Below are 53,148 nucleotides of genomic sequence, written 5' to 3' on the forward strand. Positions count from 1 at the left end.
AGAAGAAGAAGAAGAAGAAGAAGAAGAAGAAGAAGAAGAAGAAGAAGCATCGTACGAGTTTCGTCTCCCGGTGGACCAGCGCAAGAGATGAGAATCGTGAGTCTAGGCTGGCCCCTTGGAAGGCCAAGCCAGCCCAAACCGGGTGAGAGAAGTTGGCCGGGTTCTCTCCTCTCCGTCTCTCCTTTTCTCTTCTCTCCCGATTCGTCCATGTTGCTCTGCTCCATCCCCGCGCACCTCCGCTACCCATCGTGGTATTCTTATTTTGTCTGTGCTGTGTGCGCGCTGCTCCTTCGTAGGGCGAAAATGGTTCATGGCCGTTCCTAACCGCCGATTTCGCCGCGGATCCTGCCAGAAGGACCTCTGGCCCTCTCGGCTCCGCGTTCTTCCTCGCGCAGCTTTTCCTTCTCGATTAGCCTGTGCAAGTTGGAGGCGAGGTATTGTCGAGACCATCGTGAACGAAATTCGCTTAATCGATGCGCCCCGTATAATTACCATGTCATAAGGGAACGTTCCTCGCGTCGTTATTTTTCACTTTATGCGATATTCATCCGTTTCCTTGATCATTACCTTTTTCCTCGCTCATAATTACGAATGGATGAAAGTACCCGCTAAAACGCCTACTTAACTCGATTGCCCGGTCGCGAGCTTTGTCTCCTTCCAATGCTTTATTCGTTCCCTCGATCCTGTCACATCCACCCTTCGGCTCTCTCTCAACCATTCCGCGCACCGAGAGATAAAATCGTGATTCCATTAAAGAAAGACGCGACTCAAGATATTGTTCGATTGCGAAAATTAATTTTATCGCTTTCTGATACGCGATGCTTTTTGTACAGTTGAAAGCAGGAATATTCGAGTCGATATCCGCCTTATTTTCGACTCGATCCAACATTTGCATATGACAAAAGAGTTTCTAAATTTTATCTATAAGGTTCCTAATGTTTATATATAGCCAAATAAAGATAAGTTATCCCCCCATTCTTTGTATCTCGGGAGACACACTCTCCAACCCCTTTGATTCGGCGATGAACAAACTGGGCAGCGTTTTATTTACATTCCCACAATCGAACCCTGTATCCTCCACCTTCCTCCCATCGCCATCCTCATCCGCAATAATTATTTTCTTCCTTACCGAGGACTCCTCTACTTCCCCCTCGATCTGCATTTCTTCGTCCCTCTCGCGTCCCACCGTGAGCTCCACCTCCGCCAGGTTCGTTTCCCTTTACCTCATCCTCGAAATCGATTAACGTGTTTACTCGATCGAGACGCGACTCGAGGACGCGCGAACAACGACGTCTGATCGCGGTCTCGGAAAACAAAGAGGACTTTGTGCGCCGGTGATGAGACCGCGACGTCTGCCGTCTCTTTTCAACCCTTTTTATCCTCTTCCTCGGTGGACACAACGCCGCGGACCAATAAGAACGGCGCGGAGGAGGCAGAGCATCGTGGAGATAGGAAATTGGTATGTTGATCGTCGCGTTGAAACAGTGACGAAGAAGAAGAGCGGGTTTATTGTATGCTCCAGTCTCGAGTCGTTCCTAGTAGCCAACGACTTATTCGATTTCTTGGAAATCGTTGGACAGGGTCATTCGATTGCAGTAAATTCGCAAAAATAAGGAATGCTGTGATAAATAATCGTTCCCGAAGACTGTCACGACAAGTATTCTGGAATACTTGATAGAACTTTCAAGAAGTATCGACTTGCAATCGTTTAGGTCGAATGCCCTTATTTGTGTCTGTACGTTTGGACGCGTGTATCCGTGCCGACAGGAGCATAACTCGGTCGTTTTACGTTTCATTATTAGAAACTACCTCAGTTTTAATTTAGCCGAAACGAGCGGCACGATTCCGTATCGAATGAAGTATCTACGCGGATAGCGGGGCGACGTTCCAACTTTCTCGACCGGGATCCACTTTTCGTATCGAACTTTTTCCCTTTACGGGCCATTAGAATCGCTCGAAGTTCCAATAAAACTCGACGAGATTGCGCTCACGGTTCCGCAGACGGTCGAGAAACGAGCGAGTTCCGCAGGCTGGCATTCATTCCTATGGCCCGATACGAAATTAAAGATCCTCGACCGGTTCTACGAACGCCGGGCTCGGACATCATCGGATTTAAACGCTCCACGCGACGACACCGTCCGAAATTAAGATATCGGGCATATTCGTCCCTTAAGTGGCGTTCTTCGAGGTTCCAGCCCCGTGAACGAGCTTCCGATTAGCCCCGACAGACCGATTAATTCCAGCGATTCTTTGAAACGCCCGTGAATCGCCGATGTGAACAACCTTTCGTTCGACAACGTTCCGCAATCGACTGTGCTGCAACCATTGCGACACCTGCGCCGTGATAATCGTGAAATTTGATCTCCCACGGAATGCGATCCGATGGGGTAATAATTGCAAGCCAATCGATGCCAATTTCGACACCTGATAACATTTAACACGCTTGGGGGAAATTTGTAGTGCAATTTTGTTTTACTGGATCGTGCCGTCGTTACTTCGCGCTTTCTTTAATTGGTAAGATAAGATTTTGAATATTGTATCGGAATTTGAGTCTTTGAATAATTTTCATTACTTAGCTGTGGAACTATCATGAGTGGATTGGCGAGGTTCTCCCGATGAAAATGAGCCCAAACATGACACCATTTGGGGTACTTTTAACTAAACGTTATTCTAATCGCTTCTAAATATTTACGGTTACATATGGATCAAAATAATCGAAATTGAGCCATGTTTGGACAATCCGTTATTTTCGAAATTGTGATACCTCCAAGTGAAGAATGTTACTAAAGATTCGTTATAGAATAATATTATAAAAAAATCATTATTACTCTTCACGCCCGCCGTATACTTTATGGGATTATACCGGTGTTCGAATATTTAGTGGAGCGAAGATGATACCCTGCCCTTAACTCCTCTATAGACGAACAACTCCAACTCCGCACGAATTTAGACCGTGAAATAGAAAGTGGCCGAGGCGATGAATAATGCGTTTGGAAAATAACTGACCGAGCGAATCGAACACTTCAGTGATTCATGGTTAACAGGAGGCTGGCCATCCGACACCTTCTATTCTCGTTCTATCTAACGCTGTCTTTCGATTAATTATTTGTCGCATAAGTTTCGTACAGACACTTTCACTAACGAATACGAATAGATAATGTTTTAGTACACCCGTGCCCAGCCTTGTTTTGCTAATTTCACGACTTCGATTTATCGTCCATCATCCCCGTGGAGAGAACGATGAAAGCGCGGAACTTAGAAGTGCGCGTCGGTGGCGATCGCGCACAAAATGGACGCGCGTTTCGTTTCGCAACGTTTAATTATCGCCCCGATACAATAGCGGGCCTCGTAACAAACCGGCCACCAGGACGTGAAAGAAAAAGTATGCATCTCTATCATTAAAAACGAACTCCGTCCCGGGTGAGAATAAAAATACAAAGTGTGGAAGGCGAAAAAGGAAGCGAGAGAAAAAAGTGTAGGAAAGAGAGGAATGGAAGCGACGGAGCCGCGATACCTTAAAATGATCATCGCTTTAAAGGATCAGAGCCGAACGGTGGGGGAAGAATAGAGGAGATAAAAGAAGTAGTAGGTATATCCTTGATGAGCGATCGTTATCACGATGAAAATGCAGTCTCGGATCGATCCTCTGCAGTCGATTCCTCCCTGGCTTCTTTTATTAGACTGCCAATTTCGTGGCGCCTTCTCGCTCCCTCTTCCTCTTCTCCTGTCTCCTCCACCCTGGCACATCCATCTCACTCCCACCTCCCGATATCGTCTCTTCGTCTTCTGCTCTCTCGATTCACATCCAGTCCACGGTTTCGCCCTCTCCTCCGTTCCTTCGTCCCGCCGCCGCCGACTCCTTCGCCACGTCCTCGTTCTCCTACGCTTCATTTTTCTTTGCTCGCACGAAATCTCGCTGACTCTCGTTCCCTTCGCCAGAAATTCCTTCTCTAATCTCGCGGCCGCTTTCCGGCGTTTATCTCGCTCGTGACGTCACACGCCGCACATGTTCCGCCCGCGCGAAGAATAATTCGATTATATACGGAACGGAATCGTGAATTTCACAGGGAGCTTCTTTGTCGTTCCCCTCGATTTCGTTTTCTTCTTTCGCCGATTACACAGTTTTACTGGTGACCCCGATGGCCCCGACGCGACGCGTCCCGATACGTCCAGACGGTTTCGGTCGACGGAAAACCAGCCTGAATGGACCGCTTGAGGAACTGCTTGTCATTCACGAAAGCTACGACCCAGGATGAAAGACGAAAATTGCGGTTCGACCTTGTCGCGTTGGCAAGTTTCACTGATAACGGCTACGAGATTAGCAATCACAAAGTTTAATAATAAATCGGATGTGTTCTCGCATCAATTTAACGTAATCACAGCATGTCTCATTCGTATCCGTGTAAATCGTGTCGTTTTATCTTCCGTGCTTTTCATGACATGTTTATATCATATCAACCTCTCTCGTAGCGTCGATGTATCTTTAACTTAATTTTTAGAAGGTATCTAACGAGTGTCTGGCTCTCAAGTCGGGACGAGTTGGAACGTTACCCTTGATTACAATTTAATTAATATATAATCGTTTCCTAATTGTTTTCTCTGAAGCGTTCCCACAACAATTTCTTCCTTCTCGCAGCACCTAATCTATTTCAACCCGGGCACTCGAAAGAATTTCTGCAACCCAGGCTCTGGTTTTATATATATATATATATTCTTCTAAGGTCGAGAAGGGGCGGAGGATTTCAATTTTCCTGTCACCGAGCTTCGTTCCATCAATCTCGAGAACCGTGGCACCGAAGTGGAAAACGAACTCGATGACTTCCCGGTAGCAAAGCGTTTCTCTGAGTTACGAAGTCTTTTGTGAAGCTAGTTTCGACATTTTAAAAATATACCAGCGCTTGATCAAATGCTGCCGCCGCGATAAACATTCGCTGGAATACTTGATACGATCGATACAAGCTTCCAAGAACCATTTTGTTCGTTTATGACTCGTCACCCTTAAATACCAATATCCTAAACACAAAAGTCTGAATGTTTAATTTCCACAAGTAGGAATCCCCGTAGAATTTCAGCCATTTCAGCAATTCTCAATTTCTACAACTGGCCATGGAGCAAAAGAACAGTTTCATTTATCTCTCCGAAGGAAATTGAAAGGATCGACTGCCGCCAAATCAGAGATCCTTTCGCTCGCGCAGTTCAATCCAAAAAAGAAGGCCATCGAATATCCCAATCCCGCGAGCAATTTCCATTCGTCCCGATGATTTCCCTGCTCATCTCGGCGATCGAGTTAATGAGAATATAATCTTAGTTGTGCGTGGTCCCGCTCGTTCCGCGCTGGCAATACTCTAGTCATTTGGCGTTCTGTGTTTCCTCCTTTCCACCCAGTCTCTCTCTCACTCTCTCTCTCTCTCTTTCCGAGCTCGCATCCGGTCCTTCCTTCCGCCAATTACTCTCGTCTCGACATCGTCGCACGGAATTATTGTCGTCGGTATGACGGATAGGTCGACGAGATTTTTCCCTCGTCCTCGCGACGTCGGGGCCGTCCTCCATTTTTCTCATTTTCCGTGGACGGGGGTTGCAACGCCGAAAAACCCGTTTTCGTTTCCGACGAAATGCAGCGAGCATCCATCGCCCTCGGACGAACGTGATTTATGAATAGGGAAAATTTTATTTCCGGATGAAGGCTTCGGAGGTGACAACATCGTGCTATATTTGTTGACGTGGACAATCGTGAGATGGTTTCATCAGAAATTGCGATGTCTAAGCTCGGGATCCTGAAGTCGAGTCATCGCCTCGATAAAAGCTTCGAAGGTGGCAACTTCAATTTTCTTTTTTTATATGATTCGTTGTTGTAAAGTTTTAATACTGCATCGAGTAATTCCATCCTTTTTTGATAGCTAAATTCGCGATGGAAGTCATGGAGAATTTTGTAAATCAATGCCACGTGGCGCACAGACTCGCACCGCGTCTTTAATTAAGACGAGCTAATCGACTTTCTTGCCGAGAATGACGCACGCACGAGTCGACGACGCATCGACGCCACCGTCGAATTTTATTATTGTCGCCAATTGACATACAATTCGAAAGACGTTGCCGATTATTAAACGGTGCACCACAGTCGCACAATGGCCCACCGACGACCGCACAGGAAGGCTTCTATCACCGCTGATTTAGCTTCATTACGATTTTTATTAATAATTTCGCTAATTGCCGAGTTTGCCGAATTAATTGGCCGAGTCTGGGAACCGCGCCTCGTACGTTTCCTTCTTTCAACTGTGCGCTGATCATTGACGACAGAATTGCTTGGGCCAAAAAGCAATTATTCATGTATTACTCTGAATCTTAATGCTCGACTCCCCACAATTTTTAATTCGATCCTGTCAAGTCGACCTATCGTTACCCTAATGGGATCCCCAAGGCTCCTTACTTTTCTCTCAACGATACAAAATTGTTCCCCTGGAAATGATTAACGACTTCGCCTTTCACGAAGTAAATAAAAAGTATTCACGAAAATCTCGCTGATGAAACGGATCGAAATTGGATGCGAGTCCGTTGGAAAAATGTTTGACAAATCGATCTATCGTTAGTCACGGCTAGAGGACACTCGCGATTGGGCAGAGCTGCAACGGAAATCGATGGAATGCCGTTCTCCAGGTTGCACCGAAACTCGGCTGGTAACCCAGCCCGATCAACGCATCGATAAACCACGTCGCGGCGTTGGCTAAAATAAACTTTTATCATTTCTTTTTATTCGCACTAAATTAATCACCGCCGTCAGGGGAATATTTCACCGCAACGCGAGATGTTTTATTATAAGATAACGACGCACGAAACCGCGACTGGTCCGGGTGAATATTCCGAAATTAATTGATTTGATAAACGAGTCGCGACTATTGATATAGTGTTATTCGTTAAAACGCTCGAAGACGGGACCCAGAAATCGCGTGGAAATTTATGCGGGCAAACGAATGGAACAACTTCGAGATGGAACTCTCCACGACGACGTAAACAACTATTATTACACTTATTTGCAAAAATATGATCTAAAACACTCTCGAGAATCGCGATACACGTAACAGAAACTGATACACCGAGATTCCCAAAGTAAATGAAAATCTCACCAAGTGCATGTTCACCAAAACAGTTACGTTCCACGATAATCGATGAGTCACTCTCGCACCCACGTATAAAAATCCTCGACTCGACGATTACCAGAAGAGTATTTACCAAATTCCACGTTCCATGCTCTCGAGACGTCCTGGCGGGAAGGCCAGCGAAAAACAACAAGGAAATCGAGGGAATCGCGGCTAATCGCTGCGGAAGGAACCGTCGAGGTGTCGTCGGGGGTTGGAAGGGGTGGGTTGCCGATGGAACGTAATTCGATTTGCGAATTCCCAGCCCCCGAGGAGGAAAGCGGGGCGTCCCCGTACCCTCGGCCACGCTTGATGCCTCAACAAGTTGTATACATGTAATCTGACCCAGATCCTGGGGTCTAAGTGAGGTCTAACACGAGGGAGAAAAGGGAAAGAGGAGGGATGAGGCGGCGGTGGCAGCAGGAGGTGGGGGAAGGAGGTCCGGAGGGTTCCTCGGAAGCAGACAAACAAAATATAACAGCGCGAGTTACAAGGAAGGATCCCGAGGAGATGAAGGGTCTCCGAGTCGCTCCGTCTCTCTCGCACTGTCTCCTTCTCGATCCTCTGCGATCTCCTTCAAGAAGTCGGAGGAGAAGGAGGAGGGTGTACCCTCTTGAAGCATGAATGGATTACGAAGAGCCGTGTTCATTCATTCGCTCCTTAGCGGCCTAGAAACCCACAAAAAGTGTATCTCTCCCGGCGGCACCAGTGCCGTAGACTATCGTCGCCCTCTGGCTACCATCCTCGCGATCCTCACTCGTTTCAACCTGTTTGCGAATCGGTGAACGCACTCACCCCCTTCGAGAATGCGAATCACGGTACCGTTGAATCATTGGTCCCGTCTTCTCGATGAATGATTTCGTTGGGGACGAGTCACACTAACTGATGCACGGGAATGTTGTCTCGATCTTTTCAGGTCTCTGTTTGGAGAAACGTTCGCAATCTTTTTGAATTCGTCACATAGATGAATTCCCCATCTCGTTTGCACCGAAATCATTTTGAGGTTAAAAAAAATGGATAGATCGTTCCACGAATTAACGAGCGAGACCTGTCGAAATTGGAGGAGCAATCGATATGGAAATTACGATACCCGAGTGGGTGGGATCCCCGAGACGGTGACACGCGCGAGAACAGATGATAAAAAATGGACTGCAGGTCGAGACACGGCTGAAGCCCATTGACCCAGGTCGGTTTCCATCCGGAGACTGAAGTCGTGGGATTAGAATCCTGGCGCTTCGTCGATCCCAGCCGGTCCCTCGTTCGCTCGTCAATCTCTTCTACCTGAAAAAGAAGGGAAATGAAAAATACACGACGATATATTTGCACTATCGCCTCGTGTCTTGGGCTCACTACCGACCATAGGTTACCGAGCAGCGATTTATTGTTAGTGGGCTCGAGGCACACGATATAAAAGAAATGTTAATCCAAGCAGTAGAACAGCTGCTTACCAATGTATTTTGACTTGCATGAACTGTCTTCGGTATAATTATAATCGTAATTCGATATTAGAAAACGAAAGGGAATTCTTTCAAAATTGTCTCACTTTTCAGAATGAGAAGACTGAGAGGCTGCTTCGAAGAGTATCATTCTTGGAGGCGTTGAATCATTTCCGGTTGGTGCCGATTTCTCATGGATCTACAGACTCGACTTGGTTTGCAACACCATTGCTCATCCGTTTCTATGGTGAAATCAGCACAGTGACGTCATACCTGAAATTCACATATTTTATTAGTACATTTACTTGGACTGTACATTCGGAACGATCGACCAATTGCAATTGAATTTAATTGCAATTCCACTCGATCGATCAGTCTATTAAAAATGCAATCGATCGAATCTCAACCCTGCTCCATACACTCTCCGTTGATTAGTCGAATACCAGACCAGTGTAACGACACCGAATAAAGAGTAAAGAAACGATGAAAGAAGTAAGGAGACTAAAGCAGAACATCTTCTCCAGCGCTGAATTGGTTGGAAGATCTAACAGGCCGTCGTTAAGCAGAAAGGGAAGTCGAAGCCACGAGTTTGACCGACCTTTCTCAAACCTAGGGACCCATCGAGGAAGGCGAGCAAGGGTCTTTTAATGGAGACGAGAGGAACGAAGATGCAACGAGTGGAGTAGAAGTGGAAGGAAGAGAAGCGATTTTGCGGAGGGTCGTTTGCTTTTTGCCCGTCTGAGATGTCGCCGGCAAATGTGCGAAGAAGGCTCCTCTTCTCGCGCCGTTTTGCGCCTAATTGAAAGCGACAGTGACCCACTTATACCACCTATGCCACAGATTCTTTTTCTTCCCGCGACGGCCGTACGTGCTGGCTGTAAAAAGGCGACCGCGATGCCCCCGTCGACTATTATTCGTGGTATTCGTCGTCGACGAGCCTCGCTTCGTCGACTTTTTCGATTTTTTTTTTTACACCAGCATCTGTACTTCGAGTGTACTCGATAAACTCCAGAAACGACGAACGGGAACCATAACTCCGGGCCGCGGGAATTTGAGGAATTCGAGATGCCGGGAGAGTACTATATAAGCGATGCAGAAACTGCGGAGTACTTCTAAAGTGGAAGATCGACTGAAGAACCATATTGCGATTTCTATAGCTAGGTTCGATTAGCGTTCAATAACACACTTAAAATATTGGTATCAACTACCTTAGATGGGATACCTATATCCCCTTGATTAGCCCTTTGAGTCCCAGACGAAATTTTCATACGTATCCGAGAAATGGCAGACAATTTTAAGCAAAGATGCAGCGCAACTCGAGTTTGAACTACTCCATGTTCTGGAATCCAGACGACCCTCATTATCTCCCACTTTAAACTCATCCCGCCGATACTCGCAAGATCAGTCTACCGCTTCTCGGTAAAATCAATCATCCCGAGTGTTCAGTTTCTCGAAATTTACTTTGACAGGGCCCGTGTACCATTTTACAGCACGGCGATCGATGTCACACGCGATCGATCCTCCTCGAGGGCTCAAAAGATCGACAGGATTGGTTTCTTGCTACTTCTTCGAACCACGAAGTTCATGGTAAATTGCTGCGCTTACAGAATAGTTGGTAAATTTTTTTGAAATCTATTTATAACGTCTATTCGTCTACCACAAGCGCAGACTATTCTACCGCACGATTCCACTACAATAAATTGTTAAACAATCTCAAAGGATCGAACCTTTCCAACCTGAAATAACTCTTCGACATCGCGATCAACCGTTTCCCTTTGCTCGGTTCCAGTTTCACGGAATAAAAATCCAAAAATCTCGTTCAGTCCTCTCAGGGTGGAAAGTTTCGTGATCCAACGGATCGATGTATCCGCGTACACGTCTCTGGGTAATTACTATCGACCGGATAGGAAGAGCATCCCGAGAGGCCAGGATCCGCTGACTTATTATTTCTTAGTGATTTTCTGAATTGCTCTGGGCACGAACGCGAGCAATGTCTTCGTGACGTAAACGAGATAATGGCCTCCGCTCGCATACCCACGATGTAGACATAATGACGACGGCCTATAGGATTATAGTTCGACCAGTAACTCTCAACTCACCGCACTCTCCGGAGCCCGTTTCCACGGGGCAATTTCGCGCCAAGTTTGCCAAGAGATACACGAATTCAGATACGCGTCCAGCAGCAATTAGTCCGGCTAGCGAGATTCCGACTGCGATCAAATTGAATCGGGACTCGGCAATTACGGCAAATATAATAAGCGCGCTCGCGGCCGCTGGCCCCCGGAGCGTAATTACACCTGGGAACCTCTGTTCTTTTGTTATCTCAATTTTCAGTTACCGCTCCGATTGAACGATCGGATCGATTCCATCTAAACGATCGCGAAACGGTGTCAGAGTTGATGAGATCTTGAAAACGGGACTCGTAAGTCTCGCGAGCGTGAGATGTAATGGAATGTAGTTGAATTGGGGGATGAATCGTACTTGTTCGTGGGGGCCTGACGAAAGGTCGTGTTGACTTTTATTATATGCAAATGAGGGTTCGATTTTTACCAAGAGAGGATTCTGTTTGGGGCTGTTAACTGCACAAATCGATTAATTCCATCGATCGCATAAAAATGTGTAACATTGATGGCGATTATTTTCTGGCTATTGGAGAAAGTGTGGAGAGTAAAGAGTGGCCCTGGAGGGTGGCGCCGAAAGACACACGAACCCTGGAAAAAGATAAGTACCTGTTGGGGCACGGCTTTTCTCTTTGGTCCGCCATTAGAGCAATTTCAACGTCTCTTCCGAAGCCGCGGCGGCAAAAACGCCGGTGAGTCGTTGCGCTAGACTGAAGAATGATCGGAGAGGCGCCGAACCGCTTTCTCCCTCCCCGTTCCTCTCAAGACTTTCAATCTTTCACTCCTCTTTCTTCCTCCCCGTGGTTCACCGGACCAGGTATCCCTCTTCGTCGCCCACCTGGAAAACATACAGTGTCTCCTTCGGCTCGGAAGTTCTCGTCCTTCGTCCTCTCTTCCATCTTCTCGTGCTGCCTCCTTTCCTGGACCCACCATTCGTCCTCCCTCTCCTCGTTCAGGACTCGTTAGATTCACCCGGGGATTATGTTTCGTGCTATTATAGCTCTCTCCGGCGTGGAACACCCGCGCTTCGTTTCTTCGTCCTCCTCTGACATCATCCCGACTTCGACGTCCTCTTCGTCATCTCCATTGGCTCCCCTCGGCCTGCGCTCCCTCTCCGACAAGACGTCGTTTCTTCTGCCCACGAGGAGGCCCCGGCGGCGCTGATTGATAAAATAGTTGGCTCGTCAGCGCTGAGTGCCGAATAATTGGTTTGTCAGTCAAAGGTGATCGCGTGAAAGGATAATGCTTGTCAACGGGGCACGGTTAGTGCATCCCTTTTTCGTCGTCGAGGACGACAACGGCGACCGGAAAACTTGCCCGTCGCGGATTGGTTCGACGTGGTTAGACGGCTCGTCTAATTTAAGATGGAGGAGACTCCGGAGATCAAGAACTAACTGATCACCCCCAAACGGTTCCGCGTTCAAGGTTTCAACGAGAAACGATCCCGGCAATCGGGGTCGATCAATTATCCTCAAGATTTATTTACCAGGCGTCGCGTTTTGATCACACCCCCTGTAATGGCTCCGAATTCGTGTCATGAGCCGACGAACGTGGAGGGCGAGCGTTACACGTACGCTCGGTGACGGTGTGCGTTCACCGACGGAAGAAAAATTGAACGGGCGCCTCGGAGCGTGTTCCTGGAATTGAATCAAACAAGTGTTACCACCCTCTTCGAGTATAATATATCTTCTAACATTCTGCAGAGAGACCGAGACGGATAGCTCCTGGCCTGTTCCAGGATATACTTGATCCCACGTAGAGATCCACGTTCGTTTCGCGATTTTCTTTTTGGGTTCCGAGTTGCACGCCCCCCGAGACCGAAATTGATGTTTGTACTCCTAAAAATCGCCGAGATACGCTACCCGGTCCCTCCCACACCTCCCCGTCCTTCTTTGTGTGTCACCGCTACGGGGATGTTAAAAATGGTTCCACGAGAAGGCACGATACAGAGCGAACGAAGTTGAACGATGATGCATGGACTCGTCAGGAATTTTGACGAGATGTAGGCGTTGAGAGCGGGTTGGTCTTGGGTTTGTTTAACTTGTGTATCAGTGGTTGCTGATGGAACGTCGGGATACCTCATCCAAAGGATTTACCCCCGGAAGCCTCCGAAAATTCGAGAACCGCGACTTCGAATGTCCAGGTGCGAGTGTCCTTTCGGATATCCGTTTCAAAAGGATCCCAAGCCACCAAGCCCCAGGATCGCGGCACTCCAACAAAGCCGTATACCCTGACCTCAGCCTTATTCCTCTCGAGTCGATCGGAGTTTGAATTACCAGGGTCAATATACGGCCTCGATGCAACCTGTTGCGATAAACTTCCAGCGTGGCTCGGGGTCGACCCGTGAGGACCACGGTCACGGGGCAGGAATAAAGTCATCGGGCCAAGGGTTCCGCAATATGATGTCCCGGCGACGGAGGAATCGGTCGTGATGCAACCGAGAAGGAGACGGAGAAAAGGGGCTGCGGAAGGCGGACCGTTCGTTGGGGCAGATCAATGGGCTGCAACCTGTCGCAATAAAAGTCTCATGGCTACCTGGATAAACCGTAACAGCGAGCCACGGTGGCGGGGGTGGGTCCCGGACCAGGATGTTACGGATCGTCCCGTGGCATAATCAGGATGCTAGACGAGGGCTACCTGGGGCCTACGGGTGGTTCCTCGCGGCGAGAGATGGCGGGATGGGTCCGTCGAAAGGGGTTCGAGAGCAGAGGAGCCAGAAAAGAGAAGAACGAGAACGCGTGATGTCCGCAAGAAAGTGAGGCAAAAGGTGTCGCGATGGGCTCGACGCACGGGTCCACGGGCACGCGTTTCAAGCTCGATTGTGTCCCGAGAGGAGGGGGGGAAAAAAAGAGCCGAAGAAGGAACTCCCTAGCCGAGAAGGAGGAGGAAAAAAGGGCACCGAGTTGGAAGGGAAAAGAAAACGGAACGTGGTCGACCAAACGAACCCTCCCTCTTTCCCCCCATCCTCCCCCCACACCGCCCCTGGACTTTAATTCCTGCTATTATTGAAATACGTGGCCGCCACGTGCCACGGGACGGCTCTCTTCCTCCGATGCCGTTTCAAACCACGGGAAGGTTCAGTTCTGCGGACGAAAATCAGGATGCACAGGTGGAATGCCACTGAACCGAACCTCGGAGCTCTCGGGATCGTGTAGGAAGAGATTCGCGGATGGACGTGGGCCTTTGTTTCGTTCTTGGCTGGGTGTGCGTTAACGTATCGCAAGCTGGGTAAATTTGCCACCTTGTGTGCCATTCGTTGGCGATAATAGCAGAGAAAGCGAACGAGTAGCAATTTGTATGTGAGCTACAGTCAGAGTGTGAGTTCTTTCTGAATTTTTTAAATAAGTCCCTTGCTCGAAATAATTGCGAGGCTTTAATATCTTGGATTCCATCCCCGAGCAAAGAACGCGCGGCAATCTATTCAAAAATAGAACGTAATTGCAATGTTTGCCAATCCGTCGTTCCTTATCCTCGTCGCAGGATAATCCACACGGCAAACGGACCAGATGCATTAAAATTTCCGCCGTGTATTCGTCCTCTTTGTCGATAAGGAAAATGACGAGCATTATCACAGCACCTTTATCAACGCAAACACGAACGCTGCCGCAAACATTAGATTAGATTCACTCGTCGAGTAAGATTCAACGTCTCTCCTCGCGGCAAAAACTGGCGAAATGATCTCGATAATCGACTCGTTCCACGGGGCGACAAAAAAAATTCTATCGTCACGACGGCACCCGCTAATTACCGTAATCGTTAAAAGAAAGAAGCCACCTTGAACGGTTAACACCAGGGGGTGGGGGGGGGGAGGCGATTAAATCGCAGTACGAGTGCCTCCGTTGCGCTCGCTCGAGTGCAGCGCCAGATCGCTGATAAACGCGAGCTCGGTGTCATAATATTACAGTCATTATGGTAACATCGTTTTCCTCGCAGCCCAACCGGACACTTATGCATCGTGATCGGCAATCTCGTCTTGTATAAACTGCTCGCGAACATCATTATGCAAGACGGACGACAAAGTTGCGTCGTAACGCCTGCTCGCGGCGATCGATAACTTGGTAAATGTACTCGTTGCTGTGATAACGCGTTAAGCGCGTATAATTGCGTTTAATGTCGCTTGGTGACGTCACAAATCGTCAGCTGTCGATAAGGGAGCTCTACGTCCCGCGATGAGACGAAGAAGTTAACGAGGAATTACTTTATTTAATTGTTCGACTCAGGAATGTCTATACACGGGGATTCTCGATGTGACAAAAATGGTACGAAGCCATAGAAACACTCTCCAAGTTAATAACAGAAGATAGCGTCTTTTAGATTGTTGAGGACTTGGGAGAGCGGATCAAATTTTGCTCGCAGAGACTCCATTCTTCGAGAGAACCAGACGTGGATTACTTTCGTAATGAACGTCCGCGGATATCGTCGCAATCTTTGACGGGGCGTTATTATGGATACCGCCGACAGGATTCGTTAAAGGAATTCATTACGCGTGCTAAACATTGCGCCATTGTCCGGATGTGGAATCTCGTGAATAATACGCCGGTGACGCCATAAGCGACAGTTTATGATGTATCAGTTAATAGTCTTGTCCTAGAAGGGCACTTAACTCGGGTACTCGTAGTCGAGTGGCCGGCGCCGGTATATTTTATTCATGAATCACGAGGAACACCCCACGATTAGGCAGGATACTCGTGAAATCGGTTCCTCTCCTTGTAATCCGTAACGACGTGTTCATGCCGTCGTTTGCGAAACTTTCGCACGATTTCGCGCCACGGATCCTTCTTTTTCCGAACGTTCCGAGATGGACGATAAGATCGAATTTAAACGCCGAGAATTTCCGAGCTTCGTGGCGGGGGAATTTTTAAATTGACGGTAAAATTGGATTCTTTGCTGGTCATCCATTCGCAATTCCTGACGTGTTGGACTTGGTTGTGTTAACAGAAAAGTTGAACTTTCCGCAGCACCTGTAATTTCTATTACTTTGAGACAGAGGAAAACCTATTCCGCTCGAAGCACAACAAAAATTTGCACAGCGTCGTTTGTTTAATCACCAGTTACATGGCACTGTGTCTAGATTTAAATCATACGTTGCAACCGATAATTTGCTATTAACGTGACAGGGTATGATGTATGAGGTTATAAAGTAAGCATAAATAACAATGATTAAATATCCGCGGACAAGGCTTCCTCGTGCGTGTGCGGTTTAATTGTTGTGTGGCGAGCAATTGAATAGTTAACAAAAACCGTTACAACGTACCTGGGGGTAAGGTAAACATCCTGACGTTCCGCGCTATCGCTGTTACCGGTCGGTGCTGTTATTATCTCCACGATAACATGTAATGAATGCGAGAAAACGACCGCGCCATTATCGATAATTTCCCCTCGGATGTATCGTATACATAATGCCCCTTGCTTAGGCAGTTTTCTAATGTTCACGTCAAATGACCGGGCCTCCAGCTCGAAAATTAAATTGACGCGTGGGCAATTCTGGCGATCTTGAAAGCTCTAGCACCCTTGAAGATCTATAATAGTTCATTGCAAATTAATCGGACTGGAACTGCGTTCTCGAAAAGTATTACGTTCTGGAGAAGAGAACTAAAATATATATATATAAAGAGCATAGATTCCTTTTGCGAATTAAAAATTCTGAATCGTCTGCTCCTCTTTTTTCGAACATTGTTTCAAGTGTCTGAATGATGTACACATTCGAGGCCTCATTATGGTTATATTAATTTCCGTTGGAGATTGTTTTAAAATATGAAACACTTGGAGTACGGAGAAGTCGGCACGGTATACATGTTTCAATACGCTGTCGAGCGCAATTAGGGCCGCGATCTGAAATCCAAAACTGGTTCTTCATTCAATTAACTGCTACCCCGTTAATTGGATCACCACATTATTTCAACTCGAGATTTCTCGCAACAGCCGTGCACGCCCTCTTAAACGGTCGTACGCTTAATTTTATGACCACTTCGCTTCCGGGCTCGTTTAAAGAACGCATTTGCGCTGACGAAATTAATGTTAAACTCAAGGCGCTGGAAATTACGACTCCGATTTAAATCAATACGATCGTTCCCGGGGAAAGAATGTCTCGTGAAAACGATAGCGAGGGTTTTCAAAGCGACATAACGCAAATTAACAAGGAACCTTTTTAATTAAATCGAAAGAATTTCTTTGCTCCACTCGTCCAATGGAACGAACGCGATATAAATTTGACCTATCTTTGGCTTCGTAACGAAAGTAGACCTTGCCCACTTGACGATATAATTTTCATAATTACCGAAAAAGAAATAATAATGTTTGTATTTCTAAATTTGAACCGCTTATTATCATTAGTGCTAATGATACTGATTCTATTTCTCAATAGTTAATTGGACCATCTTCGCAAAGAAATTCCTTCCTTCCGATACGTTAATACGAGATCGACGGCAATTATTCGACGATCGATCCGCAGGATTTGTTCGTGGAAACGTGGAACCTCTCGAAGGACTTTCTAAAATCCTTCGCAAAGGAGGGGAAGGGTTGATAGGCTCCAAGTAGATGGAAGGGTTAGATGGGTAACGGTACTCTCGGTCGGGTACTCGGTTTCGGTTCACTCCCACGATACGGAACCGAGATTCTCGTTGTGAGTCGCAACCGGCGCCATTCAGAAAATAGAGAATACGCATAAAAGAAAAGTCGATGGATAGGAGGTGAACGCGAGCGCCAATAGATGTGAAACTCGAACTCGACGCTATGGAAGATCGAGCTCCATTCGACGAGTCGCTCATTTCCCAGACCGATTCGAGCAAGTTTCGTCCGGTATCCAGTTACCAGGATTCTGACATCAAGATGATTCACCGTTAACCCTCCTCCCCATAATGAACATTGAATAGAGCCGTATCTTGAGACAATTCGAGGGAGATAAGGGTCGACTAACTATCAGAAATTGTTTAACGCGAACTCGATCACGGAATCGTTACTCTTCGCTGAAGGCCTCATCCGGTTGACCTTATACAAAAATTTTGTGAACATGAAAGACTAGCAACCGCAAGGACCCAACCCCCGAATTGCAATTATTCCCTCGTTACCGAAGACTCCACTGATCAAAAATAAATAACCAAAGTCACGACATGGTACATGTCGAATGAATTCTAATTGCGGCAATTACATCGATAGAAAAAGTGCCCCGTCCTCGTAATCGCGGAGCTTGTCTCGATATTGATATTCTAATTGCACGAAGCACGACGCACCTCTGGCTCCGCGTTTGCTCGAGTTGACAGGCTTCGACACTTTAACGACCGGAAACGCGGCAGCGTTATTAGCCGTGTTTCCTCGTCTTCGAGGCCCCCCCCTCCGCGGTTCGACGCCGTGAAAGGTTCTACTAATCCTATATGAAAATTTTTCGACCGACGAGCGAGTCCTCCAACGGCGTTCGAGTCGGCCCGTCATTATAGACGGTGACTCAGAGAGCGAAACCAGTTTTCGTCTCTTATGCGGTTCCTTTTTTGCGCCACGCGGTATATGACGTTATACAGGGAGTTACCGATTGCAGCCGGGGACCCGATGGAATTCGACGGACGCGCGCGCAGCCGTTTTGTTCGTTTATTTATTTGCGTAAACGGGACAGGAACCTTTAAAGCACGCGAATCACGCGGGGCTTATTGAATTATTCGCTGGACTGGCCAGGGTCATACCAACGCCCAGTAATGCGATCGAGGGGCACCGTGTATCGCGGTCTGGGGGGGCCATATTGAATGGTTAACCATTTGAGTTCCCGCGGAAATTGTGTAATAGTTGTTACCTCGAGGAGTGAATTCGAGATGGCGTTGACTTTCTTTTTGAACTCATTATGTCAAATGATTTAACCCATTCAGACCTGGCGTTCACAATTGAGGACGCAACATTTAAAAAAGTATTTATATACTATCATTTCAATATGACTGGCACGATCGAGGAATAATATTTTTCACCGAGATACGGATTATCGAGATCGCCACGGGTTCCACTGGGGGGGAAAGCTGAATTCGTCTACTTCGATCGAATTGCTTTCACGCTGAACTTTCACTAGTCTCGAAAACCTCCCGTTTCCTTCTCCCATTGGCCCGAAGGAGACGGCTTCACTTTCACTGGCCGGAGAACCAGTCGACGGAGGGATTTTCGTGCGCGGCGGTCGTTTAAATCGCGGCGATGTCTTTATTAACGAACCGGCTGGAAAAGCAACGGCAGCCATACGGGGGCCCCGCCACGAACTGGAAATCTGAATCGACGCTGATTGGGGGATTCGCGGTCTTGTTTGCTTTTTGGATCGTCGAAAAATCCGCTGCGATGAATAGGCGTTCCGGGAACGTGTTCCGACTCTCGCGGCGTGCCCGGTACTCGTTTCGCAGAGGAAGAAAAATTGCAAGGTGAACGGAACCGCGTCGAAGAGAGATAATCGAAATCTAATGCACCCGTTAACGCGTGTATTTAATGCTAACGATCTATGGAAATATGAAAACATATGCTGAACGTACACAGAACATGTATGCAAAACGGAGTCCTAATACTATCATATTATTTTATGAAGTGTATTCTGCATACACGCATACGCATTTCGTTAACAATAGCCGTAATACCGGAACGCATTGTGTTGCCGTCAAAGACTCTAAAGCTCTCTTAAATTCCTCGTTTAGAGCGAGTCTCGTTTCCCAGCAAGAGCCACGAAAATCTTTTCTCTAGAACGAGGTTCGCATCGGGAAGAAAGTGCAGTCGATTGCATTCAACGTGGTAGACGCGTCCCACCCCCGTGCGACATAATTCCCTTATTCCCCTATTCCTCCATTCCGGTTTACTGGAATTCCAAAGATTCGCTGGTTTCACGTACCGAGGTTTCGCTACGAAATTCGATTTTTTTCGTTCCCTTTCCCCCGGCCTTTTTATACATTTTTCGTCCCGTTCCAGCGGCAGGTGCGAAACACGCCGTAAATTCAAACGCTTCCCCCCTCGAAACATTTCTGGCCCACCCTTGCCCCGTTCTTACGCAATATATCGTGTCGGAAATCTTTTCGGCGAAATTAAAGCTTTCCTACTCCTTGCGCCACAATTTTCCACCTACTCCGCACACTCGTCGGGATATGAGCCGTTCACTGCACTAATCGATTAACTCCATGTTTTTGAAAAATCTGAAATTTAAGCACTTGGTACAGTCGTAACTTTTGACGAAATTACAAAAATAAATATCACGACTAAATCTTTGATTACGCAGACTCCTGTAGTCTAAACGATATTTAATGTTAACAGAAATTTTCAACCCCAATCGTCTCACCTGTGAACGAGTTACTGGAGATCGAGGGAAGATCTTCAGAATCGGCCAGGTCTTCGTCGATGCTTCGCGTCCGTGCAGAAGGCACTAAGATTAGAGAGGCGTAGAGAGGGCTGGGACCTAAGAGAGTCTGGGAGGAAGACGAAGAACTGAGAGGGTGGATTCGGCGCCGAGGAACAACAAGAAGACGAGGGGGAGGTGGGCCAGCGTTAAAAAAGAGAAGTCGATGCACGAATCGAGATGCAATTTGATCCACGGCCAGGTTCGTCTTCTGCCACTACGGAACGACGGGGCTGAAGTTGGTAGTCCTCTCGAGCTCACTTGACGTGAATGAGGTGACAGGCATTGTTCCACATGTTCTCGTGTACTCGCTTCTCTTGCCCCCCCTTTGATCGCATGTATAATGCGTTCCCCGCGTGCACGCGGCACCTTTTTGAGATTTCTCCTCTTCTGCTTCTTCAGCTCGCAACCACTAGCGCCCCGTCTTCTCTTCTTTCCACCATCTTCGTTTTCTTCCTCTTCTTTTCTTCTGGCTCTACTCGCGTCCACGGAATTGACAACAATTCGTGCATTTATCGCCGCTTCGATGAACTCCTCCGCGAGTGGGGGTTTTTAGTTCCACGGGTCCGTGAGCTGGATTATTCCTGGCAGCGATTTTATTGTGGCTTTAAATTTCGCTTTATGACTCCTGAAAGAAGAGAAGGTACGAAATTCATGTTTCCTGCCGGTGCGTTGTTACTGAGCGATTCGCCAGTCGTGGTCGCAGCGTCCGGGAATGTATTATCGCGATGTAAAACGATGGGGGAATCATTGAACCAAGGATGTAGACTATCATGGTTCCCTTTCCTTTATCAGTCGACCGCTAGAATTATCAGTCGTTCGAATGAAATGTATTTAAGTACCGGACTGAAAAACATCTCACCTCGTGCTAAAGTGGTTTAAATTAATTAGCGAAATATTATGGTCAGCGTACAGTCAGTTTTCTTCTTAATGACTGTGCAGATGTGGGCATACGGTAATTCGTTTAATTTGATGGAATATTAAATTTGTGGTGCTAACCTGAAATATAATTTGCAGTCAATGCTATCACTATTATAACATTCTGTAGATGTATATTTTATTAATTATATTCTCTCCTAAAATTTTATTATGATTGTAGCAGGTTATGGTTTAATGGGATCCGAATTTATTTAGGCGGGAGCGATAAGCGAGGCTGCGCATTAACATTCACGTCTTAATTGTTAGTCGAATCATGGACCGTCGTGGGAGTATCTCACGTCGGATTTTCGGAACGCAGGCATGCGCTGCGCCGTTTCACGAGATCTCACGTTCGTCGGGCCGAGTTCCATCTCACTGAGTCAGTCGTAGCCAACGGCGATTAAAATCTCGATGTGACTACACGAAATTCTAAAGAATTCGTTCAAACGGAACGGCACGATCGTCGAAAACGCTCCGTCAATTCGCGGAAACCGCATCATTTACTAGAATTCGGTGGAGGTAGTACAAAATGAAACAGAGAAGGAAAAGTTTAGTTACGCGGTCTGATCACCAGATTTGCAAACGAATAAACAACATTAATTATATTTTCCACCACCCAGTTATCGTTCCTTAACTTTACAAGAAAGCTCCACCCACATGTTTCCTCCTCTAAATCAAAAACTTGCTCCTCTTTCCCTAGGATCCCTTCGCGATTACTTTACCTCGCGCCTTCATTGTTCGTCGCTTATGAACGCACTTCGACACATTTTATCATCATCGACCACGGCCGTAAACTCGTTCCAACTTTCCCGTGGTTTCGAAGAGCGGAAACCCAAAACGGCGACGCGAAGCGAAACGAGTCTCTCTATCGCTGGCGTTAATAACTCCATCGGAGTCGCAACATTCGCGGCAATTCGAGTGTAATCGACGCCCGGTTGAACAAACATCGTCCCGGTTAAACGTGCAATAAAAATGGTAATGCCTCGTGCGGTCGCGGAGGCTAGACGCTGCGCTTAAACTGTTAACGACACTCCAACGACGCGCATTTCGCGTTATTACCGTGCATTTACGACATCTTTACACCGGTACCGGCAACAGGTTGCAGCGGCACCCCCGGTGCATTTATTACGCATGCAGTAAACCGAATAAGTCCTGCTTTGTTAAACGAGCCGGCTCCCCATGGGAACAGAATCATTTCGGCAAGTTAGTCTCCGCTTTGTTACGCCGCTGTTCTCCGCCGTCTCATTAAATTAAGAGATGCTGGGAAATTAGCTGGCAATACGCCCCCCCCCCCTCTACTCGTGCCGCGGTGCAACGCGGGATCGTTTTCTTCGGATATTTGCGAGATTTATTTTGTAGCGTGTCGACACTCGAGGGTTTGTTTAATTTTTCACTAAATTGTCATTCGAAATGTTTCGAGGTACTTGACAGAAATTTTAAGGAACGATACCATCAATCTCATAAATAATCGTATTCTATGTCCCTTAGAAGAACGTGCAAACGTGCACGAAGTTGCAGAAACGTTTTCACCGAGCGTCCAGAGCTGCGTGTTACAAAACGATGCAGCTTTAATCGTAGTCGAACCATCGGCCAAATTAATTAAGCCTACGGAGGTCCGTAATTAAATCGCCTTCAAATCAGTTGGACCGTCTAATGAATATTCCGGACCTGCTCGTACCGCATAGGCGCATTCCTCGCCAGATTAGACTGTATCGAGCTGTATTAGATACACCCACATTCCCCACTGTCTGTAAAATATACATCCACGCAATATTTTACTTAGTTCGATGGAATATTCAATTGTTTTACTACATGTTTCATTAAAAGAAATTCCAGGGTGGTTATTTTTTGAAAGTTTGTTTTCGCGAGATAAGGAGGAGTCAGTGAAAGCTGGCTAGCGACATTAAAGAAATTTATCGCTCCTCGTTTCCACCTGAAAGGTGCAATTTTCTAAGGAACTTCGCGTTCCAACGTTTTCGAATCGAATTCCGGCGCCTCGACGCGGGTGGCGTGGAGCGACAGCAGGGGTGGTTTTACAACGTTAAAACCCATTGTCGGATATTGCAAGCACTGCAACAGTTCCCCATTGTTGTCGTTCGACACGTAGTAACAGAAGAACCTGGCCCTCGACCAGGATCATCGAGCACGTTCGAAAATCGAGGCTAGCGTGCTTTAGGTATAAAAATAAGTATAAAGGAAAGCCTCGGTTTCGCCTCAGCAAATTGTTATTTATGTATCGACTTTCTATTGGAATTGTCTTCAAACCTGAAAGGATTGTAATATTGGGTTGTCCAGAAAGTTCGTGCCAATTTTTAAGAAAAATTCAAAGACACGTTTGAATTTTGACATACATCTATTGAATTACATAGGGACCATTTTGTTTTTCAACCATTCCGATACATTCAGACCTGTATCACCTATTAAAAATTCGCGTAGACTTTCCAGGCAAACCAATATAAACGAGAATATAATTATTGGAATTTAATACAGAAGAAAAAGAAGAAGAAGAGAAGCGTACTTCGTCCACCTCGTTTTCTTTTTCTTTTCGATTATTATCGTTGGCCACGGTGAAAGAAACGCGAAGACAAAATCAAAGTTCATTTTCTGTCCACTCTAATCGCTTGGGGTGCGCTGCACTTTGAGCGGCCCCCATTAATGTTGTGAATTCTTGCATCACAACAAAATATTTGCTTTTCAGCGGGACCTGTTTGTATAGGTGCACGCGGGCCTTCCAAGGTCCCCGGTTCTTTCTTTCAATTCTTTTGCCCTCTCGTTTCCTACCAAGAAGTTCCTTCGTCTCCTTTTCCACGGTCCCACCGCGCGTACTAACCACCCCGAAAACGTTCGCCCGCGAACAACACGTGACGACTGCAATTTATGCTCGCCTACGCTTCCCTGCTTTTCGTATTTTCCCTTCCATTCGGGAACAGGCGTTTCCCCGGTCGTCACTGTATCAAAGATTCACGGGAGAGACGGCATAATGTGCAGAAAAATATTGCTACGCCATTGTGTTGCTTTACCAGAGGGGTTGTACTCTATAGAGGGTGCTTCGCGAAGTATAGCTAGGGTTGTACAATAGTAGTACGTATGTATCTTTTGAGGTGAAAAACTTAAATTATCCGGTATCTCGCGAAGTTTCTAGTCGCTAATATAAATAATACAGCAACAGCTGCACTGATGATGTAGAATATAACAACGTAATAACGTTATTCCAACACCAGTAAGAATACCAAGAACTCATCCGACACCTTAGCGTTTAACCAAATTGCACCGCAACGATACGCAAGCACCGTCACTTATCGCGGTGAATGTTTGACGATCGCTTCTCGCTTGTCTCCTCGTTGAAATTCCCACGAGGTCACGCCGCGTTTCTTCCCAGCAGTGGCGTCGCCGTGACTAGTTGCGACGTCCAAAGGTGTGCAAAATTTCTATGGGCCGAATTTTGTTGTCTGCAAACAACTCGCAAAGGCTTAATTTAATATTTTAAGACATATACGTCAGCTTGTGAAAGAAACTAGAATTATTTGACGAAACAATACCGTTTGAACCTCGATACGTGATCTGAAAGATACATGGGGCCCATAGAGGGTTAAAATATTCGCGTGTAACGAAGGTAGATAAATTTTTGTAATAATAAAAATAATAAAATTAAGAAATGTTTTCTAATTCTTTCATATACCATTGCCTCTTCGGTTTAATGATTTTATAAACGTTCCTCGGCGTGGTCTCAGCGAATCTATATTACGACGAATAATAATTACGAATTACCTCCGATAATCGCTAATTTCGCATAATGACCGCGGCTTATCTCGCAATGGCGAGGCTCGCGCTCGAAATCAAGCCATTCGCGTTGCATTACGATCGCATTATGATTACCGGCTAGGTAATTTGCGAGCGGCCGTAATGCCCTCCTCATGGCCCGCAACGTTTTGCAACTCGAATTGCACTTATCTGTTGCTCTCTATCATTGCTCTTTGTGCTTGGAGGGATCATCAATGCTTTTTGCAACAGCCAACAGTAAATGGACCTTACTCGATCGTTTCTCTCACTCGTCGTTTCTCGTATTTCCGTTCCGCCGCCTTTTCGATGTTTCGCCTCGCCAACAATCGTGGCTTGCCCCGTTCGATCAAGGTCGCCTAATTATCGTGCCGTTGCCACATCGAGGTCAACCGGGTGAAAACTTCTACTTTTCCGTGTTTCGAGTCCCCCGTCTTGTCATTATCGAATCGCTTGCAACGACTATTTCTGGAGAAATCAATGGTTGGAAGTAAAAATAACGATTGATATTGACAAGATATTCATGCGTGAATTGTATCAACTTATCGCAAAGAAAACGTAGATATGTGTATAAGAGAAAGCTGGACTTCGGATGCATGCACGCTCAATGCAAACACAACTAATATCTCCGCTAAAAAATATCAAGCCCACCAGCGCTCGAACGACGGAAACCTATTGTACATAGTTGTCGAGCGCGCACTCTCGCCGCTCGCGCAGGCATTCAAGTCTCCAGGTCTCCAGGCGCGATTAAATTTCAAACCTGGCCCAAATTACGATCGCCGCGCAGCTCGCGTCTTCCCTGCTCGCCAACAAAGCTCGACCGCCGGCAATCCAAAGGGAACGCAACAGTTGCACCCCGCGGACACCCAGAAACCCGAGGAAAAAGGGTTGTTCTCGCCTCGACACCCCGGGAGGAGGGGAGAGAAAAAAAGGGAACTCATCGTCGCGTAATTTGCGGCGCGCGTTCCTTCCCTGTCGGCTCTCGAATTCGATTAAACGCGGAACGTATAATTTCTTCCCCTTTCGATTCCTGGTTGCGGTCTACGCCTCGTCAATGGAAAGCCGCAATTTTTTTCCTTCTTCCTTCGTCCACCTCCTCCAACCTCGAGCAAACACCCCGTCGCGAAACAGTCCGTCGAACCGGGAAAAACCATTCCACGTAGCCGTCACGGTTTCGTGTTACCCTCGAGGACGAGTGTTACGAGCAGGCCGGATGTCGAACGGCCGGAAGTAAATATTATTCCCGTAGGTGCATCGAGAGAGCTCGAAGTTCTCCCAGGAACGCTACAATGCGCCGATTGTATGCGTTCCGCGTCCATTCAGCGTTTGGAAACGGTTCGCGTAGGCCAGAGGAGCGCAATGTTCCTTTTCAACCGACGTGGACCAAATTCTCGGATAAATTGTTTAGGATTAACCAATGGAAGGTGAGCAGGATCCTCGTTCGTCGTTCGATCGGTGAGAATTACTGGTCGAATTGCAGGGTTTCGTATCGAACCGATGACGACTCATGTAAGCGAAACCAGACGTTCTGTTAGTTAACTATGACCAAAAGTGAGGGAAGATTTGGTATAAAATGAAAGTATGACTTACGTTTGAATTATATTTGCGATCGTGCAACAGCTTTCACGAGGAAATGGAGATCATTCCGTGGACAGCAATGAGTCGAATAAAATTTTGTGTAAAACTCCGTCGCTGTGGAAGAGTGAATTTTAAAATAAATTTTGTACAATGTTGAATGGAATTGTCGAAAGAGTTACTGTTTGCTACATTATTTCAATCCCGCTCGAAAAACATAATTTTGCTTTACACGCGAGGAAAAATGGTTGCGCACCGCTGGTAGGCAAACGAAAATCCGTCGAAGGCTGAACGTCGAGAATCTCGGGTCGCTTGAGGCGACGGAGGAGCAGGGAGAGGAGGGTGGCTATTTTTCAAATTTCCCGGTACGGATTGGGAGATCTAGAGAGCCTCCGTACCTTTTGTCGAGCCGTCCACTCGGATTCTTCTCGCGAAACGGTTCACTGGAGGACGACGATTACCGGCCGCTTTCTTCGTTTCCCGTATCGCTCGCTCATCTTCTCGGCTCTTTTAATGTGGATTCGTTCGGTTTCTTCGTGACTCGCAATCGTGACGGGACGTCTTTGATGACAGCTACGCAGCCGGATTCGGATTGTTTTCTTTTCTCGTTCCTCGCTTTTCTCCCCGGCGTCCTCTCCGTCTGGGAATCGGATCTCCTTGGATTTCGTTTCTTCGGCTTCCTCGACTCCAAATGCCTGCAAATTTCGTACACGTATTAGAGTATAAAAATGCAAAAGTATTTCGTGAAAAGTACTCGCATCGGCAACTTTAAGAAGACAGTGTTATTGCGGGATAAAGTATATCTCTTATGGAGCAGTATATTTTGTACCTTTTTTTTAGATATTTAAAAAGAAAGGAATGGTTACTCCTGAAGGTAACAGGATCGACGCGTCAGGGTTTCGAACAAATTCGAGCCGCCCTTGGTGGAACCGGAGCAAGATCGTAAGAGGAAGGGAGAAACGAATGGTGGAGGGGGTTAGCAGTAGCCACCCCTGCTGGACGAGTCCATTTTCCTCGACGCGGGGGTGTCGACTATGCGTGCTCAGTCCCAGGACTTCGGGTTCCCGAAGTCTGCGTGGAATTCCTGGAAGGGAAGATTTATTTTTCTGAAGAGGACGCCTAATGGCGTGCCACGAACCGAGAAACTCTAAAGTGGCTAAGTTACGACCTTGTAACGGAGGCTTCCATAATGTCGGCGTCGATTCACCGTTCCCTCTTTTTCTCCACCCGTCTTCTTTCGTCCTTTCGTCTTCGTCTCCTCAGTTTTCTGAAAATTCGGTCCAAAGGGGTGCATCCTTCGACGCTGTCCTGCTGGCTGCGAAAAAAAAAGAGAAACAGACGGGTGGCCTTGGTCTTCAGAAATTCACGCGCATTCGAAGTGGTAAAAAATTGTTAACCCTCCCTTGTGCTATTATCGCTTTTTATCCCGCGAGAACTTGTTAAGGTCCAATCAACGCCTCGACCACAACTGCGGTAATTTATTCAAGTGTTCACACTTCCGAAGAGCTTTGGGGCCTATCTTGGAAACGGAACTCTAGAGATAGACTGTGCTTTCGCTTCTAGTGATAATTACAAACTGAAGTAGTTTATAGTAGCGATAGGCAGTCGATCATCGATATATTTGTACGCAAGTGCAACAGCCCGGAGGATATTGATTTATCCAAGTCAGCGCAATTTATGTTACCATAGGACATGCACACACGCACAGTCAGTTCCATAAATATTCGTACCCTGTGTTTATTGAACGAAGTTGTCTAAATAAAATGATAAATACATACACGTGCAAAGTTCATGTACGTATTTGCAATGAAACATTTATTTGGAAACATCAAACCTATAATTTGATTTACAGAAATTCTTCGAGAGACCTAGAGAGAACGAATACTTACGGAACTGACTGTATATTCGTAATTGCATGTCGATACATGCACCGAGGTTACGTTCGAAAACATCGCTGTAGATGCTCCTTACCTTTTTACAAGGTGCTTCAAATCCGAAAAGCGTCGCACCTACGCAAACGCTTTTAACCGAAGGGTTGCCGAGGATCATTCGAAGCAAGAACAAGCAAAAGTTTCGTTCCAAGGCGAAGCATATCTGAAGAGAAGATCAGCACCACGCTTGTCGAATGTCGGAATCGGTCTGCCGGGGCGAACTTCTCCGCTCGTTCGATATTTTTCACGAAACCGTAGCACCGATTCACGTCACGACGATTTTCAACCAAGTCCTGTCCCTTCGAGTCCCTCCCTTTCCAGTATCCTCTGAAAGCGACGTCCGTGCCTCGGATTTCCCGTGAACAGAGACGAACGAAGATTCTGCGAACAATAATGGTAAACTCTTGTAAATAAAACTGCATTTCGCTGCGTCTTACACTTGTGAGTATGTACAATTAAACCTAAGGCATAGAAAAATTAGTTCTTAAAGTGGACTTAGCGAGGCAAGTTAGACGTTTATTATCGAATAATTCCCTTCTTAAGGCAGTCTTAAATTACAAAGAATTCTGTCACGTCTATAATTGAATTGAGAGTTTTAGTCGTGGAACGCAGAGCTGCGTTTCGCGATAAACTAACGAACGCTTATCTGAATAATTATTCGATAGTGTATAAAAATCGCGAGGGAACGGCCACACGTTGACGTTAGTCGGCATTTATTATTACAATAAAAATCTTGCCCCGTCTCTGCTCGTGAAATCTTTCGACCGCGGTCAAATTATCCGCCGAAACCGGAATTCTAAAACAGAAACCCGCTGGAGAAGGGGGATGGTAGAGAAGGGAGGGTGGGGCGGGAGGAGAAGGGGAGGGTAGGGGTCGAAATAAGACAATTGCATTTCAAGAAAGTCGAAAACGATATTAGCAACCTGCTCGTGTTTACGATCCTGTTTCCACGATGTCTCTTGATTTCGAAGCAACCGAGCTACAATGTAAATAAAACGCTCGCCTCCTATAAACTTCGGAAGGAGGAGAAATAACGAGCCGCGGGGAAGAAAAGCTGAGGAGCCGTCTTGTAATTTAACGTAGGAAAGAAACCGGTTTCCCGCAAAACATAGAAACGAGTCTTCTCTCGTTCATCCACCGCGATGGACGAAGAAAAGAAAAGAGAAAAAAAAAAAGAAGAATAAGAAGAAAGAACGAAAAGAAGGCGACGTGCGACGGAGTGGGGAGGGATTCCCGACGCTGGAAAAGCGAACGTTTTTCGAAAAGCACGTAGGACGGAAAGATGGCGGCTTTCCACGGGGGTGAAACCTGTTGCTAAAGCCTCCGAAACCCCCCTCTCGCCGCTCAGGGAGCGCCCTAAGCTTCCAGGGCTCCTTATACCCCTGCCCCCTCCGTCCCGTTCCTACCCTTGACGGCGAACGCTTTTGAAATTCTCCTCCGTCACTGCTCGAATGGACCGCGCCACGAAAACCTGATCTTCCGTACGGTTTTCGAAATAAAATCGCTCCGATGGAACGTAAATTGACGGCTCCCCTCTCAGGCGTTAGCCTGTGTTCTCGCGTGTGGTGGTTTTTGGGGAAGGAGAACGTATTTTCGTATTTTTTTAATTTTTTAAAAATTCTAGGATGTGTTCCAATAGGATACTTAAAACGATATAAGAAAATCTTCAAGTATTCCCACGCAACAGTCAAACTCCAATAATAAACAGATCAATTTAGAGAAAGGTGGCAGCATTCACATTTTACCACGATAAATATTTTCCCATCCCTCGTCGAGCCGTACCTCCCTAAGGGTCGCGTCGTCTACTTTAGCGATCACTGTATTAGCCCGATAAAATGTTGCCCACCACGAACGCGGAGTCGATATCCCGGGACGAGTTCTTCGAGGCGTGAATTTCGACTCGAGTCTCGCTGGCATTCCACGCGAAGCGCAAAGAAACGCGATCTCGGGTCGCACACGCGGCGTTCTAATGGCCGCGCAAAGAGGGAAGCAATTAAGCTTTCCCCCCTGATTTATTTCGGGCATAAATAATTTTGTAGAACTACTAATTATTGCCCCGCTTTGAATCTATATCTCTTCCCTCGCCATCGGGGCCGGCGCTCTCTCCCGTCCCTCCGCCTCTCACTCCCGCTCGCTCCAGCGTTCGCTCAAGATGAAAGCACCCGCTCCTGCGTGGCCAAACTTCCCGTGAAGCGATAAATTTCTAGAAACAATAGGAAACTCCGGCGCTAGACAATAGAAGAAATATATGTACCGCCTAGAGTCCCGTTCCCCGTAGACGGAAGCGCGGCTTCGAGTTTATTTCGAGGAAAAAAGGAGGGCTGCCGCGAGGGGGTCGAAGGGGTGAGAAAGAAACGGACCAATTCGCCCGTTTCTCTCCCAAAACTGGACGAGCGTTTCTGCAGAGATTGCAAACTCTCGACCCAGCGGTTCCTTCTTCCTACCTCTTAACCCTTTCACGTGGCGCGACTTGAAAGGAGATGTTTAATATTTTTCTACTATAAGCTTGGGTCATAAACTAGACTTGTGTCTAAATGATAGCGTCAGTTTTGTGTGTGGTAATTCTGTGTCCTCAATTGCGAACGGTAGGTATTAAAGGGTTAACTTCACCAAACACCTTGCAACAATGATTTCTGTTACATGTATACTTTGTTAGACTTGTAATTGCTTTAATCGCTCCAGGTGCGGTTATAATTAGTTACTTTCTTGAATCCTTGATTAAAAAATTTCTTTTCGCAGGTGAGATGAAATTCTCCTCGCCGAAGTCAAGATAAATTGGTCAAGAATTAGCATTCCCCGAGTTCCGAACGTGACGTGCGTTCAAACGGGATGACGGGGCGGACAGGAGTCGCCTCCGCATGCCATTTAAATCTTCTCACGAATTTCCGAGAAAATATTAGCGCACAATGACGAGAGTCTTACGTTTCACCGGTCCGAGGTGTTTCGTGGAAGCAACTGTATTCACCGGCGACGTGTTGCTCCGAAGATTCGTCGATTTTCTACTATTCAAAATAATGGGAAACGTCTGTTGAACGTCAGTCAATGTCAGTCCGCGTTGCTCCACCCCCATTTGCCAACGGACAGGGCACCACGGGGAAAAAAAGGCGCAACAAAACACGGAAATTGTCTATTTTTGGCCCCGGCGCAGAACTCCCGTCCCGACAATGGGGCCGAATTAGTCTGGAACGTTAATTACACCGTGCTGTCGGATGACATGTTAGCCGTCGATAAATAACGAGAGAAACAAAGCTTCGCTTTCGTACGTTTTTATCCGGGCTACAATTAAGCGGGGAGCCTGCAGTTATTACTTCGTCTCGAACGCACGGATTGAGTATAAAGTTGTTCTCGGTTTCTTTTTTTTTATTCGCGGCATATTAATCCCGACATGGAATTCAACGGGTATCCTTGAAGGAGGATTAAAGTCTACAAAAAATATCAACATCTGGAAGATTAAATATCGAGTCACTTTGTGGCAGAGCGGAGAGGCAAGGTTGAAATTCGAGAAACTTTTTGTACAACTTAATCTCGTACCGTTTTTTGTTCGTCGATGTGCCTTTTTTAATTTACTTCTATTTTGTTCAGAAAATTAGTTTTTGCGTTGTAATTACTCATCGGAGGTGCGTGCGAACGTGTTCGAGCTACTTCGAGTACGGATACAATCGAAATTATTTTACTTTTAGAGATACACGAGTTGCAAACTCACGGTTAAATAATTTATTCGAGAATCTCTTGGAAATTAAAATAATTTAGAATGAACCCTTTGCTTTGTAGAATAATTACGATTGTACCCACGAATGACATAAAGCATAGACTGTTTGCATAAACAGTTTAGCCCTTACATACGCATTCATTTAGTAGCAGTTCGTACGAAACGAATGCACTGTTTGTTAGACTTAACCACGTTTCTTTCCATTAACATTCGTACAGAGTGTATCCCTGAAGGAATGCTGAGGAATACTGTTGAAGAAGAGGAATCGTAATGAAGGAGAAAGCTGTTTTTCCTGCGTTCCTAACGACCACGACGGAAGACAAATGGAAGAAGACGTTAATTACACGAGGTCCCTGAAAATGAATTTAACCAGGTCGGGATATCTGCAAGCGAGATCTGTTAAAAGAGGGAAAGAGGCGTGCCTGCTTCTTGCGTTACTCGACTAAGCCCCGAGTCTCCCGCTGAGAACATTGCCACGCCAGGTTTTGCCAAATAGTTTCTCGAAAAACGCGGTGCACTTGCTCCTCGAGGGGGAGGGACAGGTAGACGGCCGAGACGGAGCCACGGTGGAGGAACGTCTCACCTGTCCTCGATTTTTCCTTCCTTTGCGAACGGACGGATGATCGATCACCGAAAACGAGGAGGAACGCTGAACGCTAACGAATGATCTCTAAATTTCTGCTCCGAACAATGAACGCGTTCCAGGATCCACGCTAACAAAGTCGAGCTGTGCGAACTACTTTCTCTTCGTGCTTTGTAAAAGTTTCGTTCGAAAACCATATAAAAAATGAAGTTTCTTAAATTTTAGTCAAGTACCGAAACAATAGAATCGATTCCACGCTGTGCCTTCCCTTTTCCTGCGTGTTCTTCTCCGGGTTGGTCATTCGATCTCCCTGTTAACTAATGAGTGATCGGGCCAGAAAACACGTGCAACGGCCAACGGATCTCGCGTCTTTGCCTTCGCTTTCGATGGTCCCTCATTACTCCGGCGAGTTCGAGTAACGACCTCGACGAGATCTCGAATGGTTTTTTGTATCGCGGGGTCGAAGTCTCTCGCCGCTGATCAGAATCGTGCGATAACGTTCTCTCGGTACGTCGTCGTCGTAAATTATGGCGATCGAGTTCGGCGCGGGCTCCGTTTCTTCAGGATTCGAAGGTGAATATCTGCGGAGGATCCTTCCATCCTTGAGACGGGCCAGGGATCGTAGCTACGAGCACACTTCCCGCTGCTAGCGGGATACCGAGTAAATCCGCGTTGATATCTCTTTATCCGTCCTCCTCTCTCTTTTTGCTCGTTCCGGGGGAAGTCCTGGAACAGAATGTTTCCACGCCGAGTCAACGGAGGCCATTAAAGCTGTCGATAATCGACGCTGGAAACCCGGTAACGAGTGGCCGATACTTTTCCAGCGAACCTCGCGACGACGTAAATTTACGTCGTAAATTTTATAGGTTTCGCCGAGTCACACCGCCACGGTATGTTCATTAGTATAACCTGCTATATCAATCATCATTTCTTCATCCTGCAATCTCAAAAGTTTCACGACTTCATCCACTCCATAACAAACCTATTTCACCATTTAATATTACGAGCCTGATTTTAATGTCTTCTTACTTAATTTATGTTCGCTTTAAATTATAAATACAAAAATTCTAGTTATCATTGTCTCGACATCCACAGAAGAAAGTTACGCTTCGCCTTGGACGAATTCTTCCCGACGTGCCTTTCCCACGAAAACCAAGAATGGAGTTTCAGTGTTCTCAAGAAAAGTGAAGGTACAGGCTTCTTGTCACGGCCGCTGCAAACTTCTCTCGAAACTTTATTTACTAAACATCCGGACACTTTCATTTTCACTTCGTTCCACTTCGCGTAGATGCGTTAACAACAAAAGGCGAACGAACACGAGAAGAACGAAGCAGTTTAGACCTAATGGCCTTTCCTTAACGAATGTTTTCTTTGTCTTGGTCAAACAACAGGGTCCTGGAACCCTGTTGCCCGTGGAAGCTTAACGGAGAGATAAATAAGTTTAAATTCTTCAAGGCTGGAAGAGAGGAGAAGCCTCTGGCGAATAAGTGCTGTTTGCAACAGTAGAATCGTCCACTCTTAGTAGAATTACCAGCTACTTCAAACTCCATTTAAGAATTACTCAATTATTAACAATGCTGCGAGTTTTGGTGATGATAAACAAATAAATTTTTCTCTTCTCCTTTTAGTTTTAAAAACGTCGCACAATTCTAGTACTGAAATTATTTGTTTCTGCTTGTCCCATATTGGTTATAGTTTCTATAATTAAGTGTATTGATATTTTATAATGTACTTTGTGGCTTCCTAGCGATCTCTTTCGCGGCAGACCACTGTCAAGCAGAAACGTCACCGTCAAAACACACCCTACTCTCGGCTGCGACAACCCCAGCAACCAAGTAAATATTCCAAGAACCTTTTGACTAGGCGCTCATTTCCTCGATCGTCTCCTTCGCGAGTCTCGTCGACTGGAACTGAATCGTCCAAATCTCGTAAGAATAATTCACAGTACCGAAGGAGTTATAAAAGTTCCAGTCGCTCCAGGAATTGCCCTTTCAGGACGTCCAGACGACGTTGTTTCGACGAGCAAAATGAGCAACTGGACGTCGCTTGGACGTCGAATGAAAGTTTTAGGTGAAAACGGTACACGATGGAGACTTGTCGGTGGTAAATAATTTATGGACGCTGTGATCGAGCAAATGAACGAGCGAATATAGACTACCTTGTTATATTCGTGGTTTTGTTGATCGTCTGCGGGAATTTTAACCCTTTGCACTCGAGGATTTTGTTCTGGTATTTACGGGTATCATTTCACTCAGGGTGAGTAAGAAGTATCGCGATTTGGGAAAAAGAGGGATGTAACGGGTGGAATTTTGCCTAACCACACACCCTGTATATCGGCGAGTTGTCATGGTTGCCCAGGAAGGAATTGGCACACTGACACAGTGGCGTCCTGCATTATTAAACCGGCAAGAGCGGATTCAAGGCCGCGGCCAGGATTGGCCCCGAGCAAAAATTAGCCGCCTGTCGCTCAACCGTGGTATTAGCCCGCGAGCGAAGGCGGCTTTCGAAGCGGACCATGGCCGCTGATTCCTCTCGGAGCGAGTCCCGCGGGATCGAGACTCGTCGACCGACTCTAATTGTCGGAAGATCAACGATTCCGCGACCAGCGCTTCGTCGTTTCGACTCAGTTGTCGCTGGAACCCTGATGGCTCTCAGGCTTGGACTCTGTTGGACTCGGTTCGTTCATTTCAGGGTCAGGATTTCGTAAGAATCGAGGAAGATTTCGAGGAATCTTTCAAAGAAATGTTTCCGAAGTAACCCTTGTGGTTTCGTAGTAGAACCACCATCTTGTAATACTGTATAGGGGTGAAAGGAACGCAGTAAAATTTAACACGTTTCTAATATTGGAAGAAAACCTCCAGGCGATCTCGATCTCACAAACGCTTTCATCCGCGAGGAGTACGGCTTATTTTCGAATCCACCCAGCGACAACATTTTTTTGCGTCCTCTCCACGCACCGCGACACGGGAAATCTCTTGTATTATCGACGTATTTTGAATGCAGGGTGCGAGCAAGAGGAACAACGAGTGAAAAGAGGCGAGTGAAAGCGATGGGAAGGGGAAAGGATGGTCCAGAGAACGATCTTCCAAGTCCACGTTTCTCGACCCCATCTCGTTACCCCTCCCTCTGTCTCCTTCTCGCAGCTTTTACCTTCACTCTCACTCTTTGCTTTTATCTTCCCTGCCTCTGGATCCTCTCCTTCTCCCTCTGGCGTTCGAGCCCTCTCCCCTTCCTCCCCTTTCTTCCCGTTTTTCAGTATCGTCTTCCGTTCTCGTATCTCTTGCTTCCTCCTTGCCTCCGTATCCATCCACCTGCTTCACCCTTCTCTGCCACGGCACCACCCTTCGCTGGCACCCTCGCGTACCATTCGAGCTATCCAACCCCCCCCCCCCCGCCCTTTGGATATCTCCATACGCCACTTACCGGGCTCAGGATGTTCTCCGTGCGTACGTGCGTGGAATCTCCGAGCGCTGATAAGGCGCCACGATTACACATATTCTCGGTTTATTTGCATTTTTCAACGCGAATTTCGTCGCAGAACTATGCCACGGTAAACTTTCGTCGTCAATTAATGCTCGGAATGGTTAAACTTAAGGTTTTCTAAAAGCTTCATGAAACGAGTTGAGAAACGCGATGAAATATAAAAAGTTACGACTACACCAAGTGCTTCGACGCTTAAATTTCAGATTTTTCAAAAAGGTGGAGTTAATCGATTTGTGCAGCGTACGGGTCAATTATCCCGCAAATTTCGTCCTTAAATCCCCAAGAAATACCGACACGAGAGCGTAAACGTCTCAGAAACTTGGCAATCGGCAGCTACGTTCCCGCGCGCAGAAAATAGAAAATCAATCGGCTGGCGATTGATTTCTTTGAAACAAACTACGAATACATATTCTGACGTCGAGAAAGTATCGAAGAAACGTCAGAGGCGTGCCGTGCCCTACCCGTAATGCCTCAAGTGTCCATCGAAGCGATCCACCTTCTTCGTCCTGGCGCGTTCTTCTCTTCGACGAGCAATTAAAAGCAATAAGGCTGAAGTAATCCTTCCCGCGTTAGGCGGAGGGGCCAAGTAACGCGGCGGAAAAGCAAAAGACTCGGCGATAAAAAAAGAAACATTCCTTATCGCGTACGAAGATCGTTCGCGCGATGACTTGAGCGTCACTGTCCACGTCCCGTTCCCTCGCAAGGGGTGGCCACCCCTCGCTGGACTGTAGAATGTTGTCGCTGGAGGCGGCAGCCGACGATGGTCAGAGAAAGCTGTGTCCACGGGAGACAGTGAGCTCGAGAGGGGAAAAAGAACGGCGAGATATGGGGTGGCTGGTCGGACGGCCAGCTAAGGGGGTGGACTTTAGAGTCCACCCCAAGGGGAGCGACTGGATGGTGGAGGAAACGAGGACGGAGGCAGAGAATTTACGCCCGGCAGTGAATTCCTACAGGACCTCATATCACACGCACGCACTCACGCACCGTGACGATCGTTTTCGCTGTGTGCGTACGCGCGCGAGTATGTAGATGGACGCACATGCGCGAGATAGTGTACGGCCAGGAAAATTCTCGCGCGTTCGTGAATTGTGCGGGTCCTACCAAAGGGAATCCATAAATTCTGTAACACATGGACCGAGGGAATTCGCCAAGGTTCTCTCGCGATTTGCACTCATCATTTGCGAATACATATTGCGAAACAGACAAAAATCGCGTTCGCCGTAATATCGAACCCTTGATTAAGAATGTGTTTACTTTGATTCGCTAGAAAAATAATATTTCGTTTTGGTATTTCTCGAGACTTTCTTTGATCTAGGAAATTTCTCGCAGAATTGTGCGGGACCTGCGAATGGGAGCCCATAAATTCTGTAACACATGGACCGAAGGAATTTGTTAAGGTTTCTTACGATTTTGGACGACGTTATTAAACGGTGTACCGTCCTGGTCTATGTCGACACGTATCCTCAAGGTTGTAAACAGCGTCGCGTGCGTTTGAACGTGTACACGGCGACCCAAAGGGAACGTATTACTTCCGAGACTCTTCGATTCTCGAGTGTAATACGTTCTTAGACGCGTTGAATATCGTTGAGTTTATATTTGGCTCGGTAAACTTATGTCCAAAACATGCTAAACTGTTACGCGACAACGAGAAATAATTGAAAAATCGAAGGACGCGAGATTCTCATTAAACCCTAGCGGAGTAATAAATTTGCACCGAGAACGTTCTGCTGAAATTAATGACGATACCCGGGATAAACATCTTCAGCCTCGAACACCTTTCGTGAGTAATCCTGTAACGACGTCAGCTCTGCGTGCGCTCGTTACCGAAGTTAAATGTCAATAAACAGTCGCATAGACGGGAATTCCGAGGCACCTTTAACGTCGGACCAAACAGAAGCGGCAAAGCAAGGCGCCAATCACGCGCGAAGACAAACAGCGGCTGCGGACCATCGCTGATTGCCGAGGAAGTCCTTCCAGGACCTCGTACTCCTGCTGGTAGGCAGTGCTCTGCGCCACTGAAGGACAACGTACCCTGAATACGAAATCAAAAGGCGTCCGAGAACGTGCAAGTTCCGCCTCGGAAGTTCAAACATTCGCCTGAACGCGGTCGAGCTACGACGCTTAGATCCCATACTGCAATTATTAAATTCTAACTTTCGAACTAAACAAAAAAAATAAGAATTCACTTCCGTTTTTAATTAAAATTTGTTTAACGAACCCTGAATTCGAATAAACATTCCTTCGTTCATCCGACATTGTCTACCATTCAACATTGTCTACCATGAAACCAATGGCAACGAGAAGCTGAAATCAATGGTCCCCAATGACGTAATAACAAAAAACCCTACCGAGTCTAACGTTAATCGAACTCACTATCATCCAAGCCTAATCCCGTGCGACTGACCGACGGTCACCAAAGGACGAACGACTAGGAACGACGTTACGCTACTTCCGACAGTCGATCGTCGTCTACCTCCGGGCGCCCATTATATGCATCCACGCAGCGAGGCCGATCCAGGACGTCAGGAATCAACTTAGCCGATCTCCGCCAGGCGATTTGATTTCAGGGCGTGACGTCCAAAGAAGCAGATATCGAGGGATGTGTTTCGCTTGTCCAAGCCACGGCCTCGTGAATATTCCAAGCTCTAAAAGCTTCTCTTCCCCCTTTCTGCTCCGGTCTACTTGCCCAGATGTACGACGAACGAAGGGTCCATCACGTCCATAACAAGCTCCCCTCCCCTCGCCTCTTCCACCCGCTCCATCTCTTTCACTCCGAGACAGTTCGCTCCCTGTTCTCGGTGGTCTTCGTCTCTTCTCTCTACTCCCTCGTCCGAGGTCTTCTCTCCCTCGCACCCAGCCTCTCTAGGCCTCCTCGAGGAGAGCTCTCAAAGGGTCCAGAGCTATGGAGACGTTGGCACCAGGGGAGTGAACCAGCGCGCAGAGAAGGGCAGGAGAACGGAAGAGTAACGTGCCGAGGAGAGACGGAGAGAGGAACAAGAGGAAGAGAGGCTACCTACCGCGCCTACGTTAGGTAAATTCGGTGTAACTCGAGGGGATGAGGATAAGAGGCGCTCGCTGTTGAGGGGAGTGAGAGGAACGCGATAGAGAGGGATGGAGAGAGAGAGAAGGACACGGAGGGATAGAGAGAGAATTCGCTAGGAGGAGACCATCGCCCACAGGGGTGGACCGGTGATCGATAGCCACACACTTCGTCCGCCACCACCTTCAGACCCTGGACTCTTCCTACGGTGGATAACTCTGCAAGCTTCCCCAGCCTGCGAAAGCCTTTCACGTCGACCGAAAATCCGCGTTCGAAAACTGCGGGATTCCGCTTGGGTATCAAACGTAATTAAAGAACGCTTACGGAATTGCGTGACCACGAGGTGGTCAAGAAGAATCTTATTTGTTTCAGGATGCCCCGCTAAAGAATCCTCTAAAAGACACAGGACTCTATGTCTATTGAAGAAAGCTCGAGTCCTATCTACTGCAAATAATAAGTTGCAAATAGTTGACCAGAACGAATAGTAGGACCCCTTCGGACCGGCGGTTGAAAAGGTTACGAAAATAACCGTCTAGTCTGAAGTGCATTACGGAAGTTGCGAGAAGATCGGTCAGCGTTGCGTTCGCAAGATGAATCGTGAAATTTCGTCGAGTTCTCTGTTTCAGTAAATTGGAATTCCGCGTTGTCGAAGCGATCGCCGTGGGGGGGTTCTTCGCGATTTCCCCGAAGAAGTTTTCCACCACGCTCGAAGTACTCCGTGGAATCATTAGTCTTCGTCGACGGGGACGGCTCGAACGACGGTGACCGGTGTTTGCTCAGGTGGCAGCGGGGATTAGAGTTCAGTTCATCGAGCTCCGATCCAGATTTTCCGCTGCGACCTTACCGAAGTCGCTCGACATTAGCATCGACCGTGGCTGAGCCGTCTAATTGGGATTTTCCCAGGTTGAGTGGTATGACCAGCCTTGGAAAACTACCGAATTCACGTAACGCGCTTTCTCCGTGAAAGCATAATGCGAAATCCTGGTCGTCGTGTTAGGACCCGCCTGTCCTCGTTACAGTACTTCCACGCTGCTGCGTCGAAGCTCCCCCGACCGAAATTATGGTCTATCGAGGCCCTTGGCGTCGGTAATTACTACTTCGGTACGCATTCCAATATTTCGTTAAAAAGATATTATGGTATGATGCTATAGTTCATTATTTAAGGATTGTCTGCATACTACTTCAAAATTTAAACTTCTTCGATTAAATGTTTTACTGTGAAGGGCACGTCGCAAAAGATTGTATTTTTTAAATGACACTTTCATTACCGATTCGTGAATTTCAGTACCTTTAGTTAAAACCTAAATGCTGCGCGAAATCGCATCGTAGCTCGACTCCTTATTTTCGTTGCGCCGCTATTCTCAGACTCCCAGCTAATCTCTTCGTCGTCCTAGGTCAAGCAACATTCGCAACAGCTCGTTCGCGGTGCTCCAAAAACTGACTCGATTTATCTCCGACCTGATACGCGGAGGGTCGAATTTTTTTACAATAGCACGCTCAGACTGCAACGAAATGCACTTTTCCCGCGAAGAGGCGTTGCTTCCCGCCATTACGCAGAGCAAAGATTAACAGCGGCTTCCAGCGCGTCCGGCGGCCATTCGACGTGCTCCTTTTTCGCGGTCCGTCGCAATTAGTTGCGACGATGCAGGCATATTTCTACCCCGTGGAGAACGAGAAAAATGGCGCCCACCACCGCTGACCAACCCTCGGAGTTTTTTCTGTCGTGTGCAGCCTCGCCGACGAAGCGTTTAGCGACGGACCGTTCGCATCCGTGTCTTGAAACTGATTTAAAAGTTTCGAGACTGCGGAGTCTTTATTGTTCGGTAGTTTTAAGTGTCTATGGATAACATTAATATTGACTTTCCTATTTTTATAATTTTATTTCGGTTAACATGATCGGACCACTGCACGCCCCCGCCACTCTAACCGTTCCGACTCTATATCCGTGCAGTTCACCACGTGCTTCGTTTCGCTTTTCCAAGGATCTCTCTGCCCATTCGCTCGCGTTCCGTTGGCTTTTATTGCGGCGGAGTTTTCCCGCATTTGCGGTCGCGTTTCAGGGCTTTCCCCGAAATCGCGATTAGCACCAGGGACTCCCCGCAACCACGTGCTGCGCCCTGGTCGTGATTTATTTTTATTACCCCGCAGGAGCTGCTTCCTTTCTCATTATCGTCGCTGCGTTATTACGAACCCGTTACGCGCCATTGGGGCTGCGACGAACCTTCATACAACGAACCTTTACTCTGTTAGGTTCGCGACGGACTGTGCTGGGCATTTGTCGATTACATTTTCTATCGAAACATCGATCAATTGAATTCTACTGCAATCGAAGATCAACCCTTTCAGACTTGAATTATTTCAGACTGAATTATTTTTTTTCTTGCACTAATGTAATTTAATTTTTAGGGTTAAAAAATATCCTAATAGAGTAGTTTTCGAGAAAACCTGATCTTTTGGTCGGGGAAGAATGTTATTGGACAAATGTATTTCCATAAAACTGTAGTTTTGACTCGACGTCAACGAATGGCGCGAGGACAAAAAATTCCATCGAAGGTGATTCATTCGGACGTTGTTTAAAGAATTATTTATACCGTGTCCAGGAACAGCGGGATTTGTATTCTGGAAAAGAAGGAAATCAGAGGGAGCTGGAATCGTCGTGTATACGGATGAAAATAAGGGACGATGTCCCAGGAGTGCCACGATCCCAGGATTTGTTTGCCACCACCTACCCCCGTAAATGTGCTTTCATCTAACGGAGTCAATTCCGATGGGGAAACGCGAAGGATTTGCGTTTTGGGTCCCGCCGAATATGGCCAGGACTCGAATTAATATTTACGAATGCCGAAGGACACCCTTAGGGTCCCCCCCCCCTATCCATGCCTTCGATGCCATTTTTGAAACGCGAACTGTGTCGTCGAATTACGTTCCATTAACCCGTTACAGGATTAAATTTGAAACGTTTTTCCAGATAGAAGATCACAGGCATAAAATATTTTGAAAATGTTTTCTTTCTTTCGCAAGTCGGATCCTCGCGAGTCAAAGAGTTGAAAGCTTGAGAAATTCATCTACGTCATTTCCTTTTTTTTTTTTATCTAGCAAATAACTCCCACGAGACTGGAGGAAAAGCGCCGATTCTTATTTTCCGAAGCGTTCACCCTCGTGCGATCCCCGTAGGTGCAGCATCGCGGCGTTGCAACGAGCGGTGCTCGAGAGGGGAGGGAGGGTGAAAGATGCGGAAAGACAGATAGAGGAAAACGTAGCCGGATGAATGCAGCCGGTAGATTCGGCATGGATTTCCAGCGACGGTAAAACCGTCACGATTTCCGTGCGATTGTCACCGTGAACGGTCGGACAAGCATTGTCCGTGGAGCAAGAAGGGGCGCAGCGGGTGGCAAACGTTAGGAAATTCGCCGAGTGGTGGGGCTGCGGGGAGGTCAGGAGGGGGTGGCAAAGGCTAAGCCGAAACCTTTTTCAAGGATGAAGGGCTCGTTCTCCCTTCGTCTACACTGTAGACTCTACAGTATTGTACGCGTCGGTGTTTCTCCGACTGTTCGTCCTTTTCGTCCTCTCTCTCTCCTCTCCTCGGTCTGTCGTCTTCTTTCTCGACGCAACGAGTATACTCGATGTAAGTGAAGTCTATGATCGGGTATACTCGATACGAGTAAAGAAGACAGAGGTTGAGGTTTAGGTAAACGTGCGGTTAATGAAGGGCCTTCCAAAGAGGACTTTTGTTTTTTTAATAACATGCATGTATTTTTAAATCAGAAAATCAGTATATGGAACTTCGAACTTCTAACTTCGCTCCGATTAATATGAATATAAATAATAGTAAATAGAGTACGAGTCGCTCCATTTCCGCGGATGTTCAGCAAATTGCGCGTGAACGAATCGAAGAATTCCCTTTGATTCGCCGCTTTGATCGTGACAAGCGTAATAAAGAACGAATCAGAGTGCGTCGAAAGAGCGAACCGTGGCCGCGAGCGCGCGTGTCAATGGCCCCGCGCCAAAATTGCAGAAACACCGTCGAAGCCAGTGATGGCTTTTCGGTCCTTTTGCTTGATTTTTGGTAATTACGCCGCGCGGAAGGCTAGCAATCTCGTAGCCAGGCCGCGCTGCCTCCGCGAAACTTCTCCCGATGATAGCTCGGCAAATAACAGAGACTGGCGAGAGGCGGATGGCAAGAGTTGCCAGTAGACTCTCCCCACCTCGGACGTTCATCTTCGTCGTCGATTGTTCCACGTCGATCGTCGTGGATCGCGTAATTGGATCTGTACTCGCGTGGTCGGACTATGAATTTCTTTTTTTTTTTTTTAAGCTTCGAACAATTTTTTAGACAGAAACTAATTTTATTTTTGATTTTGTTTCCACTTTCTCGCTATTCTGCATATATAAACCTGATTACAGCCCAAGGACTTATTTATCAGACCTAATTTCCTAACATTTATAACGTCTAATATCCCAATGTGGCCAGTGCCGCCGAAGAATTGCCCATCCCTGGCGAAAACGAATCTCAAGACGAAATTACCGGGACTGAAATATTTAATTATCTCTAGAATTCTTTTGTTCGCGGGTCTTCTGCAACGCACTGACCGGTGACTTAATTAAGGGCTCGAATTTCCGCCACCGGGGGAAAACTCCTCCCTTCTCGCGAGGGATTTGCGTATTTCCTCTGTCGTTTCGTGACGACCGATAATTGACCCCCCTTGGAAACCAGATCGTTAATAACGAGATTATTATTCCGTTAACTATTCCCGTAAGAAAACATAGATTTAAAATTTGTTTAAAAATGGAGTTAATCGATTCGCGCAGCGAACGGCTCAATTGTTACCATCGAATTTCCTCTCGATCCCCTTTCGTGACACGCGTCATCGACTAGCAACGCGTCAAATTGTAACAAAATTTCCAAGAACGTGTCCCGAACCGCTCGCGTTTTTAAAATTCCGGGCACGAGGCAGTTCCGTGAACGCGCATGGCGAAGACAACGGGGCTCGAGAGCTTACGGCCGCCAGAGAGACGATCTAGGATAAACTAGCGAAAAAGGGAAGGACCTCCTGCGGTGCGTAGAACAATGGCCCAGAGGTTGCCCGAGCATCGAGATCCTGAAGTATTTACGATCTCGAGGTTGGACTCGAACGCGACACGAGATTACCGATGGTTCCCAGATGAAGTCAAGATCGCGCGAGGACGCGGGGAACGAGGAGCGCCGCGAGAACGAAGGGAACGAAGACGAAGAGAACGAAGGCCGTGAATAAAGTATAGCTCTCAGAGATAATGATACGGGGAAAATAAAGAAGAAGGATGGAAGCTCCGAGGAATTGAATTGCTGCGGGGGTGAAGTCGTGCAAGATGAAAAGTTCGCTTCTTTTGTTGTCTCCCGACCCTAATAATACTAATTTCGCGATGAACTTGTCGATTGTCATCCTCGGGATTTCGATTGCGTCTTGTTCCATGGCAAATATTTTTTTTAACTCATTCGCGACTACCGACGTAACACTACATATTTCTAATATTGATATTTTGTTCATTAGAAGTATATACATGTGTAAAGTTTATTCATGTATATATTATACTTCATCTAGCAGGACTACGTTGACGTATTTTGTTATTGAGGAACATTATCGTAGCGTGTGCTTGTTAACTGTTCCTCGCCGAAAATAAAACATACGCGCACGGGTGGATGGCAACATCGCAGAGGGGAATAAATTGTTAAACAGTGGAACTCGGGGAAAATCGCGAGGAAAATTGAAACGGTAAAAGGATGAAAGGAAAAGAACGTGGAAGAAGCGCTTATGTACGAAGAGTCTCCCCCGGGATACTAATGAAGCTCGCCCTTAATGAATCCACACCGGGTCCTTAAAGATTTCAAGATAACGCTGATGGATACTCTCGCGCCAGGAACTCTTCCAGAAACGGAGATTACCTTCTCCGTCAGGATTTTCGCCAAGCGTTGGGACTGCGTCTGCTTTGGGAACAGCGCGAACAAGGGATCTGTGGATTCCTAATCGAACGTAAGTGGCTTTGGTGTCTTTTCGCATAGAATTCGCCCAACGATCGAGTCTCGCAAAGATCAAAGAGACTGAGTCTACTTTTTGAGTGGTTTTTGAATCTAGGAAAATTGAGCGTAGAGTTTGAATTTTATTTTGGTAAACTATGAAAACGAAACGCTCTAAATAAATTACACATTGAATTATCCTGGTAGAAGATCGCTCGTATCGCTAGGTCGAAAGGGACAATTAAGATAATTTCTCGAACGTTTCTCGTAAATAATCTCTCGCTCAAAAGTTCATTAAAATTTCACAACTCTAGTGGCGAGTGCTTCGTCGAACTTTGGGCCCCCCTGGGTTAAGGCGCGACGATTTTGCGAAGCGATAATTCTCGCAGAAGCGTTCAGCACGCCTAATTAACGCCCGAATGGCCGGGAAAGCGGTTTATTCCCAAACGTCCGATCGATCGGTCGCCTTAATCCGCAAATGACATTAATACCGTTGGCTGTAAAACAATGCGACCGCCGAAAGCAGCCCCCGAACGAACGAATAACATTCGTAGGGAATTAACAGTTATGCCAAGGAACAAACGGTGCCTCCGCGACGCCTCTCTCGCTTTACGCCCGCAACTAATCGCATTACGTTTCCCTGAAAGCTCGTGTCTCGCTCGGACGCGAGGCTCACAGAAATCCCCGCAGGTAGACGGCCGAGTCTATTGTCCGCGTCCTTCCGAAATCTTTATTGTTTTAGCGGAAATATTATTTCAGGCACCGTTCGAGGCAATCCACCTCCCCCTAAATTCTTTTACGTCCCCGTATAAACGCGCGTTTTTCACCCTTTACGCGTTTTCTATGTTCACGCACGTGTTACCTGAAGAAACGAATTATAAATCATTGTTCGAGATTGTCCACCGAAATACAAGGTTATAAATTTTTATGACCCTTTCTCCTTTCCTTTCGTTCTGGACGAAAGGCTGCAGATAGTGGGCGTGGAATGTCTAGGATTAACCGAATGTGACCACTTAATAATTATACTTCGCAAGGAAGACAGCAAGTAATATTCTTTCTGGCGAAGAAAGCCTTGTCACGGAAATATAGTTTGAAAAATGGACAGAAAGAATTTTACTAAAGTATTTCATCAACTCCCCGACGCAGTATTCACCTCGCAATCACCATCGACTAAAATCCCCAAAAAATAGAACGTCAAAGCCTGAACAATTTCTCTTGGCCACGCGTTCCACACGGCTCCTGCTCAGAATCTTCGAAGGACCTCCGATTTGAAAGGATCGTGCGACTCACGATGCGTTCCACGCGAAATCATCGTCTAACCCCTTCCTCCACCCCAGAGAAAAAAAAGAAGAGGATAATCCCATCGGTGACACAATGTTCGCGTAACCGACGTGAGGCTGAGGACTCGAGATGGACGAAGAGGACGGAGGAGGAGGATGGTCCTCGACGACCTCATGGTCGTCACACTCGCACCCCATAATCCTCGAACGGCATTCACGATCAGACAGTGCACACACGCCGAAGCTCTCGCGCGCAGGAAGAACCAGGAGAAATCGGCACACGAGGACGAAGAGAAAACGAGTCGCGCGACCTGAATAACTCCGCCTGGATGTTTCTAATGCGTGGCTTAGGAGGCTCACGAGTTCGTGAAGAGGACCGATGAACTTCGGATAATCATCCGACCCCCTCGTTCCTTTCTCGTACGCTCGATTTCTTCTCCCGTCTGGACTTCTTTTCTTCCCTTCCGTGGGACGAACAATCGAATTTTTCCACAATGGCGACCACGCGTTCGCCAGGACACCGCTTCCGCTTACTTCTCCGCGGCTTTCAATGGCGGAACGTGGTCGAAACTCGAACAATCGGTTTATCGATAGTCTGGACGCGGTTATAATTAAAGAATCGAGCGGTAACGAAAGGAGCATTGTTCCACTGGTTAAGCATTCGAAAAGAAATTAGCAAGTTCTGAAATGTTTCAACGCTAAAATGATTGAATGCTAAGATGCTTGAATGCTAACATGCTTCAATGCTCAAACGATGCAGTAAAAAACCTTGACGCTTCCTAACATTCGTCCCAAAAAAATTTCAAAAATCGGCAAAAAAATCAACTTTAAAACTTTAACGACACGAATCACCATTGCTCGATCCACCCTTTCCACTCTCTACACCGAACTCATCAGCTTCTCGCTTCATCGAGGCGATTACTGTCCCGTCAAATTCCCCGCCGAACACAAGTATGCCCGCAGCCGTTAGGCTCCCCAGTCACCTAGAACGATTCCTCCCGTGAAGAAATGAAAAAGCTCGTTGTCTCGTCACGAGGAACGCTCGAGGGGGTCGCAAGTCGATCGAATCGCGTTCGTTGGAAGGCGAGCCACGAGCAAGCGAGGAGACCCCGGAAAGAAAGGGAGCGAAAAGGATGCAGCGGTGAAAATCGTAAGACGAGAGAAACAGGGAACGATGTAACGAAAAGAGAGTTGAGGAGGGGGGGGGGGGGGAAGGGACAATATCGTGCGCGTTTACGATGTCGTTTTGCCACGATAAATATGCTCGTGAACCCCTTTTCGTGGGGATGCAAAACACCCCTTCGGTAGGCGGGGTGCAACGAAACCTGTGTAATCTGCCATACGTTTCCCATGAATATGCATCTGCGAGGCTAATGCGATTTGATTCACGATTGGCCCAAAGTGTACGACCGGGGGGAGATCTCTCGAAACCCGCAATAATTCGATACATCGACCGTGAGGGCACAAATTAACGTTTGTTAGCGCAACGTTTCCATCGGTTCACGGTTGCTCGAGACGCGAGCTCGTGATGAAAATAAATCGCTCCCGTACCGGGATTACCGCACGGAATTGATTACCGGTACGAGAACTCGATATTCCTTGGTCCCTGAGACGATTCTCGACGCGATACGTCGAAGAAAAGGAATAACATTATTTTTCATGTTCGTTTCAGTGTACACCTCGGACTACCTTCATTCATGTGATTATTACAAATTTGGTAAAAGCCACGGTCGAAGAACTTCCGTAACTGTCTCGGTTCCCGAAATAATTACACGCACCACGTGTTCCACGCAAATCTTCGGCAACGCTAATAAACTACAAACTCCGACGGATCTATTTTATCTTCGTTTTCCGAGCAAATTTACTACGCAAATTTATCCGTGACGTTGCTCTAACGCCGCCGCGAAGGATTTAATAAATCACCCAGACAATTAGCAAGTTCTCCGCGCTGGCGTTCCGTTAGGTAGTCAGGACAGGTACGGCCATTGATTCGCGCTCTTTTACGATCTTCCGCCGATACTGTTCGATCTCTCCTGGAAAATTCTAAATTGCTATCCCGTCCGTCGTGACCCGTACAAAGCGCACAAGGGGGCGAGAGGTGACGGCCGGGGAACGGGGGGGGAGGGGGCGGGGGAGGTTGCAGCACGGCGAACCAGAGGGAAGATTTTAATTGCTTTATTGCCCGAGAATTTCCGAGAAACCGGCTGCACGCCAATAAAACCGATTTTACCAGGCCCTCGTAAACTTTATGCCAGTACACCGAGGTAACGTCGAGTTTTCGACGTCGTGGAAACTCCGAACGATTCGTGTTTCCCTGGGCAAAGGGGTGGTCCGTGAAACACGGAAAGCGAAATCGTGGGGCACGGAGGAGAGGAGAGGAAAAAGAGAGGAAAAAATGCAGGCGTTTAACGACTCCACCTGTTTGCCTGCGAGGTGGATCGCCTCAACGTTCTTTTTCTTCTTTAATAATTCTCTTGGTGTTTAGCGAGGGTAGCAATGGTCAGGGAGAAATGGTCGCTTTGCACACCTAGCTACCGAATGGGACAACTCTAGAACCGTTCCGAATACCGACGATTGATGTTTCTTTTTATCGAGATAATTTGGCTTTCGTTCTAACCTTTTCAATGTTCTTTCACTTTCCCATATACCACTTAAGAACTCATTTTCTAACCTATTCCCGGTTTTACGGTAACCTGTCGTCGTTCACGTCCAAGCAGCAGCTCCTCTCGAGGGTCTTCGTCGTTCGTGACAGGGAAATAAAGGGGACTAGTACGAGCAATTACGCGGAGTTGTTAACGAGGTGGCCTTACGGCCTCGCAGATCGTTGTCTCTCGGGGCATTACGCTTGTAATTTAGATACTGCCGATGAACGCGCCCCGCGAGGATACCGTTACGTCCAGGGTAGAACCGAGGCACGGGCGAGGTCTTTGCACCTGGAAGTGTCGGCGTCTTGGCGCAACGTCGCGTCACCTGCGAGGGCATTACGCACACGATCGGACCGCGAGTACGACGGCCGCATGATTGATTCCCTGATTTTATCTTCTGCCCGAGTAACGACCGTCTTTACGAGCCAATAAAAATGCGCCCGGGGGAGGGCGCGGATGCAAATCCAACGAGTCGGGGGAATCTCGGGCGCTTCCACGTTGCGCGTTTACCTTTGGTGCGCGTGGTCATGGGGAGAATTGTAGATTTTGAAAATTATGTCTTGAGGGGATGATCTGACTTATGGAGATGTAGATGGTTTTCAATTTTTTTTTTCACGAAAACTACGAGGTGAATTAAAACGAAACTCTAAGAATATTTTAATATATCGAAGAAGATACTATATGACTATTTTCGCGTAATATAGAACATTCATTTCGCGAGTGTCTTCGAGGTAAAGTACTTTCTCAACTTCGATTCGAGAATTACGAAATAAACTCTTCGAATAATTAGCGGGTAATTACGTTTGGAATCACGAAAAGAAGAAAATCTATACTACGATTTAAGCAAACTTCCTGGTCACACGAGTCGACCCACGTCAAAAAGATAAAGAAAAAAAATCTTATTTCGTCGGTCAATTTCCTCGATGATTAAGAGTTGCGAAAATGAATAATACGCTTTAATAATTCTCGTAACAATAGTTCCCCCGTCGTTATTCCCCGAAAGTATTTCCATTTTCGCATTTCTGTTGGCTTTTGCACCCGAGAAATGAGTTTGGCTCCGGAGATGAGTTGAGGAGTTGAAGCAAGAGTTCTACAATAAGATTTTCAGGACCCTAACGCGTAAAGATCACCGCTGTCGGGGTAACTCGTTACAGTCGAAGTGAAATATTGCTCGAAAGAAGAACTCTATCGTTTTTGCCGACACTTCGAAAAGAGTGCGATGTTTGCTTGTGGATAATCTACGTTAAGCAGCGAGTAGCTTCGAGACAAAGTAATCGTTAAACAAGGTGAAGATTTGAGCAACTTCTATCGTCAATAGTTGAGAATTGAACGCATCATTTCCACATTAGAACGTCAACTAAATTACGAGGTCACTCCGTGTATGAATTAATACGAATACGACTACGTTTCTGACTACGTAAATTTGCCTACCAGTGAATGGGTTAACCGACATAGTGAACTGATCGAACGTTTTCCACAATTACTTTAAAACGTTGTTAATCGAATATATTAAAAATAATATATTTCATTATCGAATATTAGCTTAAATCTTTCTCGTTAATTTTGTAATCTACGTCCATCAAATTTTATAACGATGTTGCTGTGTAATGTTAGAAAATTCAATTGTTATTCAATTGTAATTAATTTGTTTGTTCGTCCACGTGTATGAAATAGTATTCGATTAACATACGTCGAACCACTGACCTGTCCGAGTATTCGCAAATGGCCGTAGAAAAAATTTGACTAGAGGTCCTACCTTAACTCCCAATTAAAACCAAAAAGTCCGATCGACGGGCCGCTGTCCCAACGTCGCTTCGCAGAAAACCGGAAGGCACCTGCGTCTACGGTCATTTCCTGTATCATCCCCCGGGGGTAACCAGGTTAATCCTCGATTGACCCTCCTCTGCACGCAGGTTGGACCTGTCCACGACGTGCAGGAAAGAAGGGAAGCTGACTGGAGAGCAAGAGAGACGGATTCCGGTCCGGCACGCGACCATAACCGCACCACGGTGACAAAAAGGTTGCCCCGTCGACGTCACACATGCTCGTTTCTGTGCGAGCCTCTCGCTCAGCAAGATCGAGATTGGCTGTTCGGTTCCTTAATGGAAACACATGTAATTTAGATTTAATACAGAGAATACGGAAGTAAATAAAATATTATTGAAAGTTATGCGATTATTCAAAGACTCTGTCTGTTTCAACTGTCGGAATCAAACGATTAGAAGATAATGATGGTAAAACATACGAGAATAAAATTTCTTGTTTAACCAGAACATTCGTTCCAGATTCGAAGAATTGAAACTGACAATGACTAAAAATTTCAGGGACGCTTTCTTTCAAACCAGAGAAAAGAACAAAGACCTAACAATTTCGTTGAACCCGTTATTCGAATGAGAATATGAGGATAGAATTGATACAAAATTTCTTGTTGGCATCTGATAAATAGCACAGTGTATCAGCATGGATTCTAGACAAACTGGTCTAACAAGTAACTAGCCAACCTCCTAAATGCGAGTCTTGGACCTTCCGCGAGCGTCGATCAATTGTAAAGGGCTTCCTTGGCCTTGGGCGTCGTTCCGCGCCCTAATCGACAGGTTGTCGATAAACTTTAGCTTTACCGGACGAACCAGCGACGTCCTCTCCGCGGATCGGGTAGAAAGCTCGCGTAACGAGACGGTCTCGATCAATCGATGCCAACGAGAAAGCTGTCGCAAGTTATAGACCGACGTCTTTCTACGCTGTTAAGGGTAGAAGGGTAGAACTATCATTGCATTGTACCTTCTCGTCCCTTGGGATGAAAACTTCCCCTCGGGAGAGATGGAAGCGCCGAGGAAACTTTCTCAACTGCTCGGCGAAAGCTGTTGCTGATTTTGAAAGTTTTTACTTTCTCTACAGGATATGCCTCAGTAACTGGGTTGAACTATTGCTTTGTTCTAATCGAAGGTGGAGGAAATTTTGGTAATCGAGAGTTTTGTGGTACGATATGCCAATCTGGGACTACTATCATGGTCGGGCTCTATGTATTGGTTTAATTTGTGCAATATTTTATTTGAATTCGATTTCTGAGTAAATTGCGCGCAGATGTACGCTAATGATGCAAATAGGTCAAGAAGATTTAATTTAATAGTAATACATACATGTATATCGATTATAATCGATATCAAGGAACTCGGTATCAAGCTGTTATTGATCTAACCCGAATGATGTTCAATCGATACAAATAGTTTTCTAAAAAGCGCGTTTCATTTTATATAAATTCAAATACGTCAATTATTATTCAGTAATATCGAATTTCTAGCGAGAAATAGAAAAAATAATTCAAACCGTAACTTCTGTTATCAATTAGCGACGTTACATTGATATCGAACAAAACGCGTTATTAATACTAAAGAAGACCGTAACGAAATCCGGGCGCGCAAACTTGAGCAAAAATATCAGAGCTCACCTGTTACAGCCACGTAAAATAACTTCGTCAGAGCGCGCGGAAGAGAAAAGGGCGAGCACTTTGAACGTCATCCTCAGGTAGGGCGACAGGTTGTCGATAAACCACGGCAGAACACGAACCGCGTCGAGGAACACTTTGTGCTAGAACGAGGCGTTCTGCTCTCTTCGAAAGTTAAACACGAACTGCGATCGTCGAATAATGCGACTTATCGTCGCTCGTACTGTTTACCTCGAAAATATAAACATTGTTTTTCTGCACGGGACGCCCGGCCCTCGCGAGCCTGGTTAATTGCCAGTATTCAATGTAATACCGTGTTCCGAGAATTTCGTCGGAATCCGAGAGTTTGTGTTGACAACATTGACGACGTTACACAGCGCGACATTGATCATTGCCGCGGATTGTATACACGACTCTCGAATAAAGTTCTCAATAACTTTAACTGTCGTTTGCCGTTGGACAATTATTCAACGAATATTTCTCTTTGAGATATTGTTCTATTTACTGTGTTTATTCATACTTGTTATATTATTGGACATTTTATGCTTGTGTTAGAAAAATACTTGTGTCTTGCATTTGAATGTTTGCTTTTTACAACCGTCACTTTCAGCCAATTAAACGGGCGCAAATGACGTCTGGGAACGAACAGACCGTGTCGAATAACAAAAACGTTCACCGCGGCGAGATTTCGATTACGGTGTTTCTCCGTTCCCATGAGCCTCCCAGCGAGGCAAGAAAAACATT

At 46.6% G+C, this 53,148-nt stretch overlaps 1 long non-coding RNA gene across 5 annotated transcripts; it reads right to left on the bottom strand.

Annotated features, from left to right (window-relative positions):
* Window positions 1-19,695: 19,695 nt before the first annotated feature.
* On the bottom strand, window positions 19,696-52,571 carry LOC128876901 (uncharacterized). 5 transcript variants are annotated; one of them, XR_008457153.1, is made up of 8 exons: window positions 52,408-52,571; window positions 50,719-51,060; window positions 28,271-28,611; window positions 27,129-27,614; window positions 26,698-26,994; window positions 26,315-26,416; window positions 19,973-20,657; window positions 19,696-19,829 (listed from the first exon to the last, which is right to left on the bottom strand). It is a non-coding gene; the product is annotated as an uncharacterized LOC128876901 (long non-coding RNA). The 5 variants fall into 5 exon arrangements; XR_008457154.1 differs by lacking the exons at window positions 19,696-19,829; window positions 19,973-20,657 and having other exon boundaries at window positions 24,375-26,416; window positions 27,129-27,383; window positions 27,468-27,614; XR_008457155.1 differs by lacking the exons at window positions 19,696-19,829; window positions 19,973-20,657 and adding an exon at window positions 24,375-25,192.
* Window positions 52,572-53,148: the final 577 nt, after the last annotated feature.

Source organism: Hylaeus volcanicus, chromosome 5 (genome assembly GCF_026283585.1).
Source record: "Hylaeus volcanicus isolate JK05 chromosome 5, UHH_iyHylVolc1.0_haploid, whole genome shotgun sequence".
Lineage (NCBI taxonomy): Eukaryota > Metazoa > Arthropoda > Insecta > Hymenoptera > Colletidae > Hylaeus > Hylaeus volcanicus.